This window comes from Oryctolagus cuniculus, chromosome 6 (assembly GCF_964237555.1).
Source record: "Oryctolagus cuniculus chromosome 6, mOryCun1.1, whole genome shotgun sequence".
In the NCBI taxonomy this organism is placed as follows: Eukaryota; Metazoa; Chordata; class Mammalia; order Lagomorpha; family Leporidae; genus Oryctolagus; species Oryctolagus cuniculus.
Window position 1 is genome coordinate 157,418,484 of NC_091437.1, and position 72,089 is coordinate 157,490,572.

Here is a 72,089-nt window from a genome sequence, read left to right on the forward strand (position 1 = left end):
GCAGGCGGAGGATTAGCCAAGTGAGCCACAGCACCAGCCTATACCCTCATGTTTAAGCAACTGAGCTGAGCACCAGTGCTGACTCAGTTTCACTTTCCTTTTCCTCTCCCTACTTTTGGGCACCATCTGGAGTAGTGACCTGGGAAGCTGGAAGATGTGTCCTTAAACTTGCCTTCCTACTGAATTCCCTCAAGGAATTAAAACTCTGGTGCCTAGGTCTCACCCCCCCATAAATGCTGGCGTAGTTGCTTCGAGGTGGATGTGGATATTGACAGGTTCCAAGACCCTCTTCAGTTAAGGTTGAGAAGCCCTGAGTACAGGCCTGGTCTGTATTCCCTGTGAATAACTGTTGCCTAGCCGGTAGCAACCATTGGAAAACCAAGACTTCTTCTCTTGGTTTTAAAGGTCCAAATAATGAACTGAATGTTCAATTGATCACAGGCATCCAACCTGCCATCTCTGTAAACCAAAGATACCCAAATTCACTGAGTCGTGCCATCTTCATTTGTAAGTTGATGGTAATAATCTTCATGTACTGAACTCGCTGTCAGTAATGGCAAGAAGATAGCTAACACGAATCAGGCTCTAGCTGTTTCAGGCACAGGGCTCGGTGCACTGCATATTGTTTCTCCTTTGGTCCTCACAATATCCTAAGACAATGGTACTGTTGTTACCCCTGCTTTGTGGATAAGGAGGCTGGGTCATAGTCACAGCAAGAAATCATTGGTTTAAAAAAAATCAAAAAAGTGCCAGAGATGGCATGTGACACATGAGAAGGTTTGGTGCCCAAATTTCCATTCTTAACTTTATCCTAGGCTATATACAGTTCCAGGATGATAGAAGAGCTACAGAAATTACCTCCAAGGCACTGATCACAGGGTCAGGAATACAAGAGATGCTGGACATTCACTGGTTTCCCTCCCACTCTTTAGGGCTCATCCATGTAAGGCAATGTCAAGGTCATACCCCAGGCTAGACTAAATCCTGAGCCGGATTCCAGAAAACATCAGAACCTGACCTCAGGAAGTGCCCCAGATAATCAGTGACAGAACAGCATAGAAGATGGTGACCTGCGTGAGTACCGCTTTAACCAAGGGCTTTCTGCAGCCAGGCTTGGCCATTGGCAGCTGTAGCCAGGGCTGGGCTAGCATCAACCATACCTGCTGGTGCTGCCAAAGACTATAAGGAAAAGCTCCAAGGACCCTGACACATCTGCAAGCTTCCTCTTATGCTGTTTGTTTTCCTGCAGAGGCAGGTGAAGGGACCTTGTAGCCACAGAGAAAACACTTTGACCATAAGAAGAGCTAAAATAAAACAGAAAAGTGTGCGTGCAATCTAAGGATATTGTCAAGGACATTGTTACAGAAACAAGTGTTGCATGCATGTGAGTTAGAACAGGCAGGAAACAAGGATATGAGGAAGCCAACTTATTAGTGTGGCAGTTTTGTCAGGAAGGATTGTCAGTTTTCACTTCTGTTAATGTGGTCCTAATGTCATTTGTACATAAAATGATAAAATAATCATGACTTTTAGTAAGCATAAGGCCTTCAAAAGAGCATCGGCATAATAAAATCTCTTCTCATAAGCTGCAGGTGTGTCAGAAGCCAGAAACAAGAGTTAAAAGAAACAGGTACGAAGAGACAGTTACCCAAACCCAAAAACACAGATGTATCTCATTCTCCCATTTCTGCTGCCCCAGCCCTCCTACTACTATGGGGGTAAAAGCACATATTTCATGACTGTATTTTCATACCTATCTCTCCATATAAGTGTGTATAGATAGAGATACACATAAACAATCCTGTGTATATGCACTTATATAGATATATACATATATATTTAATACTGTGTCATGATTATTTCCAGTGACATCAATATCCATATATTGAGGCATTTTTAATGGCAGCACCACGTCCTTTATACTGAAACTATTTAATAAGCGCACTATATTAGAACCTTAGGGCAATGGTAATTTTTCACTATTATGAATGACCCTGAAAGGGATAAATGATTGTTCCCCTTAGGAAGTGTGCTTAGATATGGGACTGCTGGGTTAAACTGTATGGTTTTGATATCTGTCACAAAATTTCTCTCCCAAATAGATGAATTTATATTCCCACCAACCATGCATAGTAACATCTTCAATCCTCATCATCACAGACATTAAATACTAACTTCTTTTTTAAATTTTAAATGAAAATTTTTCTCTGTGCTTTTCAAGCTAGAGTTTCATTGCCTATAAGTTTGAACATTTTCTGTTTTTTACTTGTGTTGCATTTGTTAACTATATGGTCAAACTTAATCGGGTAATGGAAATTTAATGAGTTGATATGTGATACTCACTGTCTCCTAAGTTTGAGATCAGTTGCATTGAATATGAGTCAGGCTTTTGGAGTTCAAAATGTGAACTTCATTCATGACAAAACTGCTTTGGCCCATGGCTTAGCTGTGTAGCAAATGGGCTTCCTACACTTTACCCATGAATGAGAAAGATTTATTAACAATTCCACCCTCCATAGGAGCAGAGACTTCACCCTGTGATGAGCAGAAGAGGAGAATGTGGGGGGCAGAGTTAAAAAGAAGAAACCAGAAAGAATGTGCCAACCTCATGGCGAACCACCTGCTCCATGGACGAGAGGAAGTGATGACTGGAAAGGAGGGCCAGCAGGGCTTCCCTGGGAACTCACCTCCCCAGGAAAACATGAGAAGTGAGAAAAAGCAGATTTTCCAATAATTATTACAGTGAATTGGCACTCAGCTTCCTTTTGGAGTGTCTTCCCAGGTTGTATATTCTAGAACTCTAAACACTACGTTGTCCAAACTTCTTCCGGCTAGTGCCTTAGACACCGTTTGGGTCAGATGTACTTGTCTGAGATCTGGAAGCTGGCAACGCAATGAAGGCCGTTTCTGTGGCACCATTCTGGAGATTTCTTTTTCCGGCTATTTTCTGACCATGCAGAGGTGTCATAGGCCTCAAGGCAGTACCAGCACAGTTTTCCAGTTTTGCAGACGCCTTCTCAGTCTTTCTGAACTTCTATTTTTGGCAGAATAAGTTGTTCTGGAGCCAGCATGTGAGGCAGAAACTTCTCAATTCAGCAGGAGGTTTTTGGATCAGAAAAGGGGTGACCTGGTTCTCTAAGGTCTTCCTGGGGGTGCACCCAAGCGGCAGCTTCTTTATCTTCTCTAGTGATCCTGAAAACCATTTAATGCTTTGTATTTGAGCCATTTCTGCTTACACAAACTACAATGAATTCTGACCCCTGCAAAAATGAGCCCTAACTTCTGAATGCCCAAAATTAGTTATTACTAATAATTTTAAATAATTATAGTTATATTTGGACTAGGTATTGTGTTCCATATATTATTCCATGTTCCCTCATAAGAAATCTTACAAATTATCATTTTTCATAACTTTATTTAAATAAGGTGAAAAAATTCCATGTTTTTCATGTATACAGATTTAGGTGCATTACTCTTATTACCAAGGCACAGAGAGATTGATTCAAATGCCTAGGGTCTGATAAGCAATAGGAGCAAGACAAAACTAACTAATATTCAGATCAGTGTACGCTGACCCTGTACTATATCTTGCCCATTTTCTTGTCATGCAATTTGACTTCTTCTAGTTGATACAAAAATATGCCCCTATTTCCTTTAAAATAGATTTTTACATGAAGTGACTGTGTGTCCTAGCAGTCAAGATGCTATTTACAATGCTCACATCCCATAACAGAGTGTCTGGGTTTGCATCCCATTTCTACTCCCAACTCCAGCTTCTTGCTAATGTACACTCTGGGAAGTAGCATGGATGGCTCATGTAGTTGCATCCCTACCACCCATATGGGACACCCAAATTGAATCAGCCCTGGGCTTCAGCCTGGCCCTGTCCTGGCTGTTATTGGCATTTAAGTAATGAAGCAACAAATGGAAGATATTCTCTCTCTCTCTCTCTCTACCTCTCTCCTCTCCTCTCCTCTCCTCTCCTCTCCTCTCCTCTCCTCTCCCTCTCTCCCTTCCTCCCTCCCTCCCTCCCTCCCTCTCAGATAAATAGAATTTAAAACAGATTTTACTGGTTTGCAAACATCTGGAATGGCCTTCCCCCACCAAATGCATGACATTGTTCAAGTCAAACATCTACTAGTCTATCTAAGGCAGAGTTCAACCCAAACGAGAATAGTTCCTTAAATGCCTCATGAGAACTTCTGGAAATGAAAAAAGATAAAAGAAAAAGGACAAAGAGGATGGGGTCCCAGAAGAAAGCATGGAGAGAATTCAAGAGATCTTCTATGTCTCACAGTTAAAAGTTTTGCACCATTTCCACTCCCTCCTAAGTTCTGTAGTTCACAAGGACTGGAAGCCTAGGAGCAACATTTCCCAGAATTCACTGCACCAGGCTTAAGCTTTACATTGGAAAGGGAAGGAGGCAGAAGCCATGTTGTTGCTTCTTTGCACCAACCAAATGCATGCCTGGGCTTCCAGAGATGAAAGGTTTTATGGAAATCTCTGTGAATCACTTGCTTTGGACCTACAAGCAAATGTCACTGTTGGTGGCAGTTGACTGCAGTTCCTTCTCATTTCACAGCCAGCAGGAAGCTGGAGGTCAGCAGCTTTTCCTGACCTTTGCTCCCCCAGTATTTCCCATCATTTTGTGTGCCTCTCATTCCCATTATTAAATCTCTTTGTATTTGAAATACCTTGAGTGGTCTCTGTCTTCATGACAGGCAGCTCAGGGTTATTGTTCAGCTCTAAGACCAGAGAGGCTGGCCCTGCAGCTGGTCACTTCCCTTCTCTGGCCCTCAGTTTCCTTACTCATAGTACAAGTGGGTTGGACTAAGCTAAATCTAATGTCCCGTGCAGCTCGAGTGTACTGTGGATCTTTTAAAAACAACTCACACTAGAAAGGTATCCTCTGGCCTTTCTCACCATCTTACTCCCCACTCTACAAGGCCCGAGGGGTTTCAGTTATGTGGCAATAGCATGTTCCACAACGAGAAATAATAGTTTTAACTGATAAAATTATATTGCGAACCATGGAAGAGAAGTGAATGTCAGATACACACACAGGTGCCAATTCTTCCTGATTACATTTCCCCCAGAGACTGGCTCAGTGTCCAAAACCATTTCAGTTAATGGCTCTGTGTCTATTGCATTCTCCCCAGTGAAGGCAAATAAGTGTCCCTGGACCAGTTCTTAAACAACTCCTGGAAGGTCTGCACAGACCCGGGTGGAAGGTTTGAACAACAGGAAACCCATGCATTGCTGATAGCTCTAACTCCTCCAGCAGAAATGCATGTGCCTGTGGGAGGAAATACAGCCTGCAGCTTCAATAGGCTCAAGCTGCCAGAACAGAATACCATACACGGGGTTGCTCCAGCAATAGGCGCTTCTTTCTCAAGGATTCAGTGACTGGAAACACCTCGATTGAAGTGCACCAGATTCAGGTCCTGGTGAGGGTCCTGTAGGTTGAAGCCTTCTTAACATGTCCCATGTGGTGGAAAGATAGATCATGCCTTTTGTCCTTTTCTTCTAAGAATGCTGACACCATCATGAGGCCCTCTCCCTCATAAATTTATTTAAACCCAATCACCGCACAAAGGGTTTGTCTCCAAACACATCATATCGGTGTCCAAGGTTCCAGCCATGAATGTAGGAGGTGGTACACAGTTGTTCCATGACATCTGCTTTCTCTCTTCCTGACTGTGCCTCATCTGACATGTCCCTTCTTCAAAGAGTCTTTGCTGGGGGCTGGCATTGGGGTGCAGTGGGTTAAGTCCCCACCTGCAACACCAGCATCCCATATGAACACTGTTTTGAGTCCCAGCTACTCCTCTTTTGATCCAGCTCCCTGCTAATGGACCCAGGAAAGCAGTGGAAGTTGATCCAAGTGCTTGAACCACTACCACCCACATGGGAGACCCAGATGGAGTTCCAGGCTCCTGGCTTCGGCCTGGCTCAGTCCCGGTCATTGCAGCCACTTATGGAGTGAACCAGCAGATGGAAAACTTCTTGCTCTGTCTCTTTCTCTCTGTAAGTCTGCCCTTCAAATATATAAATGAGTGAATCTTTAAAAAAAAAAAAAAGGAAAATAAGTCTTTTCTGAATTCCTGCCTCATTCTAACCTCAACACAATATGTACAGACATCATCCTCTACCACACAACTGTATATTGTGTGATAATGTTTGTGTAGCTCCCTCCACCTAGGCACCATGATAGTAACACAGACCCCAGTACAATAGAGTTGCTTATTGAATGTAAGAGGAAGGTGTCCATAAATTTGGGACTTTGAGTAATATAATTAACTTCTCTGAGCCTTGATTTCCTTCACAACAGCCACTTCACACTGCTGTTCCAGGGTTGCATGTAGCTGTGTGCATTAAAGTGATTACATAATAATTTAGAAGGACAGCCCATTAAATGAGAAGGCTCGTGCTTTGAAGACACAGACCCAGTTTCATCTGAGCTCCCCACTGACTAATAGTGTGACCTTGGTCTCTGAGATGCTGCTTATTCTATAAAATGATATCAAGTGTCAGTGCTATTGCCAGAATTAAATGAAATACCAAGGGCAATGCCTGGTCCATAGAGATTCCCAGAAAATGTGTTTGTGCTAATGGGGGTGAGCCAAGCATTTTTGCAGGCACCTATGTTGAAAGACATCCTCGCTACCCATAATTGCTGGGAATGTTTGGGTCTGTCAGAAAAATGAAAACTAGCTGAGATTGGCCTCTTTTTCTCCATCAATCCCTTGCACCCTGGTGTTCCCAGAACTCATGTGTTGTACAGTGATGGGACTAAACCCAGCAATAGCAAAACGTGATGAGCTCCCACCCCTGCAGTGAGGGGTGTTTGAAAAAGAAAAAAAAAACTCCTACATATCTGCCTGAGGTGCAGGCACTGCTCTTTTCTCATTTGTGTGACAAGGAGCAAAGTTCTTACGCAGAAAGAAAGAAATGTACTAAACTTCAAAATGTCCTCATTTGACCTCTGCAGTCCCCTCAGTCTCTAAACTGTCTGAGTCCAATCATGCTGGGCCAGGTAGTTTTGGGGGCCTATTGTTTGCCTTCCCCACAGTAGGAATCCTTCTGTTCAAGAAACCACGGTCTACCTACAGACAAAATGTTCAACTCACAGTGATGCCTCTTTTTTTGAAACTCTCTTTGACTGAGATCACTTGCAGTTTTACAGATCAAGACACAAGACACACAGAGATGTGAAGCAAGATGCCAGGGTTCACAGAGCCTTAAGCAATACAGCCAGGTTGAAAGCAAAGCCTACCAGCTCAAAATTCTTGTAACCATTATGTTAGATTCTTGCCAATAGGATATTACATCACCAAGTTCCCCACATCCAGAAGCATCTCCCAAGTTTGCTAGTGTTGCTAAAAACTTGGAACTGGAGTTATTCTGCCTGGATGCCCAATCTAAGTCTACTACTTACCAGCTGGGCAGACTTAGATAAACTTTTTAAACCCTCTGAGCTTGTTTTCCTCAACCGCACAAACATAAGAAAGTGCAGGTGAACTGCTTAACACAGTGCCCAGCATGCGGTATGCACTCAGTAAGCACAAACTATTTTATGATACCATTGTATTATTTATTTCTTTGGTCTGAATGTTGATGTTACCCCCAGTGAGGACTTGATGGCAGATTAATGATTCCATGACCCTCTCAGCTCAGTCCTAGGAATGAGCCACAAGCTCTGGTTGCCTTCCATTTTGGAAGGGCGCAAGTTGAATGTCAAATCTCAGGATTCAGGTGTTTCAAGGAACTTTGAAACTCATCACATCTCATGGACCATAGATTCCCCTCCACAGCATTCCTGACAGGTTCATACCCTGCCCTGCTTGGATGCCTTTAAAAATGAAAAGTTCTTTAGCCATTTCATACACCCATTAGAAATCTCATATGGCTAGAAAAGGCTCCTGTACAAAGCTGTAATGTACCTCCCTGAAAGTCATAGCACAGGCCTGCTTTGTCTTCCAAGATCTCTGAAGATCTTCCATCCAATTCCAATCCCTTTCCCTTATGTCCCCTCAACTTATCCCATTCATTTACCAGATGCTCCATAGGAACATCTACCCCCTTTCAGTCTCCTTTTCAACTCAGTTTATTTTTCTCTGGGAAGAAAAATAGACAACATAGCATTAGCTTTAGATTACCAATTAGCATCCCTGGGGTAGTAGAAAGAGCAATGTTTATCTTTTTCTCTTCTCAAGGTAAATTAACAACATTTACTCTTCTAGATTTTACATCCTTTACCTGGATCTTAATTAATTAGCTACAGCTCCAAGCATAGTTGTTAAAGAAAGCTTTGTTTGCCTGGGCTTTGCCCAGGAGGGAAGGACAGTCTAGGAGGTGTTTCCCAGATAGTTGGAGTGATAGATGACACAGCAGGGCTTGTGCTGAGAAGAAGGAAAGAGAGTGCTCAGAGTGGCTAAGTTCACAAGCCATGAGGACGGGAACGTGCAGTCACTCAAAATGACTTCAAGCTGTGATGAACAGAAGAGCACAGTTGGTGAATAGGGAGATGCAAAAGTGAACTGGAGTCTGTGGTGATCACCACTACTGTGGCCCTCTGGTATTGCTTCCAACTCTATCTGGTAACTTCCTCTGGAGTCATTCCACCTAAGGGACAAAGGAACTGAAGCTGACCAAAAGGAAATGGGATCTGTGAGCCAAACTAGGTCAGACATTTTGCTGATATTTAATTAAGACCATTGCAAAAGTATGGACTATAAGCACCATATAGAATTGTCAGTGACTCATCTTTTCTTCTTTTTTTTCTTTTAACTTTTATTTAATGAATATAAATTTCCAAAGTACAGTTTATGGAGTACAATGGCTTCCCCCCATAACTTCCCTCCCACCTACAACCCTCCCCTTTCCCACTCCCTCTCCCCTTCCATTCACATCAAGATTCATTTTCAATTATCTTTATATATAGAAGATCAGTTTAGCATATATTAAGTAAAGATTTCAACAGTTTGCACCCACATAGAAACACAAAGTGAAAAATACTGTTTGAGTACTAGTTATAGCATTAAATCTCAATGTACACCACACTAAGGACAGAGATCCTACATGAGGAGTAAGTGCACAGTGACTCCTGTTGTTGACTTAACAAATTGATACTCTTGTTTATGGCATCAGTAATCACCCTAGGCTCTTGACATGAGTTACCAAGGCTATGGAAGCCTTTTGAGTTCACCAACTCTGATCATATTTAGGCAAGGTCGTAGTCAGAATGGAAGTTCTCTCCTCCCTTCAGAGAAAGGTACCTCCTTCTTTGATGACCTGTTCTTTCCACTGGGATCTCACTCGCGGAGATCTTTCATTTAGGTTTTGTTTTTTTTGTTTTGTTTTTTTTTTTTTTTGCCAGAGTGACTTGGCTTTCCATGCCTAAAATACTCTCATGGGCTTTTCAGCTGGATCCACATGCCTTAAGGGCTGATTCTGAGGCCAGAGTGCTGTTTAGGACATCTGCCAGTCTATGAGTCTGCTGTGTATCCCGCTTCCCATGTTGGATCGTTCTCTCCCTTTTTTATTCTATCAGCTAGTATTTGCAGACACTATTCTTGTTTATGTGATCCCTTTGGCTCTTAGTCCTATCATTATGATCAATTGTGAGCAGAAATTGATCACTTGGACTAGTGAGATGGTGTTGGTACATGCCACCTTGATGGGATTGAATTGGCATCCCCTGGTATGTTTCTAACTCTACCGTTTGGGGCAAGTCAGCTTGAACATGTCCCGAATTGCACATCTCTTCCCTCTCTTATTCCCACTCTTATATTTACCAGCAATCACTTTTCAGTTAAGTTTCAACACTTAAGAATAACTGTGTATTGATTACAGTATTCAACCAAAAGTATTAACTAGAACAAACATAAAAAATACTAAAAGGGATAACATATTAAGTTGTTCATCAACAGTCAGGGCAAGGGCTGATCAAGTCACCATTTCTCATAGTGTTCATTTCACTTTAACAGGTTTCCTTTTCGGTGCTCAGTTAGTTGTCACTGATCAGGGAGAAGGAAATCTGAACTGATATTTGATGGTAAAGGTAAATCCAGGATTTTGAGTCCTTGGATCCAATCATTCCTGAACCTCCAACCCTAGATATCTTAGGTACAAACAAGCATACACCCACATTTTACTCAAGCCCACTTGCAACCAGGAATTCTGACTTGAAATGAGGTAAAAGTCATACTTAAGGAGTTCCAGGAAGGCAAATCCACAGACATTGGCATCAAGATCAGTGTGGTTCCATGGAGGTCCTATGTGGGGTAGAAATGCTCAAGTTTCACGATTATTCAATGAAAATTGTTGAGCATCCCTTACTTATTTTCATGTTATTTAAGACAGAGAGGGGGGGGGGAGATCTTTCATCTGCTGGTTCACTCCCAACAGCAAGGCCACAGTCAGGATCCTGGATCTCCGCATGGGTAGCAGGGCCCCCAATACTTAAGCCATGCATCCCATGATGCACATTATGAGGAAGCTTGATCAGACTGTAGTAGCCAGGACATGAGCCAGGCATTTTGATATGTGAGGAACATATCTGAAGCAGCAATTTAACTGCTAGTACAAACACCCAAACCATAAGAAGTATTTTAAAACAAAGAAGAGAAACCTAACCTAGCTTCAGGAACCCATAGAAGGCTAAGCAGCAACTTAACTTCATTATTCAAATATTAAGTTGGTATGACAGCTATTTATCTTGAATTAATAGACTGAAGCAAAGTTTTCTGCAAACTGTCACCCTAAAAATGTTCTACTGAGGCCAGAAGGCATCCTCTCACCCTTCTCCATGGAAATCCATATTCATGTAGTGCCTTCTGTGTTCTAAGCACTGAGGTTGGTGTTGGGGAATTCATGTATGAGCAAGCCCAGTACAACCACGAGTCAAGCTCACAGTCAGACATAACTTAACAAGCCCTTGTACTAAAACTGTGAGGATGATACCAGAGCAAGGATGTTAGTTTCCTAAATCTGTGTATCAATTTACCACAAGTTTAATGGCTAAAACAATGCTCAGGGATAATGTCTCAGTTCTGTTGGTCAGGTGCCTCAGCTAGTATCTGCTCAGGCTCTCACAAGGTCAACACCAAGCTGTCTGCCAGCAAGGCCATGTTTTGCAGGCTCAGAGGAAATATTTGCTTCCAGTCTCATTCAGATGATTCACAGAATTGAATTACATGGGTGGTAGGACTGGAGCTCCCCTTTCCTTGCTGGCTGTCTTGGGGATGGCTATCTGCTCCTAGACATCAGTTCAAATCTTGCTTACAAATCTTGCTTCTCTGTATCTTCAAACCATAAACACACCAATTCCAGTCTCTGAATCTCTCTGCTTTCTCCTTTGCCTTCCTCTTCTCCCACCAATCAAAACATGTGCTCTGCTTTTAAGGATATGTGTGATCAGATTAAACCAACACAGAAAATGTCCTCTTATTAAATTTTAAACCTATCTGCAATGTGCTTTCTCAGCAATTACTTAGATTTGACTGAATAACTAGAGGGTGGTATTTTTGGAATATCTTTAAAATTCTACTCACTGCAGGGCACATGACTGTGGGAATCATTGAAGGCTGCCAGGAAGAAGTGATATGTAAGCTGATTTATAAAGTAGTGGGAGTTGTCTAGGAACAAATGATAAGGAGAGTAGAAGTTCCAGCAAAGGATCAAAGGAGAACCAGGCACATAGTGGAATGGGGGCAAAACTTAGGATGGCCCAAGTAAAGACTCAGAGGGAAAAACGCAATGAAAGGTGAGGCTGGAAAAGAAAGCAAAGCTTCCTTGGTAAAAGGACTGGTGAGCCATACTCTGCCTCCCAAAACCTACTCAAGTGCTGCTAGTTGAAAGAACAAATGTTAGCTCCAAGTATATCTGCAATTGGAGGTTTCAAGATTTCAGCCTGTTGGGACTGGCACGGTGGCGTAGCGGGTAAAGTCACCACCTGCAGTGCCAGCATCCCATATGGGCCCTGGTTCAAGTCCCAGTTGCTCCACTTCCAGTCCAACTCTCTGCTATGGCCTGGAAAAGCAGTAGAAGATGGCCCAAGTCCTTGGGCCCCTGCACCCACATGGGAGATCCAGAAGAAGCTCCTGGCTCCTGGCTTCAGATCAGCACAGCTCTGGCCATTGTGGCCAACTGGGGAGTGAACCAGCAGATGGAAGGCCCCTCTCTCTCTCTCTCTCTCTCTCTCTCTCTCTCTGCCTCTGCCCCTCTGTAACTCTGTCTTTCAAATAAATAAATATTTATTTAAAAATATTTTATCCTGTGTAGGAGAGAGAGGGATCCTAGAAGGAGGCTGTATACTGTGAACACACTAACACCAATTCCAGCACACATTAGACACTCAATAATATTATCCCTTCTCCTCATCATAATTTTGTGTTTTCATTTTCTCTGAATTGTAACACACAAATTCACTCTTTAAAAAAATGCACTGACTGACTTTTGGATTCCAAGATTATAGAAGAGGGAACAACCAGACTGCACTAGGCTAGGGATTACTGGAAAAAATAAAATGTCAAAGTGCACTCTCAGGGGATAATTACTACATGGTGGAAATTCTACTGAAGGAAGAGGAACCAGATGGACCTGGGTGGAAGGTACACACATGCAGCATGAACAAAGACGCAACACAAGACCCCAGCAGCCAAGAACTGGAGCGGGCGGCAGATTGGAGCTGGATGTAAGACTACATTGCAGCAACCAGTGGTGATACAGCCAGAGGAAGAGTGCGGTATGAGTCCAACCTGGAGCACTAGGGGCTAATGGGTTCCCACAGACTCAGTGGAAGTAAAAGGGGCACATTTCTCTCACCCCATCTCCCCACAATGGTACCAGATACCTGGCTGAGAAAGAGAGGGCTCCATTTTGGGCATGGGTGGCAGCTGCAGAAGCCCTTGTGCATGTACAAAGCAACTGGCTACAACAGGATACCATTTTCTTGATAGTACTGGCAGCAGAGGCTGGGAGAGGGCTCTTGTGTGTGCATATCATCCAGAGATTCTAGCAGAGGGAAACATCTGTGGTCCCCACTGATTTGAGCCTGGCTGGGAGGATTGACAGAGGGCTGGGCACCCACACAGGACAGTGAGGTGCCCCTATCCTCCCAACATACCACAGGCTCTGGTCCTAAGCTGCTGAGGTGGAGCATCTACAGACAGCTGGCCCAGGGAACATCTGCCTCTCTGTGGACTGGATAGGCGGGCAGGACAAAGCAGAAACTCTGCACCCAGCGACTGTGGCAGCCTTGTGTGCTGATACTATGGGGACTTGATGGATGCATGAGAGGGTGCAGGATGAAGCTGGGTGTCAGAGCAATCACTGTGTGGGTCTCCATACACTCAAAGCTCCCTGGTTGCCTAGGGCTGGTCACTGCAGCAGGATCCATGCACAGATTGCGGACTGTGAAGACCATTTGTGAGCACAGATGAGTGTTGAACTCACTAGGGGCTAACACCAGGCATTGAACACCTTGCAGAAGAGGTGAGGGGGTGATAACACCAACAGAAGTGACCATCCCCCCCTTCTATTAATACGAGAAGATCTAACACAATGGACTTGAGTGTTCCCATGGATACTTGCCCACCCTGGAACACTGACAAGAGCTACCTGGCCACATCCAGCACACACCTCTTGGTATTCACTGAAAGTTCAGACATTCCACTAAGCCGTAGAGGCATAGTTCAAAGGTAAAAGCCATCAGTGGAAAAAAACCAACAAGTAGCTCCACAAATGCCTAAAAATAAATGCAGAAGTTCAAGAAATAAGAATAAAGAAGACATCATGACGCCCCCAAAGGAACACAACAACATTTCAATATTAGAATGTGAAGATACAGAGATTGATGAAATGCCAGAAACAAAACTCCAAAGATTAACATAGGAACACTCAAAAGCATTCAGAAGCAAATTCATGAACTAAAGACATCCATACATGACAATCAGCATGCAAACATGATCTTAAGTCTCCCGTCTTTAAAAGCTCTACATTATGATTGAGTTAGGGTCCCATTTTTCCATTCCCAAGAATCTGTATACATGCCACATTTTTGTCAATCTGGCAAACATCATCACTCAACAGAAATTGCTGCCGTCAAGGTCTCAAATGACCTCCATGTTGCTAAAACCATTGGACACTTCTCTGTTCTTATCTCTCATCATCATCCCACAACTGACTATTGTTCCCTCCATCTTTCCCTCATATCTGCAAAATGACTAAACGCTCTACTGGTTTTCATTGCACCTTTCTGGTTACTCTTCCTCATTCTTTGCTTATTCCTTCTTCTTTTGCAACTCTCTAAATATTTCTAGCTCAGGGCTCTGCATTAGTTACCATTCAAGAAAACTTTGCACCAGAAATTGTTTAAAATGGCAAGACAGATTATATTCAATGCTATTGCAGTAGTGCAGAAACCTCAGTGCAACCTGAGCTCAAACTCTGCTGAATAAAATGTGTAAATACAAAATACACTATCTTTTATTATCATCTCCATACTGTACATTTGGGCTCATCTTGCATAACTGAAATGATGTACTCTTTGATAAATATCACCTCATTCCCCCTTCCCTCCAGCCCCTGGCAATTGCAATTCTACTTTGTGCTTCTGTGAGTCTATTAGAGAATTCACATGTGAGCTCATGTAGTGTTTCCCTAAGTTTGGCTTATTGCACTCAACATGTTTTCCACTTCTAATCATGATGTCACAAATGGCAGGATTTCCCTCTCTTTAAAGCTGAATAATATTCAATTATATATATACATATATATATATATATATATATATACACTTCTTTATCTGTTTATCTATTGAAGGATACATTTCACTATCTTGACTCCCAATGGACATGGGAGTAGATACCTCTTTGAGATCCTGTTTTCAGTTCCTTTGGATGTATACTCAGAAGTGGAAATGCTGCTCATCTTATTTTTAATTTTTTGAGGAATCTCTACACTCTTTTCCATAATGGCTGCAATAATTTACATTCCCACCAACAGTGCACACAGGTTCCCATTTTCCACATCCTCACCAACACTTGTCTTTTGTCCTGTTGATAACAGCAGTCTTAACAGGTGTGAAATACTTCTTTGTGGTTTTAATTTGCATCCTTGATGACTAGAAATGTTGATGCGCACCTTTTCATGTGCTTGCTGGCCATCTCAATTACTTCTTTTGAGAAGTGTCTATTTAAGTCATTTGCCAATTGTCTAATTGGATTCTCTTTTTAAAAAAATTATTTGAAAGACAGAGTTAGAGGAGGAGGAGGATGGGGGCTTCAGGGAATTATCTATCCACTGTTCACTCCCCAAATGGACCCACTGTGCAGGGCTGAACCCATCCAAAGCCAGGAGCCAGGAGCTTCTTCCAGGTCTCCCACACAGATACAGGGACCCAAGCATTTGTGCCACCTTCCACTGCTTTCCCAGGCCATAAGCAGAGAGCTAGATCAGAAGAGGAGTAGACAGACACAAATTAGGGCCCATATAGGATGCTCTTGCTGCAGGCAGAGGCTTAGGCTACTACACCATGTCAATGGCCCTAGCATTATTTTTTTTTTAATTACTATAGTTTTGTAATATAATTTAAAGTTAGGAAATGAGATTCTGCCAGTTTTGTTTTTCTGGCCTAAATTTTTTTGGCCATCCATCCATGATTTTCTGTGGTTCCATGTGAATATTAAGATTGTTTCTCCTTGTGTAAGAAGTATCTCTGGGATTTTCATAGTGACTGCACTCAGGTTGTAACTCATTTCTGGAGGTGTGGACATTTAGATACTGTTAATTTTTCCAGTCCATGAAGGATGTGTTACCATTTATTTGTGCTCTTAATTTGCTTCATCATTGCCTTATAATTCTCATTACAGACTTTTCATAACTTGGTTATTTCTGAGGGATGCTTGTCATTGTTGTTAATGTAAACAAAATGTATAATGCAAATAAGATTTGCAGCTGCAAGCTTTCTAAAGTAAATGCTCTAACAAAAGTGTGAACAGGGCCTACATTCCGGTTTTGGCTGGAACAAACAACACATTATTTTGGCAGCAACGATCTTTCTAAGCAGGAACTTAAGGGTGCAGGGGTCATCATCCTAAGGCTGTGCCCTCGAGTTGTTGAAGCTGTGCTTGTGCTTGTCCAAGTCTCTTAGGGAGTGGAAGAAACACTTGAAAGTTGCCTTTCTCACAGGGCAAGGATGAAGCCTAGCCATGAAGGGGGCTCTGAGGAGCCTCACTCCAGCTTGGTCAAGGAGAGAGTCATTGAGACACTGTCTTCCCTCTTCCTACAAAGTATTGATGTCTTCCTTACTGAGAACTCAAACTCAGTTCAAACTTTTCCATATCTTGAAACTCATTCTCCAAATAATTTCATAAATGTTCATTTGATTGTCTTCAGGTATCTGAAAGTTAACTTAACCAAAATAAAACCAAAAAAAAAACCAAAAAGCCCATCCTTGAATTCTTGCTTTATGTATCCCATCAACATGCTGTTTCTCCACTCTTCTGCCTTAGTGAATGACACAGCCAATCACCAAACATGGTTTAGTCCATAACCTAGGAAGCAGCCTTAACCTTTCCTTATAGCTTTCCAAAATAATTGATCAATAATCTCTCTTGGCTCTACCTCCATTGGTCTCTTTCACCAGCAACGTCCAGCTACTCTGGTGCTAAGCAGAGTGTTGGCCCACAGTCCTGTACTGTCCTGCCAGGGACAGCAGCATTTAGACAAAATAGTCTTCATGAAAGAGTATTTCAAAGGGATGCCAGGTATTCGTGTAAAGAATAATAAAGAGTATATAATAATATATGATAAAGAGTATATAATAATAAAGAGTAATAGCCGGTGCCGCAGCTCACTAGGCTAATCCTCTGCCTTGTGGCACTGGCACACCGGGTTCTAGTCCCGGTCGGGGCGCCGGATTGCCCCTCTTCCAGGCCAGCTCTCTGCTGTGGCCAGGGAGTGCAGTGGAGGATGGCCCAAGTGCTTGGGCCCTGCACCCCATGGGAGACCAGGAGAAGTACCTGGCTCCTGCCATCGGATCAGTGCGGTGCACTGGCCGCAGCACGTCGGCCACAGAGGCCATTGGAGGGTGAACCAACTGCAAAGGAGGACCTTTCTCTCTGTCTCTCTCTCTCTCACTGTCCACTCTGCCTGTCAAAAAAATTAAAAAAAAAAATAAAGAGTAATAAAGATTTACCACACCCAACTTTGGTGTCACCTTGAACACTCCCCTCACCCTGGAGCACTGAAAGGAGCTCCCTGACCACACCCAGCACACACCTCTGGGTATTCATTGAAAGAGCAGACACTCCACCAAGCCACATAGACACAGTCCAAAGATAAAAGCCATCACAGGGGAAAAAAAACTATTTCTACAAATGCCTAATAATAAATGCAGCAATTCAAGAAACAAAAATAAGAAGACAACAAGATGCCCCCAAAAGAACGCAACAAAGCATTACTAGATTGTGAAGATTAAGAAACTGTAGAAATGCCAGAAACGGAATTCAAAAAATTGATTGTAGGATTACTTCAAAGTAAACGAGAGCAAATCCACAAATTAATGAAATCTGTACATGACATGAAAGAAATTTTTTCTCTGGCTGGCACTGCAGCTCACTAGGCTAATCCTCTGCCTGCAATGCCAGTACTCCAGGTTCTAGTCCCAGTTGGGGTGCCGTTTCTGTCCCAGTTGTTCCTCTTCCAGTCCAGCTCTCTGCTGTGGCCCAGGAAGGCAGTGGAGGTTAGCCCAAGTGCTTGGGCCCTGCACCCACATGGGAGACCAGGAGGAAGCACCTGGCTCCTGGCTGCAGGAGCTCAATTCACAATAGCTAAGACCTGAAATCAACCTAAATGCCCATCAACAGAAGACTGGATAAAGAAATTATGGGATATGTACTCTATAGAATACTATACAGCAGTCAAAAACAATGAAATCTGGTTATTTGCATCAAAATGGAGGAACCTGGAAACATCATGCTGAGTGAAATAAGCCAGTCCCAAAGGGACAAATATCATATGTTCTCCCTGATCGGTGACAACTAACTGAGCACCTAAAAGGAAACTGTTGAACTGAAATGACTGACTGTCAAGGAAAAATTTAATTCTTTATTCCTTGCAGTATTTTTTTTGTTCTACTTAATACCATTGGTTGAACTCTTTAATTAACTCACAATTATTCTTAGGTGTTTAAACTTAACTGAAAAGTGATCCCTGTTAAATATAAGAGTGGCAATAAGAGAGGGAGGAGAGGTACAGTTCAGCACATGCTCAATCAGACTTACCCCTATGGTAGAGTTAGAAACGTGCCAGGGGATTCCAATTCAATCCCATCAAGGTGGCATGTACCAATGCCATCTCACTAGTCAAAGGGATCAGTTTCAGTACATAATTGATCATAATGATAGAACTAAGAGTCAAAGGGATCACATAAACAAGACTAGTGCCTGCTAATACTAACTGAGAGAATTAAAAAGGAGAGAACAATCCAACATGGGAAGCAGGATACACAGCAGACTCATAGAATGCCAGATATCCTAAACAGCACTCTGGCCTCAGAATCAGCCCTTAAGGCATTCAGATCTGGCTAAAAAGCTCATGAGAGTATTTCAGGCAAGACACTCTGGCAAAAAAGGGGCCTAAATGAAGGATCTCTGTGAGTGAGATCCCAGTGGAAAGAATGGACCATCAAAGAAGGAGGTACCTTTCTCTGAAGGGAGGAGAGAACTTCCACTTTTGACTATGGCCTTGTCTAAATAAGATCAGAGTTGGCGAACTCAAGAGGCTTCCATAGCCTTGGCAACTCATGACAAGAGCCTCAGGTGATTACTGACGTCATAAATAAGACTGTCAATTGTTAAATCAACAACAGGAGTCTCCGTGCACTTACTCCCCATGTAGGATCTCTGTCCTTAAAGTGTTGAAGTATGTGAATTAACGGTATAACTAATACTCAAACAGTACTTTACACTTTGTGTTTCTGTGTGGGTGCAAAGTGTTGAAATATTTACTTATGTTACTGGAGAAATTGCAGGGTTCTTGTCTTCGCGCAAGAAAGAATTCAGGCATGAGACAGAGTAGTGGAAAGTAAAAGTAGCAAGGTTTATTAGGGAAGAGACATCCATAAGGACGGATGAGCACCTCTCAGACAGGACCTGAGAGAGAGTGCCCAGTCACTGGGACTTGGGTGGGGGGGAAGGAGCAAGGTTATATGGTTCAGTGGTGAGAGTACACCTGGGGAAACCAGGCGGGTGGCTCAGCAGAGAGGCAGAGGGCTGAGTGCACAGTCAGGTTGAGGCTAGGAATTTTTTAAGGAGATGGGTCTTGCTTCCCCACCTCTGCTCCTCTTGGAACAAAGGGCTTTTTGGATGTAAATAGAAAAACTTCTCTTAAAGGTCTGAAACAAAGGACTTTATGGATGCAAATGTTATCAGACAGGAGGAAGGGTGGTCAGGAACCCTAGAGAATTGGGATCCAGAGCAGGGTATTTGAAATGCAGATACTGGGCTTCACCTGGGAGATTGTGGAAGATTTGTTAGGCAAAAGGGGTGGGGACCCCCCACCTGGCAGGTTATCAGGTGGAAGGGGGCAGGGCAGGGCAGGATGTGAATACAGGGCTGACCCTGAAACATTGTCAGGATGACTTTGAGATGCAGCATATGCTGGACATAGATGTCTTCTCTTTAGGCCTTTATGTCACACACACACATAAGCTCATAACTGACTTTCCTAGCTAACACTTAGTATACACTAAATTGATTTTCTGTATATAAAGATAATTGAAAATGAATCTTGATGTGAATGGGATGGGAGATGGAGTGGGAGATGGGATGGTTGTGGGTGGGAGGGAGGTTATGGAGGGAAACAGCTGCTATAATCCAAAAGCTGTACTTTGGAAATTTATATTTATTAAATAAAAGTTAAAAAAATGCTCGGGATCACTAGCCATCAGGATATACTAATCAAAATGGTCCAGCGACCATTAAAGACAGTAAGGAGATACCTCAAAAATCTGAATATAGACCTACCATATGATCCATCCATCCTACTCCTGGGAATTTACCCAAACCAAAGGACATCAGCATATGAAAGGGTGATCTGTATTCCCATGTTAATTGCAGCTCAATTCACAATAGTTAAGATATGGAATCAACCCACATGTCCATCAACTGATGAATGCTTAAAGAAATTTTATATATATATATATATATATATATATATATATATATATACACACACAAAAAAAAAAGGAAAAACAATATGGAGGACTACTCCACTGTAAAAAAAAAAAAAAAAAAGGAAGTCCTGTCTTTTACAACAAAATGGTTGCAACTGGAAACCATTACACTTAGTGAAATAAGTATAATAGCCCTCAAAAGACAGATATCATATATTTTCCCTGATCTAGGGTAATTAATAATTAATATATAGAGTACCTAGAATTTAATGTATTGGAGTGAATGGACATTTTGAGATTTGATGAATGTTTATAGCCCTTGTCTCTACTGCCTGGGAACAGTGTTTTTTTTCTTCACACTATTTGCTGAATTCTTTTATTTATTGTAGGGTTAACCTTATGATCATTAACTAAACTGAAAATAGATAGTTGTAAAAAATTAAGAGTGGGAATGTGAGAGGGAAGTGGAAGAAGTGTTGGAGCATGTGTGGGAGGGAGGGTAGGTTCTGAAGTATCACTATGACCCTAAATCTATATTTATGAATCTTATATAACAAACAAAATTTAAAAAATTAAAAATGAAAGTAAGCTGTCAAAAATGCACTGACTGACTTATAAAGATGGCTGAATGGGAACAGCACATGGTGTATCTGACCAGGGTAGATAACAGGAGAAAAGTAGAGGTAGTGCATTCCCAGGGGAGAGGAGGAGAGAAGTTTGCAGTGAAAGAAGAGGAACGCCACAGAATGACATGGAAAATTCAAATACACAGCAGAAAACAGGACACCATCCACAGCTCCCACAGCCAGGAGCTGCAGGAAACACCAGCTTCTGAAAGTGAGGTCGAACAGACAGTGGTCTCCCTTCCACTGGTGATATTGCCTAAGGGAGACCTTTTAGGAACACAAAGACTTTGAGTCCTTCCTGGAACGCTAACCAGGGGCAGAGTACCCATCTAATCCAGTGAGTGGAAAGCATGTTTCTTTCTCCCCGTTCTCCCACAAGGGTGCCTGGTGACCGTTGTGGAGGAGGCACCATCTTGATGCCAGCAGAGCTTGCAGTGACTCTCATATGCAAGCGCCATTTGGGAATTTTACCAGAGGGGGAAAACTTTCTTTTCTCCAATGACTTTAAGTCTGGCTAGGAGGATTGGCAGGGGGCTGGGAACCTACTTGGGACTGTGAGGTGCTCCCATCCACTCACAGGATCTGGGGCTCAAAATGTCAAGACCAAGCATTCACAGGCAGCTGGCTCTGAGGACATCTCTGCTCTCTCCATGGACAGCGCAGGCCCATGGGCTGGGTGGATTCTTTGCACTCCAAGACTGTGGGAGCCTTGAGTGCTGTGACTGTGGGAATTTGGTGACTGCACAATAGGGCACAGGGTGTAGTTGGGTCTCTGGGCAATCACTCTGTCTGGCATCAGAGGCTCAGAGCTCTTTACTGTCTGGAGTGTGTCATTGCAAAGGGCTTCATGCTCACACTGAGGACTGCCCAGATCAATCATGTGGTTAATTCACCCGTGTGAGTAGGGGTTGTACCCACTGTGGGCTAACCCCAGACACTGATTACAAAGAAGGAGGTGAGATTGTGATTATGCCAACAGACATGGTCACACAATCCCCACCACTGACAAAAGAGGAGAACTTCCAACTTCAGTGACACCCTAGATTCTCACCCCACCCTTGAGAACTGACCAGACCTCCTTAGCCCCACTGAGCACACGGCTCTGAGTATTCATTGAAGGAGAAGACACTTCACTAAGCCACAGAGGCATAGTTCAAACATAAATCAACCAACAAATGTTTCTACAAATGCTTAAAAATAAATGCAGAGGGGCCACACCGTGGCTCACTTGGTTAATCCTCTGCCTGTGGGGCCAGCATCCCAAATGGGCACTGGGTTCTAGTCCCGGCTGCTCCTCTTCCAGTCCAGCTCTCTGCTGTGGCCTAGGAGGGCAGTGGAGGATGGCCCAAGTGCTTGGGCGCCTGCACCTGCGTGGGAGACCAGGAGGAAGCACCTGGCTCCTGGCTTCAGATCGGCACAGCATGCCACTGGCTGTGGCAGCCATTTTGGGGGGTGAACCAACGGAAGGAAGACCTTTCTCTCTGTCTCTCTCTCACTGTCTAATTCTGCCTGTCAAATTAAAAAAAAGTAAAATAAATGCAGAAATTCAAGAAACAAGAAAAAGGAAGACAACATTATTCCTCAAAAAGAACATAACCCTTCATAATTAGAATGTGAAGATGAAGAGACTGATTAAATGCCTGAAAATAAATTCAAAAGAATAATCATAAAATTATTCAGAAATATGGGGAAACAAATTTATGTGGTAAACAAATCCATTCATGATATGGATGAGTAATTTTTTTTTTGACAGGCAGAGTGGAAAGTGAGAGAGAGAGACAGAGAGAAAGGTCTTCCTTTTTCAGTTGGTTCACCCCCCAAGTGGCTGCTACGGCTGGTGCATTGCGTCCGGCGTGCTGCACTGATCCAAAGCCAGGAGCCAGGTGCTTCTCCTGGTCTCCAATGCGGGTACAGGGCCCAAGGACTTGGGCCATCCTCCACTGCCTTCCCGGGTCACAGCAGAGAGCTGGACTGGAAGAGGGGCAACAGGGACAGAATCCGGTGCCCCGACCAGCGCTGCAGGCAGAGGATTAGCCTATTGAGCCATGGCACCAGCCGGATGAGCAATTTTGTTGACAGATTATAAAGTTGAAGAAAAATCAAACTGAAATATTAGAAATGAAGAAGTCAATGTATCAAATGGATAGTATAGTAGAAAACCTCAACAACAGACTTGGTGAGGCAGAAGAAAGAATATCCAAGCTAGAAGACAAATACTTGGAAACATCTCAGTCAGTCAGACAATAAAAAAAGAAAAAATTAGAAAAACTAAAAACAATATTTGAGATTTATGGGATACCAGCAACCAAGCATACACATCTTCAGTGTTCCTGAAGGCATGGAAAGAGAGAATGGATTAGAAGACCTACGCAGAAATATAATAGCAGAAACTTTCCTTAATTTGTGGAAAGAAAAGGACATCACAGTACAGGAAATACATAGAACTCCTAATAGACATGATCAGAAAAGATCTTCACCACAACATATTGTAATCAAATTTTCAACAGTAAAACATAAAGAAAATATTCTAAAATGTGCACAAGAAAAACACTAGACTACTTTAATAAAACCCCAATTGGACTAACAGCTGATTTCTCATCATAAACCCTTCAGGTTTAAGGGAATGGAAAGACGTAGTCTAAATCCTAAAAGAAAGAACCTGTTAACCCAGAATACTCTATGAGGCAAGCTCTCGTTTATTAATGAAGGTGAAATAAATATCTTCCAAAACAAACTGAAATTGAAAGAATTTGTCACCACTCATCCAGAGATACCAATGATTCTTAATGAACAACACACACACAGAGAGAACAATAGACATCATTCTGAAAGAATGTGAAAACAGAAAATCCCCTAATAAAAGTACAAGGAAATCCAAAGCAAACAATAGGAATATTTATAAAAAATGGTAAGACTAAATTGTTAGTTATCAATAATGGCTTTGAATGTAAATGAGATAAATTCAATTATAATATACAGAATGGCTGAATATATAACAATACAAGACCCATATATTTGCTGCCTATAACAAATACAAAAAAAATGACCAAAAAAGATTCACACAGATTGAAAGTGAAAGAATGAAAAAAGATATTCCACACAATGAAAAGCATTTTGAGCAAGTATAGCCACCCTAATATCAAACAAAATAGAATTTAAAACAAAAACTGTTGAAAGAGACAAAGTAGAGCACTATGTAATGCGTAAGGGATCAATTCAACAACAAGACAGATCAATTAGACAGAAAATCAACACAGAAACAACAGAGCCACTCTACACTATGGACCAAACGGGTCTGTTATCTACAGTACATTTCACCCCACAGCTGGAGAATACACATTCTTTCACAAGTGCATGGAATTTACTCTAGTATAGGCTATATGTAAGGAAATAAAGATAGTTTCAGCAAATTCCAAAAAAAAGCCTAAAACAAACCATGTGTATTTTCTGACTACAATGGAATGAAACTGAGATTAACAACTTGAATCTTGTCTGTCAAGGATCAGTGCTTTTTTTTTCTTCATACTATTTGTTGAACACTTTACTTAGTGTAGGGTTCATCTTATGGGTATAAAGTAAACTAAAAATAGATCCTTGTAAAAATTCAGAGTGGGAATGGGAGAGAGAGAGCAGAAGAGAAAGGGTGGGAGTGTGGATGGGAGGGAGGCTAGGGTGGGAACTATCACTATGTTCCTGAATCTGTATATAGGAAAAACATGAAATCTGTCTACCTTGAATAAAATTTAAAAACAAGAATCCCTAGAAACTATGAAAACACATGGAGACTGAAAAACATACTTCTGAATATACAGTGGGTCATAAGAGAAATCAAAAGGGAAATCAAAAAATGAAGATGACAACATGACATATCAAAACTTATGGGATACAGCAAAAGTAGTGTTATGAGGGAAGTTCATAGCAGTTGACATCTGCATCAAAAAATTAGAAAGGCATCAACTAAATGACCTATCAGTGTATCTCAGGACCTACAAAAACAACAAATCAAACCCAAAATTAGTAGACAAAAAGAAATCATTAAAATTGGAGAGGTAATAAATAAAATTGAAAACTAAATAAACAATACAAAAAATCAGTGAAATGAATAACTAATTTTTTGAACAAATAAATAAAATTGATACACCAATGGCCCAACTAACCAAAAAGAGAGTGAGAAGAACCAAGTAAATAAAATCAGAGGTGAAAAGGGAGATATACTATGGATACTACAGAAATTTAAAAAAATCAAGAATTATTAAAAGAGCTATATTTCCAACAAATTGGAAAACCTAGAAGAATGGATAGATTTGTGGACAAATAAAATCTACTAAAATTGAGCCATGAAGACAGAAAACCTAAACAGACCAATAACAAAGACAGAGATTGAATCAGTAAATAAAGACTCTCCCAGCAAAGGAAAGCCCAGAACCAGATGGCTTCAGTGCTGAATGCTACCAGATGTTTAAAGAAGATCTAATGCCAATTATTCTCAAGCTATTCAAAACAATTGAAAGAGAGGGACTCCTACCAAACTCCTTGTATTAAGCCAGCGTCACCTTAATTCCTAAACCAAAAAATGATACAAGAGAAAGTGAACTACAGACCAATATCCCTAATGAAAATAGATGCAAAAATCCTCAAAAAAAAAAAAAAAAACACAGCTAATTGAATCCAACAACACATCAGCAAGATCATTCACCTGGACCAAGTAGGATTTATCACTGGTATGCAGGAATATTTCAATACCCTCAAATCAGGCATTGTGTCAGACAATGGGGAGATACCTCAGAAAGCTGAAAATAGAGCTACCATACGACCCAGCATTCCTACTCCTGGGAATTTACCCAAACAAAATGAAATCAGCACATGAAAGAGTGATAGTGATCTGTAGCCCCATGTTTATTGTACCTCCATTCACAATTGCTAAATATGGAATCAACCTAGATGTCCATCAGCCACTGACTGGATAAGAAATTATGGTATGTACACACTATATAATACTACTCAGCCATAAAAAAATGAGATCTCTTTTGCAACAAACTGGATGAAACTGGAAACCATTATACTTAGTGAAATAAGTCAGTTCCCAAAAGACAGTTACCATATGTTTTCCCTGATCTAGGATAACTGACAGAGTACCTAAAATGTAATGTATTGGAGTGAAATTAACATTTTGAGATTTGATGATCATTTACAGCCATTGTCTCTACTGTTGATGAACAGTGGTTTTTTTTTTTTTTCATACTATTTGTTGAACCCTTTACTTAGTGTAGGGTTAATCTTTCCAGTATAAAATAAATTGAAAATAGATCTTTGTAAAAATTCAAAGTGACTGGGAGAGAGAGGAGGAAGAAGAGTGGGAGTGTGGGTGGGAAGGAGGAGAGAGTAGGAAATATCACTCCATTCCTCAATCTGTATATATGAAATAGGTATGCCTTAAATAAATTTTTTTAAAAATAAAAATAAAGGTTGCCATCTCGGATGACTTCTCTTCATATCAAACACCTACTTCTCAACTACTTGTACATTTTGTGCTAAGCAAAAAACAATAATCTTGGACGAAACTAATAGTTTCTCCTGTTTTATTTATAAGAAAACTCCTCAAATCCAGGAAGCTGTTGCTAATGGACAAAAGGACTTCACCCTTCTGACCTGTACCTCTCCTTCCTTCCCTGCTTCTTCAATCTGTTTTGGCTCTTACTGATGCATTTTCTTCTTAGTAACAATTGTAATGTTTGCTTTCATTTACTGATTATGAAAAAGGGGCTCATATGTAGAGCATTAAACCCAGATCCCACCACAAGCAAAGGGCACAACAGAATTTAAACACTGGTTCCTAAATCTTGTTTTCAATCACAACTTTATTCTGTCTTCTGATCCTATATGTTTAGTATCAACAGGTGAATCTTAAGCTGAATTATTTAGATCACTTCCTACAGTCCATGTAGCCAGAAATGACTTAATTTGTAAAAAATTAAACATTGCATAATTTCACCAAGAGTGGTCACAAACTTCCTAACCTGGAAACAGGCTTAACTGGCAAAGGTCAAGTTGTTAGGGAATGTGAAAGCTCTATTAATTTCTGTTTTCATAACTGTCTACAGTGCCAGGGGCTCTGAAATAAGCCACCCCTCCAACTGCATCACCTCTGCCTCCATCTCTTACACCTGAGTAGGACATACAAGCACATACAAGCTTGACTCACATGAGTCAAGCAAACTGCTAGGAATATTCCCAAAAATGGGTCTTTTGATCTCATTTTCAAATCGTCATTTAGAGGCTTGAACAGGTGAGAAGCCTTCCTGAAATTCACATCGTTTTTGCAATGTTACATACAGAAGTACATATTTTTTGTGTGGTTACTCACAGAGGCTCTATCTTATTTTTCCCTGATTCTCCAGGTACGGTGGGTATACAATAAATGTGTACTAATGATGAATTCAGGGACACTCTTCTTCTAAAGAAGCCATTAACAACTTACTTAAAGCAGAGACAGGAAGAACAAATGGGTTTCACTTATAACTTTCCCAAAGATCACCAAATCTGTCATTTATTCTTCCTGTGGTATATTGTATCCGAAAATGAGAAGCCATTCATCACATGAGCCAGTTCAGTTACTAACCAGCAGGTTCTGGTAGGTTTAATTACTTGGTTCAGTGTGTATTTCACTTCTTCAAATTGATGGGGTACACTTATAAATGCACACAGTGGAAGGAGGGAGTGTTATTAAATTATTCTGTCACTAATGGGGGATTGGGGATGCAGTTAGATCTGAGAAGGCAATAGAGCATATTCCTGAAATCCAGGACCCTGCATCTATATCCGTAAAAGCTCCGGACTGAACCAAGAGTAGAATTTGGCCCACCTGAATGGGGCTAATGAATAAGAAGGTGAGGGTTGGGGCCGGCTCCGTGGCACAGTAAGTTAATCCTCCACCTGCAGCGCCAGCATCCCATATGGGTGCCAGTTCTAGTCCCGGCTGCCCCTCTTCCAATCTAGCTCTCTGCTATGGCCTGGGAAAGCAGTAGAAGATGCCCAAGTCCTTGGGTTCCCTGCACCCCCATGGGAGACTGGGAAAAAGCCCTGGCTCCTGGCTTCAAATCGGCAAAGCTCCAGCCATGGCAGCCATTTGGGGAGTGAACCAACAGAAGGAAGACCTTTCTCTCTGTCTTTCCCTCTTCACTGTAACTCTACCTCTCAAATAAATACATAAATAAAATCTTTAAAAAAAAAAAAAGCTGAGGGTTAACTCCTTTCACAAATAGTCCTTACCTAGAGAACAGATACTCAACTGTGCACCTGAGTCCAAACTGCAGTTCCACAAGACTTCAGACAAGTCCCATCTGAGCCTCAATTTGGTCATTTGTAAAATGGGGTAATAATACCCTCCTATTGTATCATGAAAAAGACTAGCTGGGTAATGTATTTGTAGCACTTAGCCTATTTTCATTAAGTAAATATCTACTCACCACCTACATTGTACCTGTTGGGAAACCAAAAGGAAATACTTCCTTCAGTTCTTGCCTTAGTTTTCTCAACATGCCACAAAATAACACAGACTGGATTGGCCAAAACAATCAAAAATTATTTTCCCACAGCTATGGAAGCTGGGTTGTCAAATCCATTGTTGATGAGGGACTCTTTCTGACAAGTAGATGGCCATTGCCTAGCTGTGTCCTCTTGCAATGGGAAGAAAGCAGGCTCTGTGTCTCTCTTCTTACATGAACACCAGCCACATTGCATTGGGACCCAATCCTTATGACCCTTGTTTAACTACAGCTACTCCTTGTTGGCGCTATTTCCAACTACAGTCACATTGGGGCTTAGGCCTTCAACACAGGAATTCAGTGGGGACACAATTCAGTCATGGCATCTGCCCTTTAGGAGAGTTGGGAAATACCAGTCTAGATTTTGGAAGGCACCAAGTTTCAAGCTTCACAAGTAGTTAGTAGGACCAAGGTCCTTCCTTGTCCCTTAGCAAAGCTGCTTCTCGGCCTCTTACACTCAACTCTAGCATCATCTCCTCTGGGAAATCTTCCTTAACCTCTCAGCCCAAATTTTAGTGCCTGCTCCTCTGAGATTCCATTGGTCTTCTTTCCTACATTAATTGTAGAATGGCTCACACTGTACTGTGCAGCTCTGTGTTTAGTTGTCTCCTCCAAAGGAATGTGAGCTCTTGGAGAGCCAGGACTATATTTTGTTCACTCTGTGTCAACTCAGGATATGATGAGGCTCAATAGATAGCAGAAGATGGTTGGATGTTGTCCTAAAAGGATGACCAAACACAAATACAGGAGAGTCCAAGACTCAAACAGGTAGCTGGTACCAGACAACATCATAAGTAAGAAAGCTCTTCTGCTTCCTGAATTGGGTTTTAGAACAAGGTCCCAATTTCTGTAAGTGAGCTTGATAAGAGATTGACAACACTAAGACTGAAGTGAAGTACCATGCAGATTACCAGAGTAGAAAGCAGTAACCGGTGGGCAACATAAGGAATCAGGTAGAAGATTAGAGTGTGATGGAGTCCATATTAACCCCTAGCCATGCACAAGATAATTCTGAGGCTGAACAACAGATCCAGGGGTCCTCAGGCCGGTTAAATGCTCCCATTATTTAAGGCAGTATTGTTCTTAGGAACCAGGGTTGGAGGCAGATGTTTCAAGTGCTCAGTTACTGGTTAGAGTCGTGAGGCGACTCTGCCAACCCTATTCTGTGTGGTTGGTTGGGGAAGGAGTTCTGTTTGTTACCCAAGAACTGCTTTGATCTCTAATGTGTGAGGAAGGATGAAGGGAGGCTTGATCTCCTTGAGGCTAAAGATATTTCTTTGCCTACATGCTGTGACTCAGTCAGCCAGTGTCCATGTGAGACCTATATCTCTACCTTGGACTAGATAGAGGGAATTGGGTCTGAGATGGCACTCTCTGTGAAAAATGGGGGAAATATGTATAATCAGGAAGAAAATCAGAGCAAATGAAACAAAAAAGTGTTATTCACTAAGAGCCTGCTATGCCCTTGGAACTGTATTAGTTGCTCATATAAGTGAATTCTTGCAGCAACCCCATGGGGTGGGTAAGTTCACACTCACCTGAAATCTGAGAATAACAGACTGCAGGAGGTTAGGTGACTTCCAAGAACACAAAGCTAGAATTAGGAGATCAGGGAATAATTCTCACTGTTTGCATTTGGGTGTACTTCCCACCTCCTTCTCGCCCTAAATCTACTCTATGCATCCCTTGGGACACTCTTCCTGCAGAAGTTGTGTGTGTTCTCATAATCCTCATTTCACCACTCCAAGATGTCAAAGTTATTCAAACGTGAAATATCATTCCGGCTTAGGTGGTAGCTAGACAAGAAATCCTGGCTTTGACTCCTTGGCCACTTAGCACGAATGAGATGAATATGAAAGTACCTGTCACAATCTTCATCATATATAACTCTGACAACCTTATGAAGTTAGCAGGATTAACATTTTTCAGATGGGAAAACTGAGATTCAGAGAAATATAGTGATTTTCTTAATGCTACAGAAAGGAGGCCAGATACAAATGTTAGATCTATGTATGAGTTTGCTGGGGCTGCCATACAAATAGACCCCAGGCTGGGTGACTGAAGCAACAGAAATTTAGTTTCGCACAACCCCAGAAACTGGAAGGCCCAGATCAAGGCATCAACATGTTTGGTTTCTCTGAGGCCTCTCTCCGTGACTTGCAAGATGACTGTGTTTTAACAGCCTCTTCACATGATTTTCCCTCTGTGCATCTGTGTTCTATATCCTCTTATTAGCACAAGATCAGAGTGGATTAGGAACCACCTTAATTCCCTTCACCCTAAAGACCCAATCTGCAAGTAGTCACATTCTGAGGTCCTGGGCATTAGGACTTTAATATGTTAATTGCCAAGGACACAATCCATCCCATAATGATCTTTGAGATTCTAGACCTGTGCTCCTTTCTGTCTCCAGCCATCTCATGGGAAGACACAGTTACTTCTTTGCAAACAACACCATGAGTTCCTCCTTGATTATCATTCCAGAGTTTTGGATTTCTGCTGGGGGAGTGTTAAGACACATTTGCACGGTTCAGCCTCAAGGAGGAGACATTGGGAAGAGTCTAGGCTATCAGGCCAGAGTCCCTGGGCTGAACTCTTCTTACATAAGCAAAGCCACAGGCTGAGGCCTTTTCTGAAACTGTGAAACACCCACCATCTGACAAACTATTCAAACTCATAAAGCAGGAATTCTGCGTGGAAATTAAAGGGAACCCATTCTGGTGCCTTCCCAGCAAGGAATTGCTCTCTGCTTCTCTGACAGATGACTTTTAAGCAAACACAGTGCATCCAGGTTGAGGGAGCTCTCTCATAACAGGGACAGTGAGTGATGGGACAGCCACGGCAGCCATACCTCATGGGCCATCACAAACCCCGTCATGGCTGGGGGACAGATAAATATCCATTTATGAATGTGACCCTGGCTTGTCAAGCAATTCTTCAGTTTGATTACATTTTCAATTAAGTTTTATTCTGAACAATATTTCAAAGTGATACCTGAAGTCCCCGTGAGCAGAAAACCAATTGTTTTGGTAGATTCAGATATTACCCATACAGGTAGAATAGAAGGGGAAAGAATGACATTCATGTTCTGAATATCATAGGCATTATGGCTTTGGGCAAAGGCACCTCATAATTCTTCCCACACCTTCCCCACACTATTATTCCCTGATACACAAACTGACACGTCACATTTTTTGAGAACTTAAAGCATTATTTGGTATTGTGGTGAATAATTACTTTTCTTTCTTGAAAAATTGGCTCAGTTCCTTAGACTGAATCCATAGTAGAGCCAATCATGCCAAAGACAATATCTAGACTTTTATCGAAAGAGAAAGAGAGAAAAAGTAAAGTAGAGAGCTGTTCCTTACCTCTCTTGTTGGCTGCATCCCCTGGGTCTCACCCCATGAAAGCTGAAGAAGGAATCACTCCACAGGAACTCACCATTATCATCCTCTTAAAAACAGTGTTTTAATGATCATTTAGTATGGCATACCAATTGTACTAAATTCTACACAAATGCTTGCACATTAAGTTATTTACTTATCTGAAAGAGTTACAGACAGTGAAAGAGAGGAAGAGACCCAGAGAGAGAGATCTTCCAGCGACTAGTTCAGTCCCTGATGACAACAATGGCTGGAGCTGGGCCAATCTAAAGCCAGGAGCTTCTTCCAGGTCTACCACATGGGTGCAGGGGCCCGAGGACCATTTCCCACTGCTTTCCCAGATGCATTAGCAGGCTGCTGAATTGGAAGTGGAGCAGCCAGGACTTGAACCAGCACCCCTATGGGATGCTGGCACCACAAAAGGTGGCTTTACCTGCTAAGCCACAGCACAGGCCCCACAGTTATTCTATCACAATAATTCTGTTGTTGGGCTCATTTTTTGAATGAGAAAACTGAGGCTTTGCAATTTGTCCAAGTGTTTGTGGACAGAGTAACAGCTCACTAAAGATACCCTTGTCTTAATCCCCAGGTTCACAGGCAAGAGGAACTTTGCACTGTGAATAAGTTAGGATCTCAGAACAGTAGGATTATCTGGATTATCCAGGTGGGCACAATGGATCACAAGGGCCTTTAAGTAGAGAAAAGGAAAGCAGGTGAGCCAGAGAATGAGATGAGATGATGGCAGCAGAAGTTGAAGGGCTGTAATTGCTGGCTTCAAGAAGGGGCCACAAGTTAAGGAATGCAGAAAGCCTCTAGATGCTGGAAGATACGGGTTCTTCGCTGAAACCTCCCCAAAGAACACATCCTTGTCATCACTTTGATAATAGCTTCATGATATTTTTTTCATATTTATGACCTCCCAAATAATAAATCTACACTGTTTTGACCACTAACTTTGTGGTACTATGTTGTAGAAGCAATAAATGAAACTAGTACAGAACCTTCCTAGCTCTCTCATCTCTGGTCTGAAAGTTTAGCAAAGAACAACCTCCTAGGTTTTTTAGAGCCTAGTGGTCCTGAGGCTTTCCACATCCATTATCTCATTTTTACATAACAAGCAACAGTGTTAGAAGGAGAAGCAGCTGAATCTGCAGTTAAGCAGTAGTATCACTACTTAGCATAGAGGAAGATAAGGTTTTGTTGGGATGAGGAATAAGAAAGTCCAAAATTGTTGGATTGTGGCTTCTTCAAGGCAAGTTCCACCTAGATCATGGTCTAACATGGAAGATTTATTCAGTTAATATGAAATGATTAGATAAAGAGGTAGATAGAATAATGGCTAGTTGGATACATGGGTGGATTGATGGACACATGATGTATGGATGGATACATTGGTAAATGGATAAAATGAATAATATATGTAACATTCAGAACATGTTCAATAAACAATGGATTCTGACAGACATTCTCAATGGCAGATGGTGTTAAGGTCAAAGCACTAGGAATAATTATATATGAATGCTGTCATTCAATTCATTTCTACCACCCCAAAGGGTTCACAAGTACATAGACACACTCCATGAAATAACAAATGTTAAACTATGTACTATTTCAGTGAGAACTGCTCAAGTACCTGAAACCCCTGATTAGGGGTCAGGTAAAGATATCTGAGCAGGCTCACATGGGATCTATCACTCTCCTCTCTCACCACCACTTTACTACCATCACCCCCCTACGTCAGTAAATAAACCTTGCAACCAACCACCCCAGGAAGATAATGCAGATGATTTGGCTGGAACAATTAGACTCTGGATCAATTTATCCACACAGCACCCTGAGAGGGAATGGAATAATAAGGACCTCTGGCTGGACTTGGAAATGAGGCAAAAGTAGAACTGAAAGCTCTATCCAAGCAGTGAATCGGCCCTTTATGACTACAGATAATCAGTATCATGAATGCTTCCTTTTCAAAATCAGCAAATCCCCCCTCTATTGGAGAGGAAATAGAAAAAAAGCTTGGGAAGAAATAGATCAGGTATAAGAAAAGAACAAAATCATTACCTTTTATCATTATTACTAGTTGAGTTTTAAGTATGGGTGGATGAATGAGGTGGGTCCTCTGATGTCACTGATACTGTAATTAAAGGAAAGTAGAGGCAAAATAGATTATAGTTCTGGGGTAACCCAATATTCTGATAAAAGTGTATACATGGTGTAATAGACTCAAGTTCGTGCATGCATCATCAATCTAAAAAGGAGAAATGAACTAATATTACCTGAATACCTACTATGTTGCAGAAATGATATATTATACAATTTAAGCCAAAAAGTAAACACTGACCAGAAGATATTATCATTTCCATTTTAAAGAGAAGAATCCAAGGTTCCTGACGTTATGCAACTTGCCCAACTTGCCAGGAACTGGGAAAGCAAGAACTCAAACAGGTTTGCCACTTCCAAAGGCACACTCTTTCCACTGTTCCCAGCAAGTGAAACTTAGGATTACGTTTAGGTGACGGGGCCAGTCAACGTCAGGCCATACAATAGGTACTCACTCTTTTTGTGTCCTTGGATACAATCTCCTCTTCTGACACAAACCTGCAGATTTTTCTGTAAGGAGCCATCCTGCTCCAGCTCTGGCCATGTGATTTGTCTTGGATTGACTTATTTATGCCCTCTCTTTAGAGATAACCATACATCTCAGGCCTGACTGGTCATATGTGTCCCATCCCCTTAGTCACAGTGATTGATTCAAGGATGGGGACATGTGGCTGACATCAGCACAGCGAATGTCATTCACAAGGCAGTTGTACAAATTCGAGGAGGAATCTCTTGCATTCAGAATTACTGTGACAACAGGGAGTAAACCTTGCAGAGCAGTGACCACCATTAGGGCCCACAAGGCAGCCAACATGGATAAAAGTATAATAGATGGAGAAACTTCCCAATGACAAAACATGAGCATCTATATCCAACCAAGATCAAAGCCAGGATTCCCCAGAATTTTAGAAGTTTTATGATACTATACTGATTTTGTCACATATAATAAAAAGAATCATAATTAGCAGACTGGCACTGACAACATAAGTTGAAGTTATTCTGTATATTTACCTAGGGTGCTAGGTGGCAACTTATGCATTGTGGAAGGAAGGGTCCAGATCTCTGGAACAAGGATTTTACCCAAATTGCAGAGGACATTATGTTCTGGTCAATGTAACTGGGTTTCAAGAAATGTCTAGCTCTAGCTGGAATGCCAGGCAGATGCCAGAGCCTGCAGATGGTACCATACACCAGAGGCTGGGAAGGCTGAAACCCAAAGTTCAGTCTTGCCATATGCACACCATGTTCCTGTGCAGAAAGACTTACTCCAGCAGATGATTGGACTGAGAGGCAGTTGATGCACTTCTGGTCCCAGGTGGGTTTGGCTCATGAACTCCAGCAACCTGGTATTGCAGATGTGCCCAACTGGAAAGCCCATGAGAGGATGACAGAGCAGGAAGAGGTGAATTCTGAGCCAAGTGATAGCCAAACAGCACAAGTAAGAGGGGAGTAGTCACATATGGGTCAGCAAACCTCAAACACTTCCTGCCAGTACAGATGAATGACAGGAAGTGATAAATAGGATTAGAAGGGAGGCCTGAGGGCCTCTTTCAGGTAAGTTAGCAAGGCTACATTCTGGAGCCTAGAGGGTGATAATGTGGGTGATGATGCTAGGGCATGGTTCTGTCACAGGGGTGGTTACAATGGTAGAGGTGACAGTGGTACTAATTCTAATGGTCCCTGTGCTAATATTAGTAGCAATGACAGTGGTCAAAGTGGTAATGGTGGAGTGACATCATTTGTCAAATGTTTACCCTCTCACAGGCATTTTTTTTTTTGACAGGCAGAGTTAGAGAGAGAGACAGAGAGGAGAAAGGTCTTCCTTCCATTGGTTCACCCCCCAAATGGCCACTACGGCCGGCGCACTGAGCTGATCCGAAACCAGAAGCCAGGTACTTCCTACTGGTCTCCCATGCGAGTTCAGGGGCCCAAGCACTTGGGCCATCCTCCTCTGCCTTCCCGGGCCACAGCAGAGAGCTGGACTGGAAGAGGAGCAACCAGGACTAGAACCCGGGGTGCCAGAGCCACAGGCAGAGGATTAGCCTAGTGAGCCACAAATAAACTATCTCACATGATCCTTACTATGATCCTATGAAATAGTCAATATAAGCCCATGTTACAGATGAGACGACAGACTCAGAAAGGTTATGTGTGCCCAAGAGCATTCAAAACTCAGATAGCAAATGGAACAGAGAGGATTTAAACCAGTTGCATATAAGCCCAAACCAGTGCTCTGAACTGCTATGCTCTTATTCAACTTTGGTGGACTTTAGGGGTCTTTGTGCCCTTCTTCTCTTCACTGAAATATGCTGCTCATCCATCCTGGGACATACAATATAAATGTATATATACACTTATGTTCCTCCAAACTCTTAGCCTGTTTTGGCATATCATTTCCTACATCAAATTGGAGAACTCCGTTCTTTAATATGGAATGTGTTGCTGATCCCTAAATGATTGTACTTGGTTTTTTTTGTGTTTTTTTTTTTTTTTTGACAGGCAGAGTGGACAGTGAGAGAGAGAGACAGAGAGAAAGGTCTTCCTTTGCCGTTGGTTCACCCTCCAATGGCCGCCGCAGCCGGCGCACTGCGCTGATCCGATGGCAGGAGCCAGATACTTCTCCTGGTCTCCCATGGGGTGCAGGGCCCAAGGACTTGGGCCATCCTCCACTGCACTCCCTGGCCACAGCAGAGAGCTGGCCTGGAAGAGGGGCAACTGGGACAGAATCTGGCACCCCAACTGGAACTAGAACCCAGTGTGCCGGCGCCGCAAGGCAGAGGATTAGCCTAGTGAGCCGCGGCGCCGGCCTGTACTTGTTTTTACTATCACTGACCCAGAAAATAGATGAAAGTTTCTCCAATAAGATTCAATTGAAACTCTGTGTGAATAATCACAATAGCAGCTACATGTCAATCATAAATTTAAGTCAGAAGCACTGTTTATTTGGGCCATAATTGAAAGTTCATGTATATGAGACTTTTAATAATAATGGGTCAGAAAGATGCCAACCACCACTGGGCATTAGCTCAGTAGTTCTCTGAGACATTTCTGTGAGCACTATAAAAGCAGATAGTATTAACCCATCAGAGAATGCCAGTGGGTAGACATCTGGCCAGCTGAGAAATGCTGAGAGACCTAGAACCTTCTGCTTCTCCATTCTTTCCCTGGAAGCCTGGGGTAGGTGTCTAATCATCAGCAGATGTTTGGCAGACATTACCAGAGCCAGGTTTTTCATCCCAGCTCACTTATCCACAAACTGCCCACAGTCCAGGTACCAACCTCCCAAGAGCCCCATTTCCCCACCTTAAAATAAGAGTCTTGAGCTGACTGACGTCATTTATGCTTTTGGATTTGGTATATGTCCCCAACCCCATTTCTACATAATGGCCTGTTATTTATCATCACAAATAACCAGTATGTTAAAGGGCATTGAGAAACTTCAAAATGAGATTTTTCGACATATAATGTTCTACCAGAGAACTCGTCAATAATACCACTGTCTTGGAGAATCAGTAGCAGAGTTCATCATACCCTTCTAAAAAAATCCAACTATGAAAGAAAAATATAAGATTTTTAAATAGTAGTTTGGACTGTTTTATGTCTTGACCTAATTTTCTTCTCTAACTGGCTTGGAGCATGGAACATGGTAAATACCCAATAGTTGATGATAAAGAGGAGCCAAGCCTTCGAACAGATGGTAGATTTTGGTGATTGAATAGACTATAGTCCTTGACCTCTAGAGGCAGACAATGCGAGCAAATAGTTACTATCAATGAGGAGAGACCTGCAAGAGCATTAAGTGCATGGAGCAGGAAGGGAGGAAAGAGAAGGACAGTTCTTCCTAAGATGTTCATGGTGGACTTTACAGAAAAAAAAAATGCCACCTACATAGGGATGGAAAACTTAACATAGTAATCTCAGAGGGAAAAAAGAGAGAGGCATTGCAGGCAGAGAGAAGGGCATGTTCAAAGATCCAAGGATTGAAGTACAATGCTGAGTTCCGCGCCATTCAGCAGGGCAGTGTTGTTCAGCACCAGGAAGAAAGTTAATCTCTTTATTAAAAGAGATTGTGTTTCTTTCTTGTACTCTTCCAGACTTAGCAAATCCCTGCTACAGATTACTCAATAAATGGCTAAGAACACATGAGCCCTGTTGAGGGTTTGAACTGTATCGTGAAATAAATGAGAAGCCATGAAAGGGAGAAGAGGGAAGTAAAAGGAAGGACTACTGTGCTCATTTGAATGATAGATCAGAGATAGGAGAGAGACGGTTGGGAGCTCAATTGAAGCAACTGGAACTGTCTTTCTTTTCAGTCCAACTTACAAGTGAGGGTGGGAGAGTCCAATGACTTACCCAAGGTGTTACAGACTTCACAGGTTCCTGGTCTGCCTGACTTCAAGTCCTATATCTTCCATCACTTAGCCCACACAGGACATCAGCTGTTTCATCTGTTCCTTTTGTTAGCTCTAGAGCTCTTCCTCAATTCAGATAGCTAAAAATGTCAGCAGGGAGGAAATGATTGTGGTGTGTTTCCAGTGAGTGGAATATGTGTATGTGTGAGCACGTATGTTTGAGCACTAACTACAACCCCAAAAGGTACTGGCATGGAATGGCATATACTGACAAATACACAACAGAGACTTGGGAAGCTCAGAGACATGTTTACAAACAGAAGAACCACAGTTGTCCATTTCTCCATCAGAATAAAAAGTCTAGTCTCCTCAAAGAACCTGAGAAGATGTGCTGACACAGTAATGTGTGAGGAAGTGACAGACAAGAGCCCACTCCAGCAAGAAGGAAGTTGAGTAGGCGAAGACAACATCTCTAAGGGCAACAGAGCAGGGTTAAGAGCTGGGACTCACTGAAACTATGGTCTTCTAAGATCAACTCTGGTATGATTCAGTACATAATCTTGAAGATGAGCCTTCATTTCTCTGAAATGCAGTGGCCTTTATATACGAGTTAACTGTCAAGGTGGGCCTTGTGATTCAGCAGATATGTGATTGCATCCTACATCTGAGTCTCTGATTTGAGTCCTGGCTACCCTGCATTTACAATTCAGCTTCTTGCTAATATGCCAGGGAGGCAGCAGATAATATGCAAGTACTTGGGTTCCTGCTACCTAAGTGGGAGATCCCAATGAAGTTTGAATCTTGGATTCAGCCTGTTTGGGAGAGTGTAAAAAGTCAATCTCTCTCTCTCTCTATTTCTATTTCGCTTTCTTCCTTCTCCTTCTCCCTCTCTTTATCCCCCAACACTCTGCCTTTAAAATATATAAATAAATCATTTAAGAAATAACAGAAAATGAAAATGAGTTAAGGAGACAGGTAAGACTCTTGGTCAATTGATAGGCTGCCTGGTCATGGCAATCAAACCAGTAGAAGGATTTAAAGAAGGTAGAAATCATTTGTGATTGAGTTTATCAGGGAAGACTTCCTGGAGTCAGTAGCATTCGCAGGTTTGCTAAGCCTCAGTTACGCAGAATAGAAAAAGGATGCTGTACCTGGAAATAGCTGTATAAGGAAATTCAAATTAGGTGAAAAAGTACAGAGAGAAAGCAGAGTGTTCTATCTACAAGAGCAAAGGCTGTGTGTGCTGGGAAGAATCTAGGAAACAAAGCAACTAGACGAGGTAGAACCAGAAGAAAGGCAACATCAGAAAGGAGAGGCAGAGGCATTTGTACCCAAGAGAAGCAGCACCTCATGACTCAACTTCAGAGGGATCCCTCTGGGGCCTCTTCTTCACAATACAAGGCCCTATGTGTGTATTGTGGCACTTGTCACGTGCTATTCATGTCCTGGTGAGGGAGTCGAGGACTAGAGGCCAGCCTGGCTCCATCCTTCAGCTCCTTCCCAGCACCCATTCACTAAACAACTCAGGATGGAAGCCCCTTGTAACAAACACTTAGCAAAGAAGACAAGATCTAGGTTTCAGGACAAGATCTAGGTCTTAATGAAGACAAGCCAGAAAGGGCTCCAGTAAGACTTTCTAGGGCTCCAGTAAGGCTCCTCCCTGCCCTGAATTCACAGTAACTGATGTAAAACCACCACACTTGTTTCTTGGAGATAATGTGTTAAGGAGCCCTAGATTGCAACACCTCTTCAGCTTGATCTCTTTCTACCAGCGCCTTTGATTGTACTGTTTTTACTTCTCTTCTTCTTACTCAAATAGAACTTCACATCTTGTGTTCTCACCATTGTATCCAATCTCATAAATCATAGTCACACCAGGACGCAAACTTGGACTCATCTCACTAGTTTTCCTGCAACACTGGTCTGGCTCTTCCATAGACTGTGAGCACCTTGAGACCTGGGATTCTATTCTACTCAACTGTGCCTCTAAAGAACAGAGACTGGCACATAGCAGATGTTTATTTCAGTGTTAGCTGAAATGATTAATGAATGAATAACACATGAATATACAACCTACCAGAGGACATCGACGCACCCACCACACACTGAAATGGACTGCACTGGGGAGTGTCACAGGGGTAGGAGGAGGTACTAAACGTTCACCTGGGTTTGAAGATTTCAGATTTGAACATCTGTGATGTGGTAGGAATGGGTTTTCTTGACATCCTTCAAATCACCCCAGCAGCAAATGATGTGGTCTTCAGTCTGTGGCTGTGTAACACTGGGTATGGTAGAGAAAGATTGTGTTTGTAAATCTGAAGTTTAAAAAAGCAATGACACTCTTGTTTATGAATCTTGATGTGAATGGAAGGGGAGAGGGAGTGGGAAAGGGGAGGGTTGTGGGTGGGAGGGACGTTATGGGGGGGAAGCCATTGTAACCCATAAGCTGTACTTTGGAAATTTGTATTCATTAAATAAAAGTTTAAAAAAAAGAAAGAAAACTCAAAAAAAAAAAAAAAAAGCAATGACACGATATAATTAGAAAAAAGTAAGGCCTTATGGTTGAGGGCCAAATTCTTGCTCTACTATCAATTACTTGTGCAATCTTCAAAAAATTACTTTATCTCTCTGAGGTACAATTGTCTTGTCTGCAAAAGGAGGACAACAATAGACCTCAGATGTGAAGATTAAACAAAATCATTTAGGAGAGGGCTTCACTAGGTGCCTGGCCCATACCAAGTCCTCCATCGATGGTGATTCTAAAGGTGAATGAGGAAAATCAAGATGGAAGGAGTTGGGAAGATAGAGGGAGACAGGACGAAGAAAGGCTTTGGAAAAGGAAGAGAGGGATGAAGGCCGTGGCATTGTGCAGACGAAGATGCTGTATATCCAGGCGCCTTGCACACACCTGGCACATAAAAGCTTTCCAATATCTGTTATTCCTCTTTTCCTTGTTTTCTGTTTGTGTGGGGTTACAAGCATCACTCCTGAGACTGAGGTCTCCAGAGAAGGAAGAAATAAATTTGTCAAAGGGCTCCTCAACTTCAGAGTGTTCTGAGGTAGGGGCAAGGGTGCCACCTACTGCCCGAAGGAGGCATTTCCCTTTTTTCTCTATATTTGAGAGGGAAGGGAGGTAGGAAGAGGGAAGACAGAGAGTTAGAAAAAGAGCTCCCCTGTGATCTGGTTCACTCCCAAAATAGCCACAACAGCTGTCACTGGGTCAAGCCCAAGCCAGGATCCCAGAACTCAATATAGATTTCCCATATAGGTTGCACAAACCCAACCACCTGAGCCATCATGGCTGCCTCCCAGAATGTACATTCACAGAAAGCTATAATTGTGTGGGGAGCTGAGACTCCAACCCATTCACTCAGATACGAGATGTAGGGGTCATAAACACAATATCAAATGCCTCCCTCACAAAAAGTAATTTCTGAACAAGTCTTGCCTCCTTTATCAAAATGGCCGGACTTACCCAAAACAACACCCAGAGAATTCTTTCCCCTTTCCTTTTCTCACTTCCTCTCATCCTACCCTAAAACACAAGAAAATAAAACAAATGATTTGCAAATTCAGTGATCTCAGCCAAATCCCACTTTCCAGATCAATATGTCCAACAAGAAGTAGGGAAAGCACAGAATGCCTGAGCTACGCCTCCAGCTCCTCTCTGTTTGCCAACCCACATCCATGCTCATCCACAAACACCCGCAGGCTATTCTGTCTTCCAGAATAAACTTCCTCATCCCCATTCCTCGTATTTTCTGATTGAAATTCTACTCTTCTTTGCTCTGTGGGCTTCCTCTTTCTTTTAAGAAAATGTCTGAATGTCTTCATGTCTCCCTGAGCTCTAGGATAACTACATACTTGGTGCTACCTTAGCCTACCTCTGTACTCACTAGTTGGCTGATTCACTCTCACTCATTTTGTGGGTAACTAGGAAATTTCACATTTTCTGAAAAACCTTTGCAATTCCTCCCGCAAAGAAAAGGTTTACTATCCAGCTCTGCTGCCATAAATGTTCTGTTTTGGAATTTTTTATGCATATTTCCTTTCTATCAGGCGATGACCTGTATGCACAAAGACTATCATTGAGTGTTCTTTGCCACAGAGCACAGAAGCCCTTCAGTTAATATTTGTGAAAACAATGGAAGAATTAACTACCTAATTAAATAACCAGTAAATCAATGAGTGAGTGAAATGTCTCATCTAATCACATCTTTGACAGTTACTATGGCATGACTTTTGGCTAATCTCTTCATTGTTCTTGCCTCTGTTTCTCGCCTGTGAAATTAAAGTTGAAACAGTTACTTCTAGGAATGTAAAATGAAAAAAAGCAAAGCTCCAGCTCTTGGAAATTTACCTTCTAGAATAATGAGAGTGACAGAAAGATGGCAAAGAATTACAATACAGCATAACCGTGGAAGAAGAGAATGGGAGCATCTAGACCACTCCAGGCTTAGGGATATGACAAGTGAATATATAGAATTGCAAATAGAGAAGGAATTCACAGCAAGAAAATAGAGGTAGGAGAGATGCATGGAGATCAGCATATGGAGAAGGTTGCCATATCACACAGGGTGATCAGAATGGTTTTAAATAAGGAACTGAAATGAAGGTGCAATAATTAATTTGATAGGGAAAAATCCCAGGTAAAGGACACATCAAATGCAAAGTGTTAAGACAGTCCAGGTGATGGTACCTGAAAGGACTTTTGTCTACATACACCATTTCTCTTGCAATCATTTTCCAAGAAAAGGACACAAGAAGCACCTGTCAGATGTACACACTTCATCTGAGAGCGACATCTACCCTTCACCTCTGATGCCTTTCTACATGGTTGACAGTTGTTAAGATCAACCAGATACCTGGAGGTCTCCTTTTCCTCTTATCACTTGACCTAGGAGCCTTGGCAGCAAGTTACCTACAACTTCCCTTCTGGCCTCCATGGTATTCATCTCTGGTAGTCCCCTAAGACAATGATCTCCTAAAAAAAAATCACCGGACAACAGGATGTAATGAGGGAGAAATATCAAATTTCCATTTTATTTGAAATAAAGAGTTTGGCCGCAATACAAACAATGGATTGGAAGGAGGAGGCTATGCATAGGAAAACCTGTTGGAAGGTTTTTGCAGCAGCCCAGTGACTCATGGCAGTGGTATATGGAGAGGTACTAGGGCAGTGGAATTGATTGGACTTGGGGAGCCAATCAAATGTGGGCTCTTGCATAAGAGGGGGAGTTAAGGATGACTCTGGCTGTCACTTAGGCAACCAGAATTTGGTAATGCCACTCATTGAGGTGGAAAGGAGAGGAGCTGGATAGAGGAGGAGGACACATTTCCACCACATCTGAGCTGCTCTAGGGTTTATTAGGCATAAATCAACAAGGATGGGAAGGAATCAATTTTTATGTAGCTGAAAATATTAAACGTGTAAGTGTGAATAATTAGATGACATTTAGAAGCGGGAAATAACGAGTTTCAAAAAGATACTCTTGGAAAATAGATCCATCATATGATCCAACAATCCCTCTATTGGGTATGTATCCAAAAGAAATGAAACCATTGTATCAAAGAGATCCCTGTACACCCATATTTATTGCAGCACTGCTCACAATAGCCCAGATATGGAATCCACCAAGGTGTCCCTCAACAGATGGATGAATAAAGAAAATATGGTAAATACACACAATGGAATATTGTTCAGCCATAAAAAGAAATGAAACCCTGTCATTTGAAGCAAAATGGGTGAAGCTGGAGGACATAATGTGAATTGAAGTAAGCCAGACACAGAAAGACAAATACCATATGTCCTCTCTCATATACAAAAGCATAAAAAAAAGAAACAGAAAAAGATGTCAATCTGAACATAGAATAGTGAATTCTAAAGACTGAGAGGGTGAGAGGGAAAAGGATAGAAGAAGATGGGATAGTGGGCACCAGAACAATGTTAGATAGAAGGAAAAATTTCTATTGTTACATTTCTGTGTGATATGGAAAATTTCTATTGTTTCTATTGTGGAGGGACTATAGAGTTCAAAAAGTATATTTATATTTTTCTGAGAAAATAGAAGAGAGGGGCTCCAGACCTATTCACAATATAATGGCAAGGAAAAACATTAGAAACATTACTTATCAAGATTTTGCCAGTATACAGTGTATACATTTATTGAGATATCACATTACCCAAAAAGAAGTACAGCTACTGAGTGTTAATCAAAAATTTTTTAAACGTTTAAGGTGACAGGAATGCTAATTTATCTGATTTTGTATTCACATATTGAATTAGTTACCACACTTTACCCATAAAAATGTGCAATGAAAATAATTTGGGAGAGAGGGGCAGCCCTGAGGCGTAGTGGGTAAAGCCTCCACCTGCAAAGCCAGCAACCCACTGGGGACCTGGTTCAAGACCTGGTTGCTCCCTGATGATGTGCCTGGGAGGGAAGCAGAGCTTAGCCCAGTTGCTTGGGCCCTTGCTCCCATGTGGGAGACCCAGAGTAGGCTCCCAACTCCTGGGCCTGACCCAGCACAGCCCCAGCTGTTGTGGCCATTTGGGGAGTGAACCAGCGAATGGAAGATTTCTCTCTCTCACTCTCTCTCTCTCTCTCTTCCTCTCTCTCTGTAAATCTGACTTACAAATATATAAATAAATCTTTAAAAATAGTATTTTTAAATTTACAAATAAAAAATTTAAGAAAGACATCTTTGGAACTGAAGATAGTCCGAAAGAATTGTGGAGATTTGAGGTGATGGAAAAGAGTAGGAGGGAAAACAGATAGAACTATGGTCCATCTGTTCTGAACATGTAAACATGTGGAAGAATGCAAGGAAATATGACCATGTTTCCTCCCTAAACAAGCCACAGTTACAGGAGTAAGGAAGATCTGTTTAAGAAGAATTGACTCAAAGGAATATATGAAAATTGTTCACAGTTACAGTCTAGGATGCAGTGAAATTGCTGAAAAAAGTTCACAATGCTGAATAAATGTAAAATTTGAGGGTAGAAGTTCAATGCAATGAGTACCAGAAGCTTTCCTTTGGGATTCAGTGAAAGAGCTCAAGTTTTGGAGGGAGGTAAGCTTGTGCTCACACTCTGGAAACATCATTAATGAGCTTTATGGTATTGAGTAAATGGGTTAACCTCTGTGATTCTGGGGTTCCCCGTGATAAAATGAGAAAAGGAATACAAATATTACTTAGTGATGGAACTACCGTCTGAGAAAGTGCATCCTTAGGCAATTTAGTTATTGTGAGAATATCACACGGTGGACTTACACAAGCCCGGAAGGTATAGCATACGTAGGCTTTATAATCTACATGAAGGGACTTTGGAAACTTCATGGAAAATAGAATTAAAAGTTTATTTTATTTGCAACAATCTTCAAATCCAGGTAGTTTCTTTCTTATAACACATTTTCTATGAACTTTTGAATACCCCCTCAAACACAGTCCATGGAAAACAGGAACCTTTTTAAAACAAAGCAATATATATCAAGCTGAGAAGCTTCAGCACTGCAAAGGAAACTCAACAAAGTGAAGAGGCAACTGAAAGAATGGGAGAAAATATTTGTAAACTATGCCACTAATAAAGGATGAATACCCAGAATATACAAAGAGCTCAAGAAATTCAACAACAACAAAACAAACAATCCCGTTACAAAATGGGCAAAGAACTTGAACAGGCATTTTTCAGTTTCCTCAAAAGAGGAAATTCAAATAGCCAACAGACACTTTAAAAAAATGCTGAGGACTACTAGCCATCAGGAAAATGCAAATCAAAACCACAATGAGGTTTTACCTCACCCCAGTTAGAATGGTTCTCATACAGAATTCAACAAATAATAAATGTTGGCAAGGATGTGGGGAAAAATATAACCTAATCCACTGTTGGTGGGAATGTAAACCAGTACAGCCATTGTGGAAGACAGTGTGGAGATACCTCAGAATAGTGAAAATATATCTACTGTATGACCCAGCAATCACACTCCTGGGAATTTACCCAAGGGAAATGAAATCAGCATATTGAAGAGTTATCTGCACCCCCATGTTCACTGAAGCTCAATTCATAAAAGCTAAGATATGGAATCAACCTAGATGTCCATCAACTGATGACTGAATAAAGAAATTGTGATTCATACATATGAAATATTACTCAGCTGTAAAAAAAGAACAAAACCAGTCTTTGGCAGCAAAATGAATGCAACTGGAAACCATTGTACTTAGTGAAATAAGCCAGTCCCAAAAAAGACAAATACCATATGTTTTCCCTGATCTGTTGTAACTAATAGAGTTCCAAAAATACGATGAATAGGAGTATAATTAACATTTTGAGAGTTGATGATTACTTACAGCCTTTGTCTCAACTGTTGAGGAACAGGGTTTTTTTCTTCTATTTGTTGAACTCTTTACTTAGTGTTGGGTTAATCATGAGTATAAAGCAAACTGAAAGTAGATCATTGAAAGAATTAAGAGAGAGAATAAGAGAGGAAGGAGGAGGAATGGTGGCAGGGTGTGTCCCTGTTTTTCTAACTGACCTGAATGAAATCTCTCTCTCTTTCTCTCTCTCTCTCTCTCTCTCTTTTTCAAATAAAAATGAAAGTAAATATGAAGAAAAAATGAAATTTCTGCTGTTTATAAGCCATCCAGTCTATGATATTCTGTTGAAGGTATCCAAATGGATCAAAACTGTCTCTAAACCAACCACCATGGCGAAGGGGCAGGTGAGTCAGGGAGAGGAGAGTTAAAGGAAACCCAGCATGGCTACAGAGGAAGTTACTGCATGTGAAAACCTAATAACACAGAGCCAAACCTAATAACACAGACGCAAGACAGGAAGAATACTCAGGGCAGGATTACTGTGTGACAATGTCAAGTTTGAGGAGCTTAATATTGTCCTGTGTGCCTACTAGAACTTGTACTTCCACAGGGGAGAGAGGAGTGCAAGAAATATCCCTGACTTCAGGAGTCTTGCAGTCTGGATGATAAACATGACAATACGTAATTAAGGGCTTCATGTCACGAAGCGAATCACAAATGCAAGAGGAGGCAATGAAACACCTTAAAGAGTATGGGTGGTGGGAACTGAAAGAAAATTCCAAGAAACAAAGAGAAGCGTTGTTATGAGAAAAATAACTTGGAAAAAATTGATTTTGAGGCTAGACTGAAAAGTGATTTTCTATTCCATTTCCTGAGCAGTCTCATACCCATGACAAAAATAGACTTATTTATAATGCCATTGATTGTCTTGTGTATAGAGCTAAGAATATAAAATAGGAGGGGAATACATTCCATTTTGACAAATGCAGAAATAATAAGGAAAATACACTCATCATTCCTGCACAGCTCCCTCTGGATCTTTTCTGTTCTCTCTGACTTCCTGCCTTGCCAAACAATTTAGTTTTATCCCCGCGAATGAAGCAATTTACATGATTTGGGTCTGGCTTTGGTTATGTATTACTGAGAAGTGTCCTATTCCTCCTTCATCAATTATTCTGAACAATATCATGAGGATTTATTTGAAAATAAGTTTAAGAGAAATGTCAAGCACACACACACACACACACACACACACGGGATCCTCAGGATCACACTATAGAATTTGGAGATAAGTTAACATTCCCACTAATCTAAAATAAATTAACATTCCCACTAATCTAAAATAAATTAACATCCCCACTAATCTAAAATAGGCTCCCTGACCATAATAGAGTGGGAATAAGAATATCTCTTAATAAGATGAAAGAGCTGCATTCTGCTTCTGCATCAGCCGGCACATTTCTCTTTTCTGGGTCTCTGCCTCTCACCTCCACTGTATGCTCTTTCTCACTCAGGCATTTCAGTATTGCCAGATCCTATTTCATGCAGTGAAAGGCAATTTCATAACGAATCGTCCTGCAGTGCAGCAAGACCAAGGAGAACCTTGACATGACACCTTCAAAGGGAATGGTTGCACTATAGCTAGAGACTGAGTGTGTGTGAGTGTGTGCAAATGCCTGCATGTGCATGAGTGTGTGTTACATAAGGCTTTATTTAAAGCTCCTTCTTCAAAGATGTAGCTGGTCCAGAAAGAATAATTCTGACCTCTCCTTTTTCTAGTCTATGAAAAGAATTAAATGACCCACATTTTCTCGTTATTCTCTAGGCATTTTATACTTATTAGTATTCATTAAATACCCAAACATAGGATTATGAATAGTATCACCATTTTATAGATGAGAAAATTGCAACACAGAACAGTCAAGAAAATCAAAGAGCTGGAATGTTCTGGAGACAGGACTAAATGTAGCAATGTCTCTCCAGAGCTCACGCTCTTTGTTATACTAAAAGAAGTCATTTTGAGGACTCTCCCCATAGTGTTCATTTCACTTTAACAGGTTTCCTTTTTGGTGCTCAGTTAGTTGCCACCTATCAGGGAGAACATGTGGTATTTGTCCCTTTGGGACTGGCTTATTTCACTCAGCATAATGAACATACACATCAAAACTCAGCAAATCATTTTGAAAAGGCCAATTTAAAACATATTTTTGAATTAAAATACTCAATTTCAGATTGCTGGTCCCAAACAAAATAATGACAAAATCACCATAATCTAGAAGTGTCACTTTATCTTAACCCTGTGCCCCATTTCTTATCCATGAATTTCAATTCTCATTCCCACCAACAATGGGAGTGGCATCATCTCACTGCATTAAATGATGAGGGGGCATCATTTAAGGCATTAGGGCCCTTTGCCAATGCCATGATGATGATAATTCCTTTCTGCAGTCCTCACTATACTCCAGTTTGTATTGTTACCACTTATATTCATTGTGTTTTTTCAACCATGTCAAATCCATAGCAGCTTTTCCTGCTTTCCACATATTACCAGAATTTGAGGATGAAATGAGATTTTTACAGATAGAGCTCATTGCTTCTTTCATTTAGAATAATGCCCTCCGTGTTTGACTACACAGTCACAAATTATAGGATTTCCCTGTTTTATGAGATTGTATAGTATTCTATTGTGTACATATACATTTTTAATCTATTGATTTGTTGATACACACATAGGTCTCTTTCATATCTCTGCTATTGTGAATAGTACTGCAATGAACATGGAAATGCAGCTACCTCAATTATTATTTGTCAATTAGAAATAAAATATTTTATAAGCCTACTTCTTAGTGCTTTTTCAGGAATCATCCTGAAATATCAGTTGCTGTCTTACCATCATCACTATCAAATATCATTATTACACGTTTACTATGGTTGTAATACAACTCACAAGAGATGCAGTACAGATTAGAGCTCAGACCCATGTGTGTCCAGAGCCTGTGCTCCCTGGCTGGAGCTTAGCCAAACTGAAGGCAGGACCCAGGAACTCAATTTGGGTATCCACCATGGGCAGCAGGAACCCAACCACTGAAACCACCACTGTTGCCTCTCAGAGTGTGCATTAGCAGGGAGCTAGAGTCAAGAATCAGAGCCAAGTATTGAACTAAGGCACTTTGATATGGGACCCAGGCATCCTAATTGGTGGTTTAACCACTAGAGCAAATGCCCACCCCCAGACTTTCCTTTTAATTTTGTAATTTTTTTATTTTTTTATTTATTTTTTATTTGACAGGTAGAGTTATAGACAGTGAGAGAGAGAGACAGAGAGAAAGGTCTTCCTTCCATTGGTTCACTCCCCTAATGGCCACCATGGCCAGCACTGTGCCGGCGCCACAGGTGGAGGATTAACCAAGTGAACCACGGCACTGGCCTAATTTTGTAATTTTAAAAGATGAATTCTGAAAACACAGGCATAAGCCTAAATATAAAATTTTTCTGTACTGCAACAGTCTGAAAATTATGCATATTTTTGCAACACATTCAAATATTGAGCACTTAACTACATACCAAACATGGTGGTAAGTTACTAGCAATATACGACCAAATAAATCAAGATCCCCTCTCTCAAGGCACACAGTCTAGTGCAGAAAATCAGCACATAAATGGTCTGCAGTTAAAGTATGGGTGTGTGCAATAAGTGTTGCGTAACAATAACCACATAGAGGCTTATCCAGGCTCCTAAGAAGAGTAATGGTCATAATCACATGAATCATGGCCATGTTCACAGTAACTAGCAGCATTTGAATTTTTGATATTTATTTATTTATTTATTTATCTATTTTACAGGCAGAGTGGACAGTGAGAGAGAGAGACAGAGAGAAAGGTCTTCCTTTTGCCGTTGGTTCACCCTCCAATGGCCGCCGCAGCTGGTGCACGGCGGCCAATGCACCGTGCTGATCCGATGGCAGGAGCCAGGTACTTCTCCTGGTCTCCCATTGGGTGCAGGGCCCAAGTACTTGGGCCATCCTCCACTGTACTCCCTGGCCACAGCAGAGAGCTGGCCTGGAAGAGGGGCAACCGGGACAGAATCCGGCGCCCCGATCGGGACTAGAACCCGGTGTGCCAGCGCCACAAGGTGGAGGATTAGCCTAGTGAGCTGTGGTGCCGGCCGATATTTATTTTAATTGATTTTACCTTAAAACAACCTTGATGTTAGTAAGTAGTTTTATTCCAATTTCCATTTTTAAAGGATACAGAGAAATATAATGGAAAAACAAGGGACTTTAGAGCCAACCAGACTTATATTGAACTTTGTATCCTAGCTCTGACTAGTTGTGTGGCCCAAAATCATTTCACATGTTCAGCTACCTTTCAGGATTTCTTTCATGTTTGGAGTATCTGTCCCATGCCTGACACATGACAGGTACTTGTTAGATGAAACTTTTATTACTGACCAAAGCTCAGAATAAGTCGATGATTTGTTCAAGGCCGCACAAGAGCAGCAACATAAAACTAAAGTCTCTGATTTCAATCCTGTCTTCCTCTCCACAGTACCAATTACAGTTCTTAAGCAATCAGCTATTGCTGGCAATGGACATTGTCAAAAACAGAAAAGACAATGCATAAATATTTATATCTATATATATTTACATGGTTTCATTTGTTTTTCCTTCTTAAACGATTAAGGAAAAAAAGATTGAGTAGCAGTTTTCAGATATTTTTAAGACTAAAAATCTGTTTCCAAATCCCTAGTTCCCAGCCCATGTAATTGATACCATACTAGAGATTATAGTTAGAAGAGGGAATTAAAGAGGATCATTGCACCTATGGAGAAATGTGCCCCCTGCTCACAGGACCTGGGCCATCTACATTCAAGGATATGACTTCCCTTCCCTGTGAAAACTCCACTGGAGACCTCTTAAGTCACCACATTTGCATACTTTCCAGTGGGATGGGCAATGAGCCCCTCTTGAGGGAGATGCTCTCCTTCTTTAGATCTTTTCAAAAAATGAATCGGTGAATGGAAATCCCTATCAGTTAGGGCTCTATCTATCGACCCTCAGAGAGTAGGGTTGCAGGGTGGTGTCACATGAAGACATCAGATTGAAACGAGTCATACCGTGTGGGAAGGACCACAGAACCAAGAACCTCAAGGACCTTAGAGCATTATTTACATAAAAAAATACTGTAATTCATAATTAAAATACTTTTTTTCAATTGCAAACCAATATATACATCTGTAAATATATATAACAAAAATTGCATGAGATAATTCCTATCCTTACTCTCAACAAATGGTCATTTACAGCTCAGTTGTTCAGGGCAAAGCTATTAAGTATAATCCAAAAAATTTAATCTTCTAATCCATTTGGAGCTCACTTCTTTGCAGTGTAGGGGGCACTGGGGACCACAGATTTTGCTGTATCTCCTTTTCCCCTTAGATGACTTTTTGATCTTGCCTTCTGTGTTTGGAAGTCCACAGTAGTGAGGACCCTGAGTTGGTTCTAGGTGACAATACTGACAAGTCACCCCTGGAGTTGTCTCTTCATCTCCTTCATCTGCTACATTGGCTTTTTAGAACCTGGATTGTGCCCTTTTCCACATCTACTACAAGAATGAAGACCATTCTCAGCGCTCAGACTGCCAACATTCCAGAAAATGTCGACATCAATCTGTGGGGCACACAGTTATTATGAAGGGTCCCAGAGAAACGCTGCAGAGGGACTTCAGTCACATCAGTGTAGAACTCAACTCCCTTGAAAAGAAAGAGAAAGGGCTGCAGGTTGACTAATGGTGGAGAAATAGAAAGTAACTGGCAACCGTTTGCACTATCTGCAGTCATGTACAGAATGTAATCAAGGGGGTCACATTGGGCTTTCATTACAAGTTGAGGTCTCACTTCCCCCATCAATGTGACTATTCAAGAGAATGGGTCCCTTGTTGAAATCTAAAACCTCTTGGGTGAAAAGTACATCTGAAGGGTTCAGGTGAGGCCAAGTGTTGCTTGTTCAGTGTCTCAGACCCAGAAAGATGAGTTAATCCTTGAAGGAAATGGCATTGAACTTGATTCAGCAGGCAACACCAATTAAAAACAAGAATATCAGAAAAATTTTGGATGGTACCTGTGTCTCTGAAAAAGGAAGAGTTCAGTGGGCTAATGAATAAGATCTAAAAGTTTTCCAACAACAGAAACAAGAACCCAAATTATGTCATATGGCATTGTAATAATCCAATAAAAGATCTACTGATTTGAAAAAAAAAAAAAAAAAAAAAGAGGCACTGGATTCTGTCCGGTTGCCCCTCTTCCAGGCCAGCTCTCTGCTGTGGCCAGGGAGTGCAGTGGAGGATGGCCCAAGTGCTTGGGCCCTGCACCCCATGGGAGACCAGGATAAGTACCTGGCTCCTGCCATCAGATCAGCGCAGTGCGCCGGCCACGGCGGCCATTGGAGGGTGAACCAACGGCAAAGGAAGACCTTTCTCTCTGTCTCTCTCACTGTCCACTCTGCCTGTCAAAAAAAAAAAAAAATAACCTGAATTGTGCTCATCGTCCCAGCTATTCTTCTCTCCCTACTTTCTCCAAAGATTGAATCCTCACTCAAATTTTACTGACTGCTTGTTGTTGTTGTTGTTCTTTTAGTATGAATCACTCATCTAAAACTTGTCATTTATGTTATTCCCTTTGCCTGGAACATCCTTTACCTCGCCCCCCATCCTCTTATTAATTATTAATCCTGAAACTTCTAAAAGTCTTTGATTAAATGTCCTCTCCTACTATGTTTGAATAAGATCTAAAGGTGCTTCTCTTAGCTGCTTTCTGCTTGGCTAAAATGAACTGAGTTCAGATGCCAAGTGTGCCTGTTATCTTTCCTGTACCCCTAATCCCTACCAACGTGCCCTCACTTTATACCTCAGTCCTTGTCAAGGTACCCTCAATGGTCTTTGTTAAGTATTTATTGAACAACTGAGTAAATATTACAGCTATTAAGTACAAGGGGCACTGTGTTTTAACATCATCTACTTTGCGTAAATACCAGAGGCTTTATCAACCTTTCATAAACCACAAAACAAAATATCAGAATATATTTACCTCCTGTGTATTTTTACACAATAGGTAAATAAAATTCAAGGAGGTCAAGTTGTGTGTTCAAGGATAAACAGCTCATGAGTGGTTGAGAGAGAATTCAAATTCCCATCTGATTCCAAAGCCCAGAGATGGTGCTACTGCACCATACAGCTGTTCATTAATAGATCCAACAACTCACAGTTCTCCTTTAGCTCTAGTTTTTGGTGTGGCCTGGAGTAGAGGTTAATGAACACTGCAAAGAGCCAGATGGTAAATTCTCCAGGATTTCAGGTCCATGAATCTCTGCCACCACTAATGAAAGCAGCCATAGGGGCCGGCGCCAAGGCTCATTTGGTTAATTCTCCACCTGCGGTGCCAGCATCCTGTATGGGCGCCGGGTTCTAGTCCCAGTTGCTCATCTTCCAATCCAGGAGGGCAGTGAAGGATGGCCCAATTGCTTGGACCCCTGCACCCACATGGGAGACCAGGAAGAAGCACCTGGCTCCTGGCTTCGGATCGATGCAGCGCCGGCCCCTATGTATGGGTGAACCAACAGAAGGAAGACTTTTCTCTATGTCTCTCTCTCTCTCACTGTCTAACTCTGTCAAATTAAAAAAAAAAAAAGGCAGCCATAGATTGTACACGAACAAAGAAGTGTAGCTGTGTGCCAGCACAACTGTATTTACAGAAACAAGTCAGGCTGAGTTTGATCCAAAGACCAAATTTGGTCCAAAAGCCACATGTTTAGATATGGTTTCATAAGTTGTGATTGTATTCCATTGTAAGGTATTATGAGGGTGGAAACGTAATCCAACTGTGGTATTTAGAGGTAGGGCCTTTGGAGTGATTAGAATTGGATAAGGACATCAGAGTGGAGTTCTCACGACTGGACAATAGTGGCTTTATAAGAGAGAAACCAGACAGACACACATATACTTACTGCCTCTTGCCATGTGATACCCTGTACCACTGACTCTGCCAGCAAGAAAGCCATCACAAGATGCAACCCTTCAACCATGGACTTATACAATGTGAGCCCACATAAACATTGTTTCTGTATAACTGTATAACTGCCTGTGGAATTTCAAGTATTAGCTACCAAAAGTAGACTAGACCTAGAGCAAGGCAATTTGCCCTGCTTAGCTTTGGATTCTTCCTCCATAAACCAGGTGATTTTAATTTGGTAAACACAACAGTGACTTTGTACTCCAAAAATCAATGATTAATTATTGTTCTGAAGCCCAGAAAACATCTTGTTATATTCATTTTATTAGTCATAAAAAGACTACAAAGTAAGGTTTTACTCAATTAAAATCTATACATAAAAATCAATATGTGTGTTCAGAACAAAAATAAATACACAGAGTAAAGTGTAAAGTGTAATTGATATAAACTAAAGCACAAACAATGGAAAATTTTAGTTATGTAAGAAGGGTTTCAAAAAAGTTTGTGGAAAAATGGAACTAAAATATAATGGATATTTTCTACAAAGTGTGTGCACTCCCTCATAAACTTGATCATAGGAAAACTGTTTGCTTTATCATGTTGGCTCTATCAAATAAACTACCATTTATCTTGAAAATAATTTTCTATTTTTAGACTCGTTACTTAAAATGTAAGTTATGTAATTCTGATTCTTGCTTTTAGGAGTTCATAGTAATACACGTAGAAATAATTGAGAATATGGCTATTCCTTATAAACATTTTTTTAAGATTTACTTTTATTTGAAAGTCAGAGTTACACAAAGAGAGTAAAGGCAGAGAGAGAGAGAGGTCTTCCATCCGATGGTTCACTCCCCAATTGGCCTCAACGGCCAAAGCTGTGCCGATCTGAAGCCAAGAGCCAGGAGCTTCTTCCGGGTCTCCCACGTGGGTGCAGGGGCCCAAGCACTTGAGCCATCTTCTAGTGCTTTCCCAGGCCATAGCAGAGAGCTGGATCGGAAGAGGAGCAGCCAGGTCTTGAACTGGCACCCATATGTGATGCTGGTGCTTCAGACCAGGGCGTTAACCCGCTGCATCACAGCGCCAGCCCTCTTTATAAACTTTTATAATCCATAGGTATTTCTCTCAGAGCATAGAGTGGTTGGGAATATTAAATTAGCTGATATACTGGCAGAATTTTTAAAAAAAAACTTGATATAAGGAAATGTTTTATCCATTGTGATTGTTTTTGTGATTACTATTATTATGACCTTTAATTGATATTGATGTAATAGACAATGTCTTATTCATTACAATAGTGGTCCTCAGGAAACAGCTAACAATTATCTGTAGACATTTTCTGATTAACATCTGTACCTGGCATCCAAAGGGTAGGGCCAGGAATACTGATAAACATCCCCAATGCACAGAAAAACTCTTCATAACAAAGAGTTATTCATCCCAAATGTCAATAGTATCAAGAAGAAGAAATACTGCATTAAAGTAAGCCCTGTGCCTAACAGAGTACTAAACCTAACACAGAGTATGTTGCCAGTAAATGTTTGTGATTGAAAGAATGAATAAATGAATAAGGGAATGGATTACAATAGTCACCACCATGAAAACATTTCGCTTTTGTCTTTGCTTGCTAATGAATATTGGATCTCATGAATCTATAATATGTAATTGAGGTAGGTGTTTTATGCCAGTTATGATCTTGTATGGACTATTCAAGGTTAAGCCTCTAATGTATGGCACAATGATGGTATAAAAAGGGACTCAATACAACACAGGAGTCACTGTGCACTTACCCCTCATGTAGGATCTTTGTCCTTAGTGTGCTGTACATTGTGATTTAATGCTATAACTAGTACTCAAACAGTATTTTACACTTTGTATTTCTGTGTGGGTGCAAACTTTTGAAAGCTTTACTTAATATATGCTAAATTGATCTTCTGTATATAAAGAGAATTGAAAATGAATCTTGATGTGAATGGAAGGGGAGAGGGAGCGGGAGAGGGGAGGGTTGCGGGTGGAAGGGAAGTTATGAGGGGGAAAAAGCCATTGTAGTCCATAAGCTGTACTTTGGAAATTTATATTCATTAAATAAAAGTTAAAAAATTAAAAAAATAAAAAGGGACTCAATAAATAGTGATTGACTATATGATTCATCAAAGTCCCAGCAACCCTACTCCTGGGAATGGATCCGAAGGAAATGAAATCAGAAATATGAAAGAGATACCTGCCTCTACATATTTATAGAAGCCAAATTCACAGTTTCAAGTATATGGAGTCAACCTAGATGTCTAACAATTGATGACTGGATTAAGAAGATGTGCTGTATATACACATGAGGGATTATTACTCAGCCACAAAAAAGAAAGAAATCCTGACCTTTGCTACAAAATTGATGGAACTAGAGATCATTATGCTAAGTGAAATAAACCAGATCCTGAAAGACGAATATCTTATTTTCTCTTATTTGTGGAAGTTAATATAGAGAAAGCATAAAATTGTGTGAATGTCACACAATTAGTTGGTATATGGTTATAAATACTCTTTCACTGAATTATATAATATACATGGCAATAAATACTTTTCTCCCTATGTTATGATCATTGTCATGAATCCCTCATTTGTGATATCAACATCCCTGTTTTCAAGAAAAAAAATTATATATGTCTGTGTGTATATATCCACAATAGAAGGGAATGTGGAAAATGTTAAAAACTGTTAAATATGAATTTTTAAAACTGAAAAAGAATTTATAGAATCTGTGAAAAAAGAAAATCGAGTCTAATGACTTCATAATATTTGCAATATACACTAGATGTTTCATGCCAGTTTTCACCTTGTATGTACTGTTCAAGGTTAAGCCGCCAATGTATGGCCCAGTGATGTCACCCAAAAGGCCTCGTTAGATAGTGACCATGTGTGATCATAGAATAATAGAGTAGTTCCTTTGGCCTGTTGCACAAAATTCCTTCATTCAACCCTGACTTGTCAAGCCCTGCTCTGTGCTAACTCTGTCCATGGTTCTGGAATGATGAAGCTTTCCTTCTCAAACTCTATCCCACTCTGATCCCACAACCTAAGAGTAGATCTGCATGTTTACATAACATTTTTTGTCACTTCCAGTTTCTCTACAAACAGGAAAAATCTGTACAGTAAACCCTGGAAGCAAAGCACAGGCATGCTTGCTCAATACTGGCAGGTTATATGAATTTTTATGGGGTAGGAATAATACATGCAGGAAATTATACTGGAGGAGCTGAGGTAGAAAATGTGGGAATAGCTGCTGAATGTGTAAGCATACAGCAACTGGAGAATTCCACTGAGCTTCATGCAGCAAAGGAGAATGTCAGTCCCCCAGGGATGAAATGAGCATTGTTAGTTGATGCAAGAGGTAGTTATTGCAGACCATTTTTTGTTTTGTGTGTTTGTTTTGTTTTAAGCCATTGTCTTAAAAGAAGAAATAAAAGCATTCAAAGAGTAATTGGTTCTGAAATTTTCCACCTGGGAGAGACTGTCCTTCACAAGAAGTATTAACACTGATTTTATTAACCCTTGGATGCCCATGGATGTACAGGAATCCATAAGCCCTCACACATATATGCAAGCTAATTTTGCAGATCTCCACTTTTCTCTGAACATTTGGCCCCCAAAACAGGATTCACTTAACCATTGCTCTAGAACACTAACTATGTCAATTTATGCCTTTTATTGTTTAATATGTGCCAGGTACTGTGCCTAAAAATTGTAGGCATATTTTCTCCTTTAATCAGAAAAAAATAAGCCTATGAGTTGGACACTTTATTGTCTCCATGTCTTAGGTGATAATTTGACTAAATATGGAAGCCAAAGCCTAACCTCAGCACTTCCAGCTCTCCACCTCACAACTCAATGACACCACTGTTGAACTGGGTATATTCCATGTGGGTAACTACAGGGCTTTGGGTGATTTATGTGTACTATTGGTTCTCTATTTCCTGATCTGTAAACATGCAAAATAATGAAAGTTACCATGGGGATTAAGTATAAAAAGTTAAGCAGAATATATTCAGATGGACTTACCTCTAAGGGTACAGTTCAAAAACTTGTCATGCACTCCAAATCCCACTAAGCTGGGGGGTAAAATTCCATCTTATGTGTTAAAATGATCATATTAAGTGTTAAAGGAACACATAGATAGGATTGAGTGTTAAAGGGATCATATAAATAGGATCAAGTGTCTGGTAATAATAATAGATAGAATTGAAAAGGAGAGAAAGTTCCAACATGGGAAGCAGTCCACACAGAAGACTCATAGAATGACTATCACTTTAAGTAACACTCTGACCTCAAAATCAGCCCTTGAGGCTTCCTGGTCTGACTGAAAAGCCCACAAGAGCATTTTAGGCATGGAAAGTCAAGATTGTGGCAAAAAATGTTCTACATGAAGGAACTCTGTGAGACCCCAGCAGAAAGAAGTGGCCATCAAAGAAGGATGTACTTTTCTCTAAGGGAGGAGAGAACATCCACTTTGCTTATGGCCTTGTCTAAATACTGGTGAAGTTTGAAGTTTGTGGATTCAAAAGGCTTCCATAGCCTAGGAAGCTCATGTCAAGAGCTGTAGGTGGTCACTGATTTCATACGTAAGAGTGTTAATTGGTAAATTAACAACAGGAGTCACTGTACACTATCTCCCCATGCAGGACCTCTGTCCTCAATGAGTTGTATTATGAGAGTTAACTGTAAAACTAGTTCTCAAACAGTTTTTTGTGTGTGCTCATGTGTGTGCAAATTGTTGAAATCTTTATTAGTATAGAGTTGATTTTCTGTGTACAGTTAATTGAAAATGAATCTTAATGGAGAATAGGACTGGCAAGGAGAGAGGGGGGAGAGGGGGTGGGAGTATGGATGAGAGAGTGGGTATGGTGGGAAGAATCACTATATTCCTGAAGTTGTACTGATGAAATTTGTATTCCTTTTTTTAAAAAAAGATTTTATTTATTTATTTATTTGAGAGGTAGAGTTACAGTGAGAGGGAGAGACAGAGAGAAAGGTCTTCCATCCAACTGGTTCACTCCCCAAATGGCCGCAATGGCCGGAGCTACACCGATCCGAAGCCAGGTGCCAGGAGCCAGGAGCTTCTTCCGGATCTCCCAAGCGGGTGCAGGGGCCCAAGTACTTGAGCCATCTTCCACTGCTTTCCCAGGCCATAGCAGAGAGCTAGATAGGAAGAGGAGCAGCCAGGACTAGAACCGGCACCCATATGGGATGCTGGCGCTGCAGGCGAAGAATCAACCTACTGCACCACAGTGCCAGCCCTGAAATTTGTATTCCTTAAAAAATAAATAAAAAGAAAAACAGATGAACAAAAAAGTTAAGCAGAGTACACATCACATATAAAGCAGGCAATAATGATAACTATAATTACGTGGTTCCACAAATACATTTCTATTATTACATTTTACAAATGAGAGAAATGGAAGCCTGAAGAGGACTTTTAACTTGCCCAACACCGCAGGACTATAGGATATCTATCAGAAACTACATCTATAATCTGCTACCCAGTAAATTTTTGGTGATTTCTGTTCTGTTACACCTCACTTCTTTCAGCCTCAGGAAAAGCATCTGCTGTCACACCCCAACAGAAGCCACACAGAAGTAAGCAAACTCAAAATTAGAGAGGGAAGAGGAGCCTGAATTCAAACTCCACTGCAGATATGTGGGGTTATACCCTGTGTGTGTGTGTGTGTGTGTGTGTGTGTTCAATGGATGTTGATATGAGTGAAATTATAAAAATAGAAGGGAGGAGTCTGTCTCCTTATCAGAAAAATCTTGACTAAATCATTCTTGACTCAGAATAGTATGAAGGGATTGAGCACTCACAGGTTCTGAAATCAGACAGATTCTACCTTCAAAGTGAGCAAGCTCTGTTTTGGCTTTCCCCACTTTTGCAGCACTTACTTGTAAAATGAGGTGAAATGCCCAATTGCTAGTGCACACAGAAGAGTCATATGGGAACAAAAAATGCTGCAATGGTGAAGTTTGGGCTTCCAAGATCAACTAACACGAGTTCAAGTTCTGATTCTACACTTTAGTAGTTGTGTGACTGAGCAAGGTACTATGAATCTCATAATTTTCACTTTAAAATATGAATAATAATATCAACATCATAGAGTTATGAAGATTAACTGAACTAAGATACATGTAAAGAAGTTGGTAAGTATCCCTGCAAAAATTTGGGTGTTCAATAAATGCTAATGTGGCATATGTTCAACTTTGAAGTTAGAATGCTCATTTTCCACATCAGATTGCCTGAGTTTGATACACCCTCTGGCACCTGACTACACATTCCCACCAATGCAGACCCTGGGAGGCAGCAGGCAATAGCTCAAGTACTTGGGCCCCTGCCACCTATATGGGAAGAGACCCAGACTGAGTTTCACACTCCTGGTTTAGGCCTGGCTTGGCTTCAGATGTTTCAGGCCTTTGGAGGAGAGAACCAACAGATTCAAGATTCCTGCTCTCTCTCGCTTGCTTGCTCTCTCACTTACTCTCTCTCTGTGTCTCTACTTGTTGATCTACATTTTAGATAACTAAACCAACATTTTTTAAACCCACAGAATTTAGGGGGACCTAAAAAGTCCGTTTGAGTAGTTATCACATAGTCTAGTTTTCGGACGGCGCCTTGGCTCACTAGGCTAATTCTCTGCCTGCGGCGCCAGCACCCCAGGTTCTAGTCCCAGTTGGGGCGCCGGATTCTGTCCTGGTTGCTCCTCTTCCAGTCCAGCTCTCTGCTGTGGCCCGGGAGTGCAGTGGAGGATGGCCCAAGTCCTTGGGCCCTGCACCCACTTGGGAGACCAGGAGGAAGCATCTGGCTCCTGGCTTCGGATCGGGGCAGTGCGCCGGCCGCAATGCACTGGCCACAGTGGCCACTAGAGGGGTGAACCAACGGCAAAAGGAAGACCTTTCTCTCTGTCTCTCTCTCTCTCATTGTCTAACTCTGCCTGTCAAAAAAAAAAAAAAAAAGATAAAAAAAGAGTCTAGTTTTCCAAAAGGGGGGAATGTTAGTAAAATGGCACAGTCTTATCTACGGCACGATCTACACCTGAGACACCATCCTAGGCTCTAGACCCCACCACCATGGCTGGAAGCCTGGTGACCTCATGGCCCAATCACCAATGTGAGCTTCACCCCCACCCTAATGAGATTCACTGTTCCTACTTCCCTCCCCGCCTCCCAGCAAAGCTTTAACAGGACCTGTTCCTGAACACATGGCTCTCCTTTCTTTGTGTCTCCTCATTTCTTTCAATCTCTCACTTTCTCTGTCTTTTGATCTCTCTTACACTCTCCTTCTCCCTCTTTTCCTTCTTTGCCCCTTCCCTCTGGTCTGTTGGGTTTCCCCCAATAGACCCTTTCCCTTTAAAAAACAAAAAGTTTAGTTTTCACGTTGGTATCTTCAAAGAGGAAAATGAAGCCAAGGAATGAACAATTACAAGATGGAACATTTTCATTTGACATCAGATTTTTCTACATATTGGAGTTATTCGGTAGCAGGATAGTTCATCCTAAAAGGTTATTAGTTTCATCTTTTTGGAAACAACCCAGTTTTATTGTCTTCCACTCCCTATCACACAGTTTTTCCAAAAACACCAGGCCACTCCACGTCTCTGTGACTTCTGTCTGGAAACTCTTCCTCCCCATATTCACATGGGCATCTCCTAGTCACCATCTGATGCTCTCAGGGTACTTCCTCAGAGAATTCCCTGGGGTTCTATTGCAGGTTGTTCTATAGCAGGTTGAGTGCATTCCCATTGTCTTCATTTTTATATTATACATTCCCTTCATTGACTGCTTTAGGAGCCAGAATTCCATCTTTCCCAATTGATGGCCATATCTGAGAGCACCAAGAAGAAATGCTCTAACTCATTTCTCTGTATGATCTCTGTTGGTCAAGTTAAACTAACTTCATGCTGAGAAATACAGAGTCCAAAATCCCAGAGATTAACCCACACAAGTTTATTTCTCACTTATTTCAAGTGATGAGTGGGTTGGGTAGCTCTCCAGGGTTCCTGTGCTCCACACGCTGTGACTCAGGCATCCAGGCTGAGTCACATCACCATGCTATGTCCATCACCCCAGTCAAGGCCTCCATGATCCCATGACAGCAAAAATAGGAAAACCTCCACAGTGATTTTCTCTGCCTCAGGCATAAGAGATCCACTTCACTTCCACTAACATTTTTGGCCAGAACCAGTTCCATGACTTCATCTAATTCCAAGGGGACTGGAAAGTACAGTATTTTATTGGCCTAAAAATGAAAGAATAAGAAACAGGATTTGTTGAATTCATAAATGTCATTTTTGCCACTTGGGTATTGAGAATGAGTATAAAATAATTGTGGGCTGTGTTTCAGTGTTTACTGCTCTACAGAAGTAATGTCTTTGAGCCATTCAAAATATGTACTGGGGCATGCATATGGCCTCGCCGTTGAGATACCCACACCCTACACCATACTGCCTGGGTTCGATTACCGGCCACTCTAGGAGGCAGCAGGTGGCAGATCAAGTAATTGGGTTCTTGTCACCCACCCATGTGGGAAACATGGATTGAGTTTGCAGCTCCTGGCTTCACCTGGCCCTATCCTGCCTGTTGCAGCATTTGGGGGGAGTGAATCAATAAATAGGAGCACACCTCTCTCTCTTTTTCTCTCTCCCTCGCTCTCTCCCCCTCTCTCAAATTTTTCAAAAACAAAATAGGTCACTGAATGTAAACATGTTATAAAATAATGCATACATCATGTCTTCAACTTTTCCAAAAAGTAACATATGTTTTCGTATGCATGAAAAAAATGACAAGGATAGGCACCAGTATGTTAAATATGGCTTCCATTTTTCTTGTGCTTTTTTTATATTCCTTATTTTTCAGAAGAAAGAGTTATTATTTTTGTTATGAGAAAACAGGAATTTTTTCCTCCTAATTTACCGAAATAATGTACCTGCTGAACCAAAAACCTATTAAATCACTCAGGAGTGGAATTATCTTTCAGTGCTTTGTGTTCTGGATACTCCCAGGGATTCATGAAATCTGCCCAAAGGGAAACAGTTTTTGCCTTCCTCTGAAATGATTTATCTAAAAATAATACCCTCTAGATTTCAAGCTTCCCATGTGAGAAATGCCAGCACAAAACTGAAGAAGAAAAATCACCAGGTCGTGAAAACACAACAAGCACAGGCTGCACCGAGCTGGGTGATGGGGCACGGACGCAGTAGAGACACAACAATAGCTGGAGCACATAGACCACCCAGAAAGACACACTGAGAGCTCTGCAAAGGGGGGGGCGGGAGCTGGAGCGGACATAGACCAGCCCAGAAAGACCACTGAGAGCTCTGCAAAGGGGCAGACATTTTCTGAGACTCAGGTAAAGGAAAGAGGAGATTATAGAAGAGAAATAGGAAGCTAAAGATGGGAGGGAGACGAGGGAGAATGGAATGGGAGGACAGAATGAATGAGGAAATTGGTGTGAGGAAAAAAAAAAGAAAGGCCTGCACTGCAGCTCACTAGGCTAATCCTCCACCTGCGGCGCCGGTAGTCCAGGTTCTAGTCCCAGTTGGGGCGCCGGATTCTGTCCCGTTTGTTCCAGCTCTCTGCTGTGGCCCAGGAAGGCAGTGGAGGATGGCCCAAGTGCTTGGGCCCTGCACCCGCATGGGAGACCAGGAGAAGCACCTGGCTCCTGGCTTCGGATCAGCGCGGTGCACCAGCCGTAGCGGCCATTTGGGGGGTGAGCCAACAGAAGGAAGACCTTTCTCTCTGTCTCTCTGTCTCTCTCTCTCTCTCTCACTAACTTTGCCTGTCAAAAATAAATAAATAAATAATAAAATAAAATAAAATAAAATAAAAAGAAATTGATGTGAGGGAATGAAGATAAGGGAAGAAAACAGGAGAGATAACAAGGAGAAAAGTTTACTGAACATTCCAAGTGTTTGAAACTGACTATACCTTAATTCAGGTCCTGCTCTGCCATTTATTTCCTGTGACCTTGATTTAAATACTTAACCTCTCTGATCCTCATTTCTAATTTTTTTATTTTTAATATGAATAATGCGTTAAGTTTTTTTTTGAATGTATACAATTTTATTTTAAATACATTGAGTTGTATCTAAATGGGAACATTATACATAAATGACAGATACTTAAATACTTTTCTACAGGAAAATGTGAGTAGATAATAATATTTTTTTAACTTTTATTTAATGAATATAAATTTCCAAAGTACAGAATATGGATTACAATGGCTTTCCCCCCCCATAACTTCCCTCCCACCCACAACCCTCCCCTTTTCCTCTCCCTTCCCCCTTCCATTCACATCAAGATTCATTTTCTTTTTTTTTTTTTCCTTTTTTTTTTTTTTTTTTTGACAGGCAGAGTGGACAAAGAGAGAGAGAGACAGAGAGAAAGGTCTTCCTTTGCCGTTGGTTCACCCTCCAATGGCCGCCGCGGCCAGCGCGCTGCGGCCAGCGCACCGCGCTGATCCGATGGCAGGAGCCAGGTGCTTTTCCTGGTCTCCCATGGGGTGCAGGGCCCAAGCACTTGGGCCATCCTCCACTGCACTCCCGGGCCACAGCAGAGAGCTGGCCTGGAAGAGGGGCAACCGGGACAGAATCCGGCGCCCCAACCAGGACTAGAACCCGGTGTGCTGGTGCCGCAAGGCAGAGGATTAGCCTAGTGAGCCGCGGCGCCAGCCCAAGATTCATTTTCAATTCTCTTTATATACAGAAGATCAGTTTAGCATATATTAAGTAAAGATATCAAAGGTTGCACCCACATAGAAACACAAAGTGAAAAATACTGTTTGAGTACTAGTTATAGCATTACTTCACATTGGACAACACATTAAGGACAGAGATCCTACATGAGGAGTAAGTGCACAGTGACTCCTGTTGTTGACTTAACAAATTCACACTCTTGTTTATGGCATCAGTAATCACCCTAGGCTCTTGTCATGAGTTGCCAAGGCTATGGAAGCCTTTTGAGTTCAACAACTCTGATCATATTTAGACAAGGTCATAGTCAAAGTGGAAGTTCTCTCCTCCCTTCAGGGAAAGGTACTTCCTTCTTTGATGACCTGTTCTTTTCACTGGGATCTCACTCACAGAGATCTTTCATTTAGGTTTTTTGTTTGTTTGTTTGTTTGTTTGCCAGAGTGTCTTGGCTTTCCATGCCTAAAATACTCTCATGGGCTTTTCAGCCAGATCCGCGTGCCTTAAGGGCTGATTCTGAGGCCAGAGTGCTGTTTAGGACATCTGCCATTCTATGGGTCTGCTGTGTATCTCACGTCCCATGTTGGATCGTTCTCTCCCTTTTTTATTCTATCAGCTAGTCTGCAGACACTAGTCTTGTTTATGTGCTCCCTTTGGTTCTTAGTCCTATCATTATGATCAATTGTGAACAGAAATTGATCACTGGGACTAGTGAGATGGCATTGGTACATGCCACCTTGATGGGATTGAATTGGAGTCCCCTAGTATGTTTCTAACTCTACCGTTTGAGGTAAGTCAGCTTGAGCATGTCCCGAATTGCACATCTCTTCCCTCTCTTATTCCCACTCATATTTAACAGCGATCACTTTTCAGTTAAGTTTCAACACTTGATAATAACTGTGTATTGATTACAATATTCAACCAAAAGTATTAAGTAGAACAACTTAATACGTTATCCCTCTTAGTATTTTTTTTTGTTTGTGTTAACATAGTTTTAAAAGTCATAGCTGCATACAGCTACTTTCCAGCCTCCTTATCTCTAACTCCATTTTTGGGTAGGAAACACTTTATGGTTTCCTAAAAAACAGACTACATTGACAGCTTTGAGCCCTCTTATTGGCACAGTATCTACAGACTTCCTGCTATGGAAGATGAGAATTCTCCTTCCTTTGATGCCCTGTCTTTTCTCCCTTCCCCTACTCCCATTCCATCCCCACACATAATGACTCCCCTTGTACAATGTCCACACTGGGTTACATCACGTGTGTTATTACTAGACTACAAATATAACTAGTATTCTACCAATATAGTAACAAACTTCCAACATACCATCATATAATAATATACTTCCAACATAAGTAACATTCCACCAGTAATATACTACCAATATAAATAATATTCATTGCTGAGCCATGTAAAATATGGTTACACTTCCAAGGCTGTTCAAGTTTTTTCTTTTCTCTCATTTCTCAGGTGCTTAATTTTATATAGTAATGGCTCATTCCTTAGGCCTACACATTGACAAAAGCCTATTCATCTTTCAACTCCAGCCTATCAGGTTAACCAGCAGTTTCGAATTCCCCAGGAGTCTCCTCTGTTCTCTTCTCCTGAGCCTAACACAGAAAAATGACTTTCTATCCTAGGATAGTCCCCATCTGCCACCTACAGATTCTCCTTGTGTCTGCTCTTGTTGGATCAACTGCATGTATTTATAAGGCTTGGATTCCATGCTCATTTGGAGGTTTGATTCATACCAAAGAAAGGGTTCTTACAATATTTTTCAGACCTTGAATATCTAAAACTGTTTCTAATCTTCTGTTTAATTGGCTTTGATGGGTAAAAAATTCTAAACTAAAAGGAATCGAACTTTTACAAATATTATTCCATTGCTATCAACTCCTGAGACTGAGGGTGACAATTGGCATGTTTCTAATTTGTTCATTTTTTTTGAAAATTGTTATGAAGATTTGATATTTTTCATTTGTTCATTTCTTTAGTTGGTTGGTTGATTGGCTGTTTAATCTTTGGAAACTTTTATTTTCTTTTGATATTTCAGATCCCTTTCAATCCAGTAAAACTTATCACATTTGGGAAAACTTGTGAATTTTCTCTGAATAAATAAAATTTTCTCCGTTTCTCCCATTCTCCATGAAGTTTCTGTCACTTAGATTCGGGACTTCCTGGTCTGACCCACTTGTTTTCTTTCTCTGTCTATTGATCTCATTATACTCTTACTCTGTTTTCTGGGAGATTCCTTCAACCTGATTTAATAACCCTCTTCCTGGACTTTTTATTTCAGATTTCATTTATTTTTATTTAAAAGAATAATTTATTCCTCGGGGTTTGACACCACGTCCTACAGAGCTGGGAGTTTGCTGATCACAATCTACCTCCTGGGAGACTTTGCCACATTGCCCATCCTGGAGGGTCTGGAGTTGGTGATACCCATGCCTACTAACAGGTCCTCCGGGGACACCAGGCACGAAGGAGCCTGCCTGGGAAAGACACTATTCACTGTGGTGGGGAGGAGCTGACCTTTGCCATCTCTGTGGCCTCAGCTGTTCTGGCCAAGCAGAGGCGAGTCCATCCCATTCCCCTTGCCTAGCCTCTGCTTGCCCTGGGGAACGCTGGTTGGCCCTGCTGTATCAGAGACCTACATGCCAGCAGGCCCTGTCTCCATTTTCCAAACAGCCTGAGGCCAAGAAGGTGAAAGGACTTTTCCTTGCCGCCACTGTATCACAATTGAATGGTGAGATGCTCCTCACTCCAGCCTGTGTGTGCCCTCCTTCCCCCACCACCACCAGACTGCAGGGAGGCCCCATGGGGCCCCAGGCCACCCTCCAGTGGGAGCAGCAGCAGCCAGGGCCTCCTGTGAATGAACCAGCCTGCAGCAGCACGAGGTACTCCCAGCAGCCTCTGTCCCTAACACCAGAGAACTGACCAAGGAGTCCCCACGGGGCTCTGTGAGGGGATGAGTTGGGGAACTAGCAGGTGCCTGGTGGGTCATCAGAGAGCTCGCTCGCAGAGCAGCCTGCAGGGCAGGAGCATGAAGATGCTCCCCGGGATGGGCTGGAGCTTCTGGCCCCGTTTCCAGAGAAACCCTGGTGGTTGTAGGGCAGAGAACTGACCCAGCCAGGCACAGGCATCATCCCTGACTTCCTGACGGCACAACGCCAAGTATGAGAGCTCCCATTTGACAGCTGAGAATTCAAAGGCCAGTGGAGCAGTGCTCCTGGCCAAGGTCATGCAACTGATTGTGGAATTCAACCCAATCTGATGGAGTGCAAGGCCCACCAGGCAGCACCCAAGCCGTGCGGTAGACATAGGGGCCAACTTGTCCCCTCATGGGAGACGAGCGTCCCAGGCCAGTGGACCCAGCCAGCCAGAGTGAAGGGGTCATCTAGCAGTGGGCAGCTAAGTGCCGCAGTGAAGGGCCAGGTGCACAGCAACAAGGAGGCAATCCCCGGGGAAGCAGCGCCAGCCCAGGCAGGGGCGCAGTGGGTTTTTGCTTTTAAGACCCTCACCTGTCACGATCTTCATGCTTGAGCTCAATCCTCCATCTGCTGCTCCAGAGAAACAAACTTGACAGCCTTGATACTCAGAACTTCTTGGGAACTGGCCCGTGGTTGCAGTGTCGGCGGCCGACTTTCCTGCAACCCCCTGGCTGCAGCCCCGCGTGCCTGCTCTCAGCCACACCTGACACTCGGGCGTTAAATCCCTGCAGTCAGCTATCTCCACAGAGCTCCTCACCAACCATCTTTTAATGGGCAGCAGGAGGGGAGCTGTTGGCTAATAGTCCAAACACTTCTTTGAAAAATCAAAGGAGAAAAAAAAAACTGTTGACCAGTTTTCCTATTTTTCAGCCTGTCTTCTTCTGGGTTACACTCCTTGAGTCTTCCAACCAGACTAAACGGTCTTGCAGCTGCACATCTTGGCTTGTCTCCTGGTTTCCTCCTCTATAGGCATTTACCATTCAACTTTCTCCAACATGGTCCCCCAGCCACCCATGCACTCACCCGTTACTTCCCAGCTCCTGCATGCCTGTCGACAATCCTAGGTCATATGGCTGCGCAGTCTTGGAACTTCCGATGTCAGACTTTTCTATGCCATCATGATGGTGGCTCCTGTGGCAAACAGCCTTTTCTCCACCGTATCTGAATGGCACAGACTCTAGACTGTATTTACAAGATAGCTTCAGAGTACTGATCTCCATCACTTTTCTTTCTTGGTTACTATTGTTTTTCAGCCTTAAAATTTTTATTTGATTTTTTCTTCTTGGGCAAAGGCCCCATCTCCCTGGACCAGCACAGAAATAATAAAACCTTCCCTGATTTTCTGAGGTTTGTTAAAGTTGCATTGATCTATTAGACCAGAAAGTGTTCTGAAAGTTGCAGAGGAAAGAAAAAGGAGATGATGGTGATGATAATGAGAAGGAGGAGGAGGAAGATGACTATGAGAATGGACAGAAAGATAGAGAAAAATGAAAGAGGGAGAGGGGTGCTATGGTCTGCATGTTTGCATTCCCCCAATTTACCTGTTGAAACCCTAATTACTGATGTGATGGTATTAGCAGGTGAGGCCTTTGGGAGGTGGATGAGATTCATTCCTTATAAAAGAGACATAAGAAAGTGGGCTTCCTCTGCCAATATGTGAAGACACAGTGAGAAAGAGCCTTCTGTGAGCTGGAAGAGGGCCTCACCAGACCCCAGATTTGCTACTCCGTTGGTCTTGAACTTCTAGCCTCCAGAACGCTAATAACCAGAACTGGACCAAATGAATGTATATCGTTTGTAACCCTCTCCATTGGTATCTTGTTATAGCAATGTCCATTCCTCCAAATAAAATAGAATGGAAGAATGACAGAGGGCAGCAGAGAGGAAAGGAGAATTATTATCAACATAAGCATATGTCTATTTCCTTTTTGTTTCCCCCAGACAGCTTAATGTCAGTCTGGTCGAGGTGGTGTTGCCACTTGGACCATCTAATTCATAGCATCATGACTGGGATGTGTGTAAAGCAAATAGGCCACTGTGCTGAATTCTGTTCCATAGAGTGGCATGCTGTTACTTGAAACACCTCTTCACTGTCACAAGCAAAATTCTCCTAACCTCTTACCTCCTTTCACCCTCACAGTATTCAGCAGATTCAATCTCTTTGTGAAGGAAACAAAGGCTGGTTGTGTGAACTGTGCACATTCAGTGTGTGGTTGTCCTGCACAAGCTAGCAGGGACTGTGGTAAATGGAGTCACTGCTGAGGAAGTCCCTTGCCCCTTGCCTATACTCCCTTCTCACTGGGCCTTGAAGGAGCTTAGCTAAAGACTGATTCACTGAGTGAGAACTGGAATGCAGCGTTATGCATTTCTTTACTCTTGTTGCACTTAGATATAATCTTGCCAAATCAGTTGCATGAATTTTATTTTTTTTTATTTTAATTATTTTTACATAGATTTTACTTTAGGTTTTCAGAGTCACAGCAAATGCATGATAATTACAATATAATTCTCTCAATTCTCATGGTAATATGCTATTAACACATAAAACCAGATTCAATGTAGTTCATGGATACAGTTCAAAGAATATAATGATACAAGTTGTATAAATTTTATTAGTCAGTCTTTATTTCTTTTTTTCTCTTCTGAATTCTAGACCCAACTATTATTCCATTAACTCTCTCTAGTTTAATTTTTATGAATATCATTCATGCAAGTTGTCTTATTCTTTATAAAATCATCTTTCATGCATTTCTTTACCAATACTTGTAGAGTTTAAGTGACATCTTAGCAGCATCATAACAGTATAATAAAACTACTTTAGATAATATTAAAATACCATGTATAATTTAACTAAAGAATATTACTTTATGAATCAATAAATGTTCTTGGGCCCATGGCCACAAACTTGACAGTTCAAAAAGTTAAATTTCTCATTTAGGAGTGTGTTAATTGGTTCTCCAAGAAGCAAGAGTGAGACAGTTAGGAGTATAAGTTTATTATAAGCAATGCATGTAAAAGATTAAGGAACTGAAGAGCAAACAGAACTGAGCAAGAAGAACCTAAAATTTATGACATAGGTCTGATGAAGTGTCCACTCACTCAACAGGAAAGTTCAGACCAAATATCACCCATTATAGAGGTCCCACAGGGGCGGCAGTGTCCCAGTCCTCGCAGCTCAGCCTGCTCAGTCATTGGCTGGGGCTGGTTGAGAATTATGTGACCTTCACTCCAAAACTGAGGCAGCTCCTAACGGTGCTGACAGCTAATAAGCAATGATGCCAAAGAGAATCCAGAGGTAGGTCTTTCTGAAAGTACAATTGGCCATCATAGATTCAACCAACACATATCGAAAATGGTTTCTAAAAACTGAATCTGTACAGAACATGCACAGATTCTTTTTTCTTGTATTATGTCCTTAACAACAGAGAGTAACAACTCTTTACATAGCAGTTACATTGCACTAGGTATTATAAGTAATCTAGAGACTATTTAAAGTATATAGAAGGATTGCATAGGTTATACTCAAATACTATGCCATTTTATTGTACTTTTTAATAAGTTATTTTATTTGCTTATTTGACAGATAGGGAGAGAAAAACAAAGAGAGCTCCCATCTGCTGGTTCAATTCTCAAATACTAACAACATCAAGGACTGGGCCAGGTCAAAGGCAGGATCTGGGAACTTAATCCAGGTCTTTCACATGAGTGGTAGGAAACCAATTACATGAGCTGTCACTCATTGCCTCTCAGGGTCTACATTAGAAGGAACCTGTCATTAGGAGCCAGAGCTGGATGTCAAACCTTGTTACTCTGATATGAGATTCAGGTATCTTAGCTAGCATCTTAAACACCAAGTTAAATGTT